The sequence below is a fragment of the Mizuhopecten yessoensis genome, unplaced genomic scaffold, assembly GCF_002113885.1.
Source record: "Mizuhopecten yessoensis strain PY_sf001 unplaced genomic scaffold, ASM211388v2 scaffold8035, whole genome shotgun sequence".
NCBI lineage: Eukaryota > Metazoa > Mollusca > Bivalvia > Pectinida > Pectinidae > Mizuhopecten > Mizuhopecten yessoensis.
This window is the reverse complement of record NW_018407346.1, coordinates 357,506-429,594: the sequence shown is the minus strand read 5'-3', so window position 1 is coordinate 429,594 and position 72,089 is coordinate 357,506. Positions and strand designations below refer to the sequence as shown.

Genomic DNA, 72,089 nt, shown 5'->3' with positions numbered 1-72,089 from the left:
AAGGGGCTCCTTTATTAGCCGCCTCTTACGATAATGCAGTGGGGAACAACAGGTGTAAGCATTTCCCAATGGTACATAAGACCTTACATGCAACCATTAAATTCACATCATTCCAATGGTTTAACGCCCCATAAATTTGAAAACCAAGGTGAAAGTAGTAGTCGATACATATTTAACCAGAGAAATGAGTGAACACAGTATTTTACATACTTTATTTAAATTAAAATTTATTTTTTATCTTTATCACGAACTGTTCTCATTAGAAATAGAAATAAATACTATATTATCGTGTATGGAATTTGAACTCATTAGCTTTAACCTATCTTTTTGACAGGATATCGATATCCACCTTCACTTTAGTGAGACGAATATCGGCCTCGCTTGTATTCCCGATATCAGGGGTAACAATAGTCAGACTGATCAGAAATGTGTTCTGTCGGTCAGGCATTACTTGGCCCTATTATTAATAGCCGTTTTAGACTCGCCGATGTTAATGTCGCAAGTGGATGTTGTTTCATGTGAACCTACAGCTGCTTGGAAGAAGTCAAGTATCAACTTGTTTTTCGAAGATGATGCGGGTTTTTCGTTGGCTTTGCAGCCATGTTTCCGATGTTGACAACTTTAAAAATACTAATAATAAAATCGGCACTAGGTGCCCTAGGTTGGAAAATCTCACCTATCAGACGATGTATAAAGGAAAACCTGATGATCACGCTGACTACCGCAGGGATCGTCCTCGGGTTTGCTTTAGGATTTGGTATCCGGGAGGCAAAACTATCTCCCGAAGTTCTGACATGGATAGGTAGGTGGTTGGCGTTAAGTATGCAAGCACGACAGAACTATACAGTACCAGATCTCAGATGTTAATAGACTAATGGTTGTTATCATATTGCTTAAAATTCCGCATGGTATATATTTTGCTAAAAGTTCATTTCAGTGAATGTAAAATATTAAACTTATCTTTTCTGATAAAACTAGGAGTGATTTATCCGTTCGATTGTTTATGACTTACATAATTATAAAAATAAAACGAAAATAAAAACATTGTATGGAAAATGAAAGCAAATGAATTCAGTGCAAGCACGTTTGGTAATACATTTCAAAGTGCTACAAAAATAGTTATATATAAAAGTGATTTGAAATAACGATTTTACTAACTTACTTAAAGAGAACAGATCTTGCTCGTGGCCCCGTGTCTTTTAATACTGATCGATAGATTACAAGGTTTCTACTTGAACGGCAATCTTTTCTCCTGAAAAATTAGTTTGAAAGGAAATGTCTGAATGGAGAAACCAAATGACTTTGTATTATTATTCTTAACCACTTTTAGGGGTGGTCGGGTGGTACAGTGGATAGCGCACTTGCCTTTCACCAAGGCGGCCGGGGTTCGATTCCCTGGTCGGACGTGAAAAGGTATGGGGTCACCTGCCCGAACACGTTGGTTTTTTATCCGGGTACTCCGGTTTCCTCCCACACAAAGACCCCCCGCGCGCCAACAAGAGTGATTAATATACGTTGAATAACTTGTTTCATATTTGTTGTAAAATAAATAAAATAAAATAAATAAAATTCATATATTATTATTCGTTTTGTCAAAACTGGCTGGGCGGTCGGAACAGACCAGAAAAATAAGATTAGGGAACAATATTCTATGGGAATGTATATATCAATGACGAGAAAATGACAAAAAATTCTGAAAACGTTTTAGTTTAGCGCTCTCTGATTTAAAGCCCATTATCGAATTGTTACAGATATATGCTTTTGATGAATGAGCTCACCCCAAACCTGATATGGAGAACAATATAAAGTAGCCTAAGTAAACTGACGCAATCATAATTAAACGCAATACGTGTAGCGTTTATAAAATTCATTGAAAAGAGCATATCTTTTCGTTGAAATGATGAGTCACACACGGCCACAAGCTTAAATAGGAAAAACGACGAGAGAATGTTTAATAAGTGTGTTGCACCTGCATGGCTTTTTGGAAGATAATACATTTTAACACACGTACTAAGATCCGATAGTATATAGTTATCAACACTCATTAAGTGTCGTCACATCAGGATGGAGAGGATACAGAATAAAAGGTATATAGTGAAGTAACATGAAAATTTAATTACATTGAAGTATTATCAAACCAAAAATTTATATTGAGCATTCCTTTGTTTCCGATATTTGTTCTAAAATTACAGGTTTGCCCGGAGAACTGTTTATAAGGATGTTAAAATTGATGGTCGTACCTCTCATTGCTAGCAGCGTAATTACAGGTAAGTTGATAAATAACAGGTAAGTTGATTAATTACAGGTAATTTTATTCATTACAAAGATTACTTACATATATGATGAATACTTATCAGAAGGAGAAACAAATTATAATAATTTAGCCCACCCATATTTGTTATATGATTCATTTTAGAATTCAAAAACAGCGCTTGCCTAAGGCCATGGATATACGATATCAAGATGATAATAAACCAATTGAACTTAAATTGAAGTTCTTAATCGACAACATATGCAAATTCTAAAAGAATATTTTTCAGCTATATCCCATCAATGAAAAGCATTAATAGTATTATTTTTTTTATTTTTTTTACATATTAACGCTATATAATCAGTGCACATGCCTGGTTGCACAGAAACAAATTTGACTTTTGATACAGTACGCCAAAAAGAATAACACTGCACAAAACAGCTGTTTCGTCCTTCTCAGACTCATCGGTGATGAGAGGGGCAAAAAGGAGGAAATCAAAATCATACTTAACCACTATTGAAACAGAAAGAGAGGTGCATAAACTCTTGGTTATAGGAATTGCGAAAAAAGCACAGTACTAGGTTACTTAGCTATAGTTTTACGTCGAATTACCGTTATATTTTAGCTACAGCCTCTCTGGACGCTAAATCTAATGGCCGGATTAGTCTCGTTTCCATTATCTTCATCGTCTTCACGAATAGCCTTTCTTGTGTTGTCGCCATCGCCCTTGTTCTCATCATGAAACCAGGTAAGTTTTGCTGATATCGTCATTATTATTGTAGCAATTTCCCTTTCTTGATAGTACCATCCCCTTTTCTACCTGGGGTGTTTAATTGTCCTAGTTGATACGGTATTTAAGAACTTGCTCCAGTTACAATGACTACCATGATAGATGTCGATTGCTGACGGATAAACATACACAGATAAAGGTTGATGAAGAATATGGGAAAGTGTTATGGTCGCCATCATGATCTTATATGGAAAAATTATACTTTTTGGATGCGATATCAAGGTTGATGTTTTTGATTATGATCATCAGTTTGCCTCATCTTCGTATTTTCATATGTTCTCTAGTTTGATCGAGTTTGAGTGATAATTATGGTTTTGTTGAAACTTCGGTGTTCTGAAGCTTTTGTTTTGTTTTGTTAAATGTGGTTTTGGAAATAGTTGTCGTATTGATAAGTCATGAAAATAATTAACAAGTTAAAACTGTTCAAGTATGGTAATGTAATTTGTTCTGCTACAAATTGAGCTAATATGACTGTGAACTGCAGAGATGATGACTCTTTTCTCAAAATTAACTATATATATCTATTAAACATTTTACATTTTACACACCAGCAAACGTTTGCTTTACTATCTTGAAAGTATCCACTGATTGATTTGTTTTTTTATCACTGTGCTATATGTTTCTCTGGTAGTTTTAATTTTACTATTTGCAAAAACGTGCTTTATTTTTGTTTTACTTAAAGGAAATGGAGTGAACTCAAAAGTAACAGAGACGATATCTTCAACTGGTATAGAAACATCGGATATATTTGCAGATTTGCTAAGGTAAACACTACGTTATTATTTTTCAATGATTAAAATTTACAAATTAATGTTATTCCGAAAGTGCCTCCGTTTTGATACGGATATATATGAAATTCCGATTATTAAAAAAATATTCATGGATTAAAAATTATCGAAGTGTCGAAAAACCCTTGATTTAAACTGATAATCGATAAAAAAAAACTAGGTCAAAATATGAATAAAAGTTAGATTAATAAGCAGATCCTTGAGAAAAGTGTTGGTAATAATCAGATCACATACAAGAACTATACGTTAATACCAACAACTCGTTAGACACCCTTACTTTAATTCAAAATAATCATTCTTGATCGCTTTTGTGTTGAAAATTGAAATGCAGATTCTTAAAATTGGTGATGGTATACAAGCTAGTTACTTACAAAATGTTCAACAATTCACGTCTTGGAAAATATATGTTGAGAGTTTAATGGAGTTATCACTTCATGATCTGACCAAAATAGAAAGATAAACCTTTAAAAAATCGTATTACTCCTACTCTTACGAGAAATTGAGGATCTTACATGTGTCCATGTCATATTGAATTTGTCAAACAAGTTCAATACTTCTATATGACACGAGCATTAAGGCGAGTGTCATGTAAAGTTATTGAACGAGTTAATTAATTCAATATAACATGGCCACGAATGTAAGATTCTATAACAAAACATTAACATTTTGTGTTATCAACTGACTATTTATGTCAAAACCAACGTACTCAGTCAATGCATCATGTTGTAAAGTAAATAAAAGTAGTTCCGGTAGTAGCATTGGAATATGTTCCCTTGGATCTGATCAATCGCAGCACCTTTAGGTTTTATTACACGCGTCTAATGCCATATTTATGACATGGCCGTATGACATCGTAAAATGGGTCAGTTATCTGATAAAAAGGGTTATGCATTACAAGATGAGATTTTGATAATGGAAACGTACAATTACATAAGACTTTCTCATTCCTTACATAGTTATGATAAATATGCCAAGTGACATTTCTTTACACTGATACACAATTCATAGATATTCTATTTATTCTCGAAAAAAAAGGTTTAGTTACAATAATGCGTTTTATACATTCCTTAGGTATTATTGTGACATGTTTGCTGCTAGGCATAGCCATAAACAAGGTAGAAGAGAAGGGAAAGCCAGTACTCGACATGATAATCATGATGTGGCTTTTATGGTAAAAATGTTTCACAATATTAAACACCCAATATGCCATTTCAATTCAATTTTCTAAAGATATCAATCTAGATGGGGTTTTTTTCATTTCTAATTGGCATTATAATTTTATGATAATAATAAGACGATTCATCCGCATTTTGTTTCTTTGTGGTTGAAGTAGTTTTCAAAAGAAAATAACCACCGTGAAAACAGGATCGCCGCACAAAGCATGTATACTTTTATACAAAAATATTAATTACATGTTATGGGCAAATAAGCAAGGCATGACAATGTGTTTTCGCTGTAGAGGTGGAACATCATACTCGGCGAAAGTTCTTCGGAATACAATACATTATACAGTCAATCCGTCCAACTATCCGAGAGATATAACGAAATATTTAATTTGTTTATACTTAAGTGCGAATATAATTGCTGATTGGTCATAGAACATCTTTGCATTGTGATTTCTCTTTTTCCCTTGTTACAGGTTCACGCCCGTGGGTGTCCTAAGTTTGATCGCATTTACTACAGCTTCTGTAAGAGACCTTGTCCAGAATTTTCAGGCTTTGGGAATATTGGTTGGCCTGATGGTTGTTGGTGTATTACTGCATCAGTTAATTTTAATGCCGACACTGTTTTTTGTGTTGACCCGACGAAACCCTTATAGATTTGCTGTACAGATCGGTAAAGCTTGGATGATTGTCTTTGCAACAACAAGCCCGTAAGTTTTTGTTGGATTGATCATATTATATGATTAATACAAATATGGCGATATTTTCATGGAAATCTGTAAAACTGACATTGTATAGGAAGACATATATATGGCAAAAAATACCTTATTAGGAATTTACCTGACAACTAGAAAAACCAGAAATACCGAGGTGTGAAAAGAAGCTGATGTATGAAAGAGAAAATATTTACTCCAATAAAACTTAATGTAGTTATGATTTATGATTGAAAATGATATATGATAAAAGGTGGTTAAAAAATCTTTTATTAATGACGCTTCATCGCTTGCATTTATTTTAAAAAAGGCAACTCATTTCCGAGGTTTGGTTTCTATAATTCACAAAGTTATGACACGAAAATTCGACCAACTGGATTGAAACAACGAACAAAAAGAGAAAATGAATTATAGTACATTATATTGACAAAAATATTTTCTCTACTTTTTCCTGAATTTCAACATGTACAGTAATCTTAATACAAAGCTGTGTCCACTACTTGTAAAGATCCAATTAACTGTTGTACTAAGGTGAAACAAGGAGTATTTCATTACAGTGCGATGGCTATTCCTGAGATATTGTCCGCGTGCGAAGATCACCAGAAGGGTCAGTCGATTTGTTGCGCCATTGTCCGTGGCACTAAGTTCAAACGGGAGCGTCATGTTAATTGCAGCCGCTTCCATATTTATTGGCAATGTTGTGGGAATGGATCTGAATGCTGGTGACATAATTCTTATAGGGTAGGTTGATTTTACTGAATATTATACATTAATTCTTTAGGTCGATACTTGAAACAGTCATCATCACCATCATAATCATAAAAAAACACTTCTGTGATTAGCTTTATCAATGGAATGGAATATTATAGTTAACATGTATTTAGAAATAGTACAATAGTACAATCATTATTTTACTGAACGTATGTAACGATCCGACCCGATCAGAAGCGGTTCAACCTTTACTTTTGTATCTTCTTGCATCATGTTAGGTCAATATGATTTTTCTTCAAATTCCTACAATTGCGTTTTTCATATCACCTTAACCTAAACAACAAAACAAATAAACATAGTAAGAAGCAAACAAAAACCAGCAAATATGTTTCAGAAAATGATAGCTACACACACTGGTAATATAATCATTTAAACCTCATTCTGATATGATACACCAGTTGTTTTTGCAGCAAATACTTGGTATGTACCATGAGTATTTAACAATTCAGATTATGATATACTAAATTAGCAGTTGTGACTGCTACTGGTTAAGTTCTAGTGGGATTATTGAAGCAGTTGACTAGATGCCGCCATCAGTTTTGAACCGTCAAATAATATGTATGGTTTAGGACAGAGATAAGACTATTTCATAGCTTCTAAACAATGGCAAAAGCGAAGCTAACCCTTTTCGTAATTAACCTGCAGAAGTCAGTTCACTTTTTCCAATTATTACAGTAAAAGTGTTTTCTCTAAAATGTTTTCTTTTTAGCATTTTAGCCGATATTTGCAGCATGGCGTTACCTAGCATACCAAGTGCTAGTATCGTAGCCATAGTGATGATTCTGACATCAATGAACATACCAGCCGGTTCTATTTCTCTGCTGTTTGCGGTTGAGTGGTTTTTGTAAGTATCATAAGTCATAGGACGTTAAACAATACTAAACCAAACCAAACCAGTTGTAAATATCCACTAAAACGTTTTCCCGAGCTCAGCCATTCAAGCGGTAGTTTAACTCATTCTAATTACTGAGATTTAAAAGCTATTCCTTTTGTCATGATAAAGAAACGTAAAACCGTAACTGATATGAGGATTATTGTTTCTTTTGTATATTTGTATATATAAATCAATTCACGTCTGTAAGGTGAAACAAGGAGTATTTCATTACAGTGCGAATTAACTTCCAAAAATAACTCCCTCGTGGAGGGCAAGGTCGGATTTCCGGTGTTCACTGTATTTATCCATGCCCTAAATTTGTTCCGGAGAAAAATCGAAACAATTTCAAATCTAACTTTCAGCTCAGAGTTCTATTGATAAACTTAAATCACCCTATAGACATATCATACGCAATTGTATTGATACTGAATTGTGGAATTGTGGAATATAATTGAAGTGTTTGTTAAAATTTCAAAGTGCTACTTTGTTTGCCAATCAGCACGCGACAATACGCTGTTCAAACTATTGAACGAAAGTGTGTGGACTGTCGATAAGACGGGCATTTTTAATTTTAATTTTAAATTATAGCGCGCATTATGTTGTTTTCTTGCAAAGTTGTGTAATTCAAATAGATCATAAATACCATACAAAAACAGTTCAATGCTTAAATAATATACTGAGAAGTATATACACACATATACATATAAATAATACGCTGATCCGCATTTCACTTTAGGTAAACGCATCTTTGCCGTTTTAACCATCTTCTAAATTTGTTATTTCTATTGCTTCTATTGGCTCGTGTGCCTACCTGATATGAAATTTGTGTTGTTTGACTCATCATAACTTTGTCGAAAATTGTAAAGTTAAGATTGAATAGTTCTTCATTTATTCTGAAGCAATAACGCTAATGATTTCTATCATATTAAGTGTAACCATAAAAAAATAAAAGAAATTGTTATTAATAATTAATACAACAACATTTGAAATGAGGAAGATGTGTTTTGTCTTTTTTTTTTAGGGATCGGATCCGCTCGACCAGTAATCTTGTAAGCCATACACATTGTGTAGTTGTAACGTATCACTTCTGTAAGAAGTCACTGGAACAGTCCGACATGTTACAAGATATAGAAATTGGGGACGACAAGGCCCAACAGTCGGCATTCTAGATATGTTTGCTACGTATTAACATATTAGCTTGATTTATTGTTTGTGTAAAAACAAAATTTAAAATGGATAGAAAAAAGAATGCTAGCACTCGGGACAGTCAGCACTGTATTCATTCCAGAAGGATTCTCATTCAAGGAAACCGAGTCACCTAAGTACAACCGTCATATCCCTACTTGATGACATATTTTTGTTTCAAAACAACTGTGAGGAAATTAAAACGATTAAAAAAACAAAGATCATTATGCACTAAGAGATTCTTTTTCAAACTACAATTAAAACGAATGATGTGTATAATTAAGACAAAATAAAACATGTTGTACATCACAAAATACGTTCTATACGAATAGTTTTTTCTTCATTTTCACTACTTATAATATGCATGTGCTATGGAATTTAGTTTTTTGTATTTTGCCTTTATACCATCAAGATTTAGCTATTGGTCATTATTTCATTACTGGTATTTTAATCAAATAAATGCTCATTTCGACTAGACATGTATTTGTGTTATTATTAGGCGAAAAACAGAGCAGAGTATATCCTGTGTGTAGTTACATTGTTTGTATGCTAACCACGAGAGTATAAACATACATTATGTGCATGTGAATTGCAAATCGACCGATTTTCTATTATCATCGACCTAACACTACCGTACATTTAAGTACTACATTGTGCATACTTATTGCCATGGGATAGTTATACATAGGGGTTCCTCAAAGAGTAATGGTTGGTTATCCCATTTACCTAACTAGAATTGATTTTCGAATTGTATTAAGACCAGCGCATACATATGTTAACCAGCTATCACGAGTTTGTGAACCTTTTTTCTGCGTTTGACGTTTATCTATGTACCACATGCTTCTCTTGAAAATACATCATGCCTGTTTCCGGTGGGGGAAACAATTGCCAACATCATGTGTCACAATGGAAGATGATACCGCAAAGCATTGCTCCGTGACGTCATAATTGAAAGATTCAAATAAAAGCACGTCCAGGGTGTAACTCATAAGTGGGTAAACAAAAATGTTAACCAACTTAAGCAGGTTTACTCAATGAGTCGGTAGTAAGAAACATGTAGAGAAATAGAGCTTCCCCAACAAGTGATGGTTGGTTATCATGTTAACCTAAAAAGACACGAGGTTTAAAAAAAAGAAATGTATGCAGTACATTAAAAGCTGTATATAAAATTCTTTATATTCTCCCTCATTCATGCCTGTTTCCGGTGGGGGAAACAATTTCAAATGATAACAAAAGACATAAATTGGATTATAGCTCGTTACTCATTCGTTTGTTGCAATCCACAACCAAACACATCCTACCCTCACTGGCCAACATACATCTACACAAAATTGCATTTTAATGTGTTTATCAAAAAACATCCTTACACTATAAATAAGAAAATTATCATGTATAGATCTGGTGATGAGCAACGAACTCGAAAGAGCGCACCTAGCGCGTGCTCCCTATATATACCCTACACCACGTGACATCCCCCCGACACTTCCTTACCCGATTACTTACGGAAACAACCGAAGTTAATTTCATTTATATTCTCCCTCATTATATTCGTCCGAATATAATTCAATTAAATTCAAATCATAACACTAGACATAATGAAATTATAGCTCGTTACCCATTCGAAATAGACAAAGGAGTGTGTGAACCGCGCACTGACCATATATCGATACATAAAATCTATCAAATGTTCAAATTTTAAGATACAGCCAATTATGTATCTACCGAATCCGTAATATATCCGTCTTTAGCGACGACACATTTCCAACTTCATGGGCCTTTAAAAGGCGCTCAGATACTTTCTGATTCATAGACGCCTCGGACACTCCTCCGTTCCTTAAACTGTGTAGACCGAACTTTTTCTATCTAAACCTATTGATGATAAGGCATCCAACAATATTTCCTGCGCTCTAGTATAAGACAAAGCTTTGTTTACTCTACATAATGTATACCTCTTGGAAAGCTTACTGTAAGCAACAGAACGACAAATAAATGCCTCGGGTATATCTGATATGCTCTAAATACCGCGACATCCACATTACTGAACAAGTTATCTCCCCTGTCCTAGCAATCACAATACTATTACCACTTCTATAAATGTCAGGTTTACTCCGTTTAATTTCAATCGTCATATAATCTTTTACCGCATGAATATGTTTCACCCTCAATTGTGCAATTCATTAAAACAAAGGAAACCTGCAAACCCTATCAAAAACATATCACACAATATCAAATTAGAAAGATTTGAAGTGTCCGATCCATACTTGTCAATGATTTTTTTTAATCACGTCCGAAGAAATGGGTTCTTTCTTTTGAATTGTCTTACACACTATCCGCCTGTCACCTTCCATCAACATCATTGTAAGCTTGTCCTCACAAGGATTAAATAACAGATTCACATCCTGATGCCTCTTTATGCTGTAATAGTAAGAATTTAGTTCGGATTCAAATACATAAAGATTAATAACATACGAAGCATGACTCGGCGTAACAACCTACAAACATCCACAATAAAAACATCCACTATTCAAACATCCACACTCTTTACCGATAACGGTACTCGCACATGGTACATGATACCGTTATGACTCGCACATGGTACGTCATGTGTTTACACAACCGTTAATATTGTCCGAACCCACCTCGAAAAAATTCATTGGCTTGACAAATTCCAAATGATCTCCATTTTGGGATAATCAGAATTCCTTTTGCCCCACACAGATGGCAATGCGCTAGCACTCTCGGTACAAAAGATGGAGGCGGAACCAACCAATTAATTTCACTCGACCGTTTATAAGCAAAACGTCTACTCCTTTTGTACAGGGTATCCAATATTTTTAATAAAACAAAAATATCACATCAGTCAGGTAGCATTTTACTAAGCACGATATATCGTCCTCCTAATCAGAATGCCCGTACTAAAAATAATTTTTTAACTTATTTGGCTGACACTGCGCATGCTCAAACCATGCGGTACGAAAATCCACTAAATATAATCGTTGTTGGAGATTTTAATGATATATGCTTCTCTTGGAATAATCAGCATGTGACTAGTGAACTTGGACGTCGCCTTTTAATATTGCTTTCCAAAACAATATGTTCCAATTAATCAACGTACCTACTCATTCCACTGAGTTTTTGTGGATAAAACCCATTTGTAAGGTAACAGCTGCACTCTGTAACCTTAATCATTGCACAATTTCTTGTAAACTGAGAGATAATGTATCGAAGCCGTAATCTAATCAAAGAACTATATGGGATTATAAAACAGCAAATATCTTAGGTCTGAATTACGATTTTAACACCGCTCATATTGACATATTCCTTGACGTCTTCGATCATATTGATGATATGATTATACACGTAAACAAATTTATTTTAGACACATGTAAAAGTTTAATATTCAATAAGATAATGATTATTCGCCCTCGTGACAAACCGTGGATAACGAATGAAGTACGTATAGCCTTCAGGAACAGAGAAAAAATAGAAAAAAGACCATCAGCAATTTCAAGGAAGAGAAGAAGATTTGATAATGTCAGAAGATGACGCAACAGAAGTAGCAACGAATGAAGATGCAGCCGATTGATCCATAGATGAGTAAACAGACGAGGATTCAATAGACGAAGAAACAGATAGTTTCACCTGCTGAGAAAATAGATGAAGAAACAACCGATACCGAAACGGATAAAGATTCCCCTAATGAAGAAACTAATGAAGAATCAACTGATGAGGAAACAGAAGACAAGTCAGCTGTTTGTGAAGCAGATGAAGATTCAATCATTATAGAAAATATCGAAGGTAACAATGATGAAGATGTAGATGAAATATCAACAATTGAAGAAACAAAGGAAGGAGACACTGATGCAGAATCAAATGCAGCATTAACAGATGAGGAAACAGATGAAGTTGAAATTGAAGCAGATACAGATGAGAAATTAACAAATGAAGAAACAGATGTAGGAGAAATTGATGAAGAAACAGATGCAGTATCTACAGATGAGAAATCAGACGAAGGAGACATTGATGAAGATACAGATGAAATATCAACAATTGAAGAAACAAAGGAAGGAGACACTGATGCAGAATCAAATGCAGCATCAACAGATGAGAAAACAGATGAAGGTGAAATTGAAGCTGATACGGATGAAATATCAACAGATGAAGAAACAGATGAAGGAGAAATTAAAGCTGATACAGATGAAATATCAACAGATGAAGGAGCAATTTAACCTGATACGGATGAAATATCAACAGATGAAGGAACAAATGAAGGAAATATTGATGAAGATATAGTATCAATAGATGAGAAAACAGATAAAGGACAAATTGAGGCAGATACAGTTGAAATATCAACAGATGAAGGAGATATAGATGAAAAAATATCAAAAGATAAAGAATCAAATGAAGGAGATATTGATGCAGATACAGATGAGGAAAAAGACATAGACTGCACCAGTGACACCACAGATGAAGGAGAAAGAGACTGAACTAATGAAGAAACGGTTTGGCCAGACATTGATGCTGAAATTGCAACAGATGAAGACATGGATGATACATCTACAGATGGAGACTGAACTAATGAAATAACAGACGAAGGAGACATTGATGACGAAGCAAAATTACCATCAGATGAAGACACAGATGAAGACACAGATGAAGATATCGACGATACATCTACAGATGAAGAAACAGATGTTGAATCAACCAGTTAAGAAGATACTGAAGGGGATATTGATGTTGACATAGTGGATACATCGATAGATGAAGGTAAAGATGAAGATTCAGTCAATGAAGAAACAGATGAAGGAGATATTGAAGCAGTCATGCGTGAAGAAACAGGTAGGGCTTCAACTGATGAAGAAGCTGAAGGAAGGGATACTGATCCAGACATATATGAAAATACAGATACGGAATCAACAGATGAAGATGAAGCTAGTGAAGGAGACATTGATGCAGAAATATTAACAAATAAGGACACGGATGAAGAAAAAATTGAAGTGGCCATATATAAAGAAACAGATTGTGATTCAGTCATTGACGAAGATAACGAATGGGACATGGATGCAGACATAGGCGAAATCTCAACAGATGAATACACAGCTGAAGGAGACATTGACGACGCATCAGAAACTAACGAAAGGGAAATTGATGAATGATCAACAGATGCAGAAACAGATGATGATTCAGCCAATGAGGAAACCGCTGCAAAAGAAGAAGACACAGATAGAGGTTCAACAATTGAAGAAGTTATCGAAGGGGGACAAGAAGCAGACACAGATGATGGTTCAACAGACGAAAACGTAGATGAAGGAGATGTTGAAGCAACTATTGATGACACGTCTGCGAATGAAGAAACAGATGAAGGTAATAACGATGCAGATAGAGATGGTATATCAACAGATGACAAAAAAGAAAAAGAATCAGCAAATGAAGAAACTGACGAAGGAGATATCGATGGAGTCATAGATGAAATATCAAAAGATGAAAGAGCAGATGTTGAGGTTGAAGCTTCCATTACAGATGATTAAGATGACGCTACAGCTGCCGGTGTCGAACTGGCAGCTATAACTTCTGCCGATGACGTTGAAGCAACAACTGCAAATGAGAATGTCGATGCTACATCTGCCACTGATGAGGTTGAAAATTCCATTACAGATGATAAAGATGACGCTACAACTTCCGTCATTGATGTTGAAGCTACAACTTCTGCCGATGACGTTGACGCAACAACTGCAAATTATGATGTTGATGCGATATCTGCCACTGATGATGTTGAAGCTTCAATTACAGATGATGAAGATGACGCTACAGCTTCCGGTGTGGAGGTTGAAGCTACAACTGCTGGCGATGATGTTGACGCAACAACTGCAAATGATGATATTGATGCTTCATCTATCACTGATGAGGTTGAAGCCTTAGTTACTGATGATGAGGGTGTCACGACAATTTCCGTCGTCCAAGTCGAAGCTACAACTTCTGCCGATGACGTTGCCGGTAATAACGTTAAAGCTGTTACTGACAGTATCGACACGGAAGAGGAAGAAGCTGGTGAAGACGCTGAAACAATGTCTGAAGAGGAAGCTGACACAGATGTTGAATGTGTCGTAGATGTAACTGATACACGGTTGACCGTAGTAACAAGCGTTTCAATGGCCGTCACTGAGAGAGTTGTTCCACTGAACACAATAACGGTAAGTGCAGTTGGATTGGTAAATATCACACTGCCGGATCCAAACCCAACTTGTCCATTACTACTTATCGACTGAGTAAACTGCTGTTCGACCACGACAGGATCTGGATCGCTAGTGTAGTAGAACTTGTATGTTGTAATAACGCACCCTTTTCTGAAACATACAATTAAAGATATAGATTATTCATTTTGTATGTAACTTTAGTTTGAAGATAATACCGTATACTTAATATTTAGGAATGACATGCAATATCAATAAACATTACATAAAGATATGTTTTACAGGGCGGCATGAAGAACGAATTATAGCATCAAAACAATAAGAAAAACAACAATGATTCTGTAAACATAAAACTGCATCATTGCATCAACAAATGATTAGATAAGAATAGACAATCAGTGCAGATTATTTAATAGAGAGCGTACACAAAAACCATGATACCAAATAAGTAGAAAATAAAAACACGAAAGACTTACGGGGGGGGGGGGCTTTCTGGATGACTTCAATCTGTAAACAAACAATGACATGTGATTGATATTTTTTTTATTTCATAAAGAAAACGTGCATTTAACAGGAATTTTAAATATTCAGTATTTAGTTAAAATGTGAGCTCTTGGGGATATGGTAAGCTACTAAAATTCTATCAGGGGAAATGGAAGCACACACAGCTAGGTAGGACGTCATTCGGCATACCAACTTATCTAGAAATCGAGGATCTACTGAATGAACGATGTAATGCTAAAAAAAACATAATAAAAAGGCCATGGCAGTAAGACACAGAATAACAATTCAAGCACTACATCAGAAAAAACATTTACTCGATGCTTGGTTTGATTTCACTCGGACACCCACATAACAACAGAAAAGAAAGGGGAAAGAAAAGAAAGAAGATAGATAGAAACGGAGACATTTGGAATTTGTTTGACTTTGTAATATATTATATAATACATCATCTAAAATAGTTTTGTTCGAAGCTTCGTTGATTGTATCAGAACCATGTAAAAGTATCTTCACAAGAACATCAGGCATCAACTCTACAATAAGGCCTGGATTGACATGTGGAGCAAATTCATTACATGCCGCTCGAAGCATTTTTTCACAGATATTTTTATATTTTGGACAAATTAAGAAGAAATGGTTTTCATCTTCGGTAGCATTTATTTGGAATTAAGTTATAGGAGGATCTTTGTTTAGTGCGCTGAGACCCATTCTTATTGTACATTGATTAATTTTGCCTTTTCTGTGTCCATATACGTATAAAGGGTTCGCTACCAGAGGTGTCCGATCAATCACAGCTCGCAAGAATGACTAAATTGTTGAATTATTGTGTACTTGCTCAGGTAAGTTGTTCCAATCTCTTATTGCTTTTGGGAAGAATGACTGATGAAGGATGGATTTTTTTGAGAGTATATGAAGAGTTTCTGAAATTATATTTTTGTGTGTGATGGGTCAGAATAAGACAGATAAATTTTAAGCACGGGGTACAAAGGTCATTCTTAATATTGTATATTTCGTTACCTTATAACCACCCATGTATATTAAGGCTGTCCTTCGTTGTACACTTTCAATAAGTTCAGACTCATAATGACTGCAATTGTCCGGCAATATATTACTATATTTGAATATAGATCTGACCATCGATTTGTAGAGAGTCTCAAGACCAAGTCGAAGGATTAAGGAAGATAGTGCCTGTAGTAGGTTAAGTAGCTTGATTGCCTTCGCTACAATCTCTGATATGTGTGTATTCCCGTTTAAGTTTCCAGATTAGATTATACAAAGATGTTTGGTGGTATTTACATGCTTAATAGGAGTATTTTCGAGCATAAGATTAGTTTTTTTCAGAATTCTATTTCTTTTTCTTGAATGATAATTGTATCTGTCATAAAAACTCATAGATACATTGTATACTATTTTTCCAAGACATTTACAGATATTTGAAAGAGGGCAAAAACTTGAGATGTTTTCCATAAGGTAGAAAAACAACCTGACCTGAGAAAAATATTAACAATATGCGACCAAATATGGCATAGTGATCTACAACAGTTTTTAAGTATAAAGTTTCCTTTATCATCTGGTCCTGTTGCTTTGTTCGTATTTTGAGACTTATAAAAGTTACATACTTCATCTGGAGTCGTTTGTACATTTATGTTATCATGTGCATTGATTAGAGGGAGTACCGATTTATCTATGTTGTCGTTGATTGTGCATTGTTCCGAGAAATATTTGTTTATCATATCGGCCTTGTCCCTATCGTCGTGTGTTTGGTTATTATTTTCAATTAAAGGAGGGATTTGTTGTTCACAACTTTTACCCAGAAGTGATTTGGTTATAGACCAAAACTGCTTAGGATTAGTGTTTTTATTGGATAGTTTTCTAATAGTGGACTCTTGATATCGTTTTAACGCTTCACGTTTTACACTATTTGCTTTCCTGGGCGCTGCATGGAACCTGAACTTATCAAAATAATGTTTAGTTCGCTGAAATGTTTTTAAATATCTCTGTTCCTGAAGGCTATACGTACTTCATTCGTTACCCACGGTTTGTCACGAGGGCGAATAGTCATTATCTTATTTAATATTAAACTTTTACATGTGTCTAAAATAAATTTGTTTACGTTTATAATCATATCATCAATTTGATCGAAGACGTCAAGGAATATGTCAATATGAGCGGTGTTAAAAGCGTAATTCAGACATAAGATATGGTTTTAGTACGGGCATTCTGATTGGGAGGACGATATATCGTGCTTAGTAAAATGCTACCTGACTGATGTGATATTTCTAAGATAATACTTTCTATGTTCGGAGATTCTTGGTCTTGGCGCCGTTTGCATATAATTGTTTCACGGATATATATATAGCTACGCCACCGCCATGTCTATTACGATCGTTACTATATAGTTGATAGTTTGGGAGTAGGAGGAGTGAGTATTCTATTTCTGGACATAGCCATGTCTTAGAAACTTTCGTTACGATATAGTTGATAGTTTGGGAGTAGGAGGAGTAAGTATTCTCTTTCTGGACATAGCCATGTCTTAGAAACGTTCGTTACGATNTCGAGGTGGGTTCGGACAATATTAACGGTTGTGTAAACACATGACGTACCATGTGCGAGTCATAACGGTATCATGTACCATGTGCGAGTACCGTTATCGGTAAAGAGTGTGGATGTTTGAATAGTGGATTTTTGTATAGTGGATGTTTGTAGGTTGTTACGCCGAGCCATGCTTCGTATGTTATTAACCTTTATGTACGGGATTACAATGGAAAGGATAAGGCTGAACGAAATTGATTTGTTTTATTACAGAGATTTTTCTCCCGTCTAGGAACAGAGCCAAATCAACATGAACGTGTTATGGGTGACATTAGGAGGATCTCGGATGATCAACTGCTCGGAGAGACAGCAAAAGCTATACAATCTATAATAAGGAGAGGGAGAAGTGACAATACCAACGCCAAATATGACACATATTTTAATAAATTCAAGAGCTGATGCGTATCGAAAGAGTTTTGCCTGCTGCGATTTCGACAGTAGCAGTGTTCATCAGTGCACAGGTACAGATGAATGTGTTTGAATCCGTACCAAATTCTTACTATTACAGCATAAAGAGGCATCAGGATGTGAATCTGTTATTTAATCCGTGTGAGGACAAGCTTATAATGATGTTGATGGAAGGTGCCAGGCGTATAGTGTGTAAGGCCGTTCAAAAGAAAGAACCCATTTCTTCGGACGTGATTAAAAAAATCATTGACAAGTATGCATCGGACACTTCAAATCTTTCAAATTTGATATTGTGTGATATGTTTTTGATAGGGTTTGCAGGTTTCCTTTGTTTTAATGAATTGCACAATTGAGGGTGAAACATATTCATGCGGTAAAGGATTATATGACGATTGACATTAAACGGAGTAAACCTGACATTTATAGAAGGGGTAATAAGATTGTGATTACTAGGACAGGGGAGATAACTTGTCCAGTAGTGTGGATGTCGCGGTATTTAGAGCATATCAGATATACCCGATGCATTTATTTGTCGTTATGTTGCTTACAGTAAGCTTTCCAAGAGGTAAACATTATGTAGAATAAACAAAGCTTTGTCTTATACTAGAGCGCGAGAAATATTGTTGGATGCCTTATCATCAATAGGTTTAGATAGAAAAAAAATCGGTCTACACAGTTTAAGGAACGGAGGAGTGTTCGAGTCGTCTAAGAATCAGAAAGTATCTGAGCGCCTTTTAAATGCCCATGAAGTTGGAAATGTGATGTCGCTAAAGACGGTTATATTACGGATTCGGTAGATACATAGATGGCTGTATCTTTAAATTTGAACATTTGATAGATTTTATGTATCGATATATGGTCAGTGCGCGGTTTACACGCTCCTTTGTCTATTTCGAATGAGTAACGAGCTATAATTTCATTATGTCTTGTGTTATCATTTGTATTTAATTGAATTATATTCGGACGAATATAATGAGGGAGAATATAAATGAAATTAACTTCGGTTGTTTCCGTAAGTAATCGGGTAAGGAAGTGTCGGGTGGATGTCACGTGGTGTAGGGTATATATAGGGAGCACGCGCTAGTTGCGCTCTTTCGGGTTCGTTGCTCATCACCAGATCTATACATGTTAATTTTCTTATATATAGTGTAAGGATGTTTTTTGATAAACACATTAAAATGCAATTTTGTGTAGATGTATGTTGGCCAGTGAGGGTAGGATGTGTTTGGTTGTGGATTGCAACAAACGAATGAGTAACGAGCTATAATCCAATTTATGTCTTGTGTTGTCATTTGAATTTAATTGATTTATATTCGGACGAATATAATGAGGGAGAATATAAAGAATTTGATATACAGCTTTTAATGTTCTGCATACATTTCTTTTTTTTAAACCTCGTGTCTTTTTAGGTTAACATGATATCCAACCATCACCTGTTGGGGAAGCTCTATTTCTCTACATGTTTCTTACTACCGACTCATTGAGTAAACATGCTAAAGTTGGTTAACATTTGTGTTTACCCACTTATGAGTTACACCCTGGACGTGATTTTATTTGAATCTTTCAATTATGACGTCACGGAACAATGCTTTGCGGTATCTTCTTCCATTGTGACATCATGATTATTGGCAATTGTTTCCCCGACCGGAAACAGACATGATGTATTTCCAAGAGAAGCATGTGGAATAGATAAACGTTAAACGCAGAGAAAAGGTTCACAAACTCGTGATAGCTGGTTAACATATGTATGCGCTTGTCTTTATACAATTCGAAAATTAATTCTAGTTAGGTAAATGGGATAACCAACCATTACTCTTTGAGGAACCTCTATGTATAACTACCCCATGGCAATAAGTATGCACAATGTAGTACTTAAATGTACGGTAGTGTTAGGTCGATGATAATAGAAAGTCGGTCGATTTGCAATTCACATGCACATAATGTATTTTTATACTCTCGTGTTTAGCATGCAAACAACCTAACTACACACAGGATATGCTCTGTTCTGTTTTTTGCCCAATAATAACACAAATACATGTCTAGTCGAAATGAGCATTTATTTGATTAAAATGCCAGTAATGAAATTATGACCAATAGATAAATCTTGATGGTTTAAAGGCAAAATACAAAAACTAAATTCCATAGCACATGCATATTATAAGTAGTGAAAATGAAGAAAAAACTATTCGTAAAGAACGTATTTTGTGATGTACAACATGTTTTATTTTGTTTTAATTATACACATCATTCGTTTTAATCGTAGTTTGAAAAAATAAAATTTAGTGCATAATGATCTTTGTTTTTTTCCATCGCTTTAATCATTTTAATTTCCTCACAGTTGTTTTGAAACAAAAATAGTTTATGTCATCTAGTAGGGATATGACGGTTGTACTTAAGTGACTCGGTTTCCTTGAATGAGAATCCTTCTGGAATGAATACATTGCTGACTGTCCCGAGTGCTAGCATCCTTTTTTCTATCTATTGCTGCATCGTTTCCCCTTGTGTTTTATTTCTTTATTAACTCATATATTTCCATTATCCATTATAAATTTTGTTCTTACACAAACAATAAATCAAGCTAATGTTAATACGTAGCAAATATATCTAGAATACCGACTGTTGGGTCTTGTCGTCCCCAGTTTCTATATCTAACATGTCGGACTGTTCCAGTGACTTCTTACAGAAGTGATACGTTACAACTACACAGTGTGTATGGCTTACGAGATTACTGGTCGAGCGGATCCGATCCCTAAAACAAATAGATAAAACACCTCTTCATCATTTTAAATGTTATTGTATTAATTATAAATAACATTTTATTTTTATTTTTTTATGGTTACACTTAATATGATAGAAATCATTAGCGTTATTGCTTCAGCATACATGAAGCACTATTCCATCTAAACTTTACAATGTTCGACAAAGTTATCAATGCGAAAAAAAAAAATTCATAACAGGTAGGCACACGTGCCAATAGAAGCAATAGAAATATCAAATTTAGAAGATGGTTAAAATGGAAAAGATGCGTTTACCTAAAGTGAAATGTGGATCAACGTATTGGCGTCTTCCTATCAAATTATTTATATATATATATGTATATACTGATAAGTATATTATATACATGTATAAAAGGTTGGGTGGGGGGAAGAAAGTTTTTGAAAAATACTGTTCTCAAATAATGTCATCATAGGATTCAGAAAATATATATATATTAATTATGTTCCTATTGATACGGATGGTAACATGGATAATCACAAATATACAAAAGAAACAATAATCCTCATATCAGTTACAGTTTTACTAAGGGTTTGTGAACTTTGATAAGTATAATTCAGAGGAAACTGGTATCAAAATTATCATTTGACAAATGCAATTTAAGTATTATCACCTTTCAACAAAATATAACTGTTTTTTTATCATGAAAGAAGGAATAGTTTCCATGCATCATTACAAATCTCAACAACTATAATGAGTAAAACTACATCTTGAATGGTAAGCTTGGTAAAACGTTTTGGTGTATATCTACAACTGACTTATGATAAGTACTTACAACAACCACTCAATAACAAACAGCAGAGAAATAGAACCGGCTGGTATGTTCATTGATGTCAGAATCATCACTATGGCTACGATACTAGAACTTGGTATGCTAGGTAACGCCATGCTGCAAATAGCGGCTAAAATGCTAAAAAGAAAACATTTTAGAGAAAATGCTTTTACTGTAACAATTGGAAAAAGGGAACTGATTTCTGTAGGTTAATTACGAAAGGTGTTAGCTTCGCTTTTGCCATTGTTAAGAAACTATGAATTAGTCTCTTATCCGACTTAAAAAGTACATACTATTTGACGGTTCTAAACTGATGGCGGCATCTAGTCAACTGCTTCAATAATCCCACTAGAACTTTACCAGTAGCAGTCACAACTGCTAATTAAGTATATCATAAGCTGAATTGTTAAATACTCATGGTACATACCAAGTATTTGCTGCAACAACAACTGGTGTATCATATCAGAATAAGGTTTAAATGATTATACTAATAGTGTGTGTAGCCATCATTTTCTGAAACATATTCGCTGGTTTTTGTTTGTTTGATTCTTTGTTCGTTTGTTTGTTTTATTGTTAAAACTAAGGTGATATGAAGATGGAAAACACAAAAGTAAGACAAAAATAATATTGACCTTAACATGATGCAAGAAGGTACAAAAATAAACGTTGACCAGTTTTGATCGGATTGGATCGTTACATTAGTTCAGTAAAATAATTATTGTAATATTGCTAAATGCATGTTAACTATAATATAGTGACGCAATTGATAAAGCTTAATCTGAGGAGATTTATATTTATGGTGGTGACTGTTGCAAGTATCGACCTAAAGAATACTAATTAATGTATAATATTCAGTAAAATCAACCTACCCTATAAGAATTATGTCACCAGCATTCAGATCCATTCCCACAACATTGCCAATAAATATGGAAGCGGCTGCAATAAACATGGCGCTCCCGTTTGAACTAAGTGCCACGGACAATGGCGCAACAAATCGACTGACCCTTCTGTCGACGTTCTGGTGATCTTCGCACGCGGACAATATCTCAGGAATAGCCATCGCACTGTAATGTAATACTCTTTGTTTCACCTTAGTACAACAGTTAATTGGATCTTTACAATTAGTGGATACAGCTTTGTATTAAGGTTACTGTACATGTTGAAATTCAGGAAAAAAGCAGAGAAAGTATTTATGTCAATATAATGTACTATAATTCATTTTCCCTTTTTTGTTCGTTGTTTCAATGCAGTTGGTCGAATTTTCGTTTCATAACTTTGTGAAATATAGGAGCCAAACTTCGGAAATTAGTTGCCTTTTTTAAAAGAAATGCAAGCGATGAAGCGTCATTGATAAAAGAATTTTTAACCACCTCTGATCATATATAATTTTCATGTGATTTAACCATGACTACATTAATTTCTATTGGAGCAAATATTTTCTCTTTCATACATCAGCTTTTTTTCACAACTCGCTCATGCTTACTTGGAAAAAAACATTATATTGCTTAAGTAACCATATCTATTCAACTGGTATTTCTAGTTGTCATGTAAATTCCTAATAAGTTTTTTTTGCCCTTATATATGTCTGTCTATTCAATGGCAGTCTTACAGATTTCTATGAAAATCATCACCAGATTGGTATTAATCATATATCATGATCAATCCAACAAAACTTACGAGCTTGTTGTTGCAAAGACAATCATCCAAGCTTTACTGATCTGTACAGCAAATCTATAAGGGTTTCGTCGGGTCTACACAAAAAACAGTGTCGGCATTATAATTAACTGATGCAGTAATACCCCAGCAGCCAGCAGACCCACCAAAATTCCCAAAGGTCCTTTACAGAAGCTGTAGTAAATGCGATCAAACTTAGGATACCCACGGGCGTGAACCTGTAACAAGGGAAAAAGAGAAATCACAATGCAAAGCGTCAATATGTAAAGATGTTCTATGACCAATCAGCAATTATATTCGCACTTAAATATAAACAAATTAAATATTTCGTTATATCTCTTGGATAGTTGGACGGATTGACTGTATAATGTATTGTATTCCGAAAAACCTTCGCCAAGTATGATGTTCCACCTCTACAGAGAAAACACATTGTCATGCCTTGCTTATTGGCCCATAACATGTAATTAATATATTTGTATGAAAGTATACATGATTTGTGCGGCGACCTTGTTTTCACGGTGGTTATTTTCTTTTGCAAACTATTTAAACCAGAAAGAAACAAAATGCGGATGAATCTTCTTATTATTATCATAAAATTATAATGCCAATTAGAAATGAAAATAAAAACATCTAGATTGATATCTTTAGAAAATTAAAGTGTACTGGCATATAGTTATTGGGTGTTTAATGTGGTGAAACATTTCTACCATAAAAGCCACTTCAGGATTATCATTATGACACCTGTCAGCGAATTAAAGAAGTCGAGTACTGGCTTTCCCTTCTCTTCTGCCTTGTTTATTGCTATGCCTAGCAGCAAACATGTCATAATAATACCTAAGGAATGGATAAAACGCATTATTGCAACTAAATCTTTTTTTCGTGAATAAATAGAATATCTATGGATTGTGTATCAGTGTAAAGAAATGTCACTTGGCCTATTTATCATAACTATGTAAGGAATGAGAAAATCTTATGTAATTGTACGTTCCATTATCAAAACTTAATCTTGTAATGCACAACCCTTTTTATCACATAACTGACCCATTTTACAATGCCATACGGCCATGTCATAAATATGGCATTAGACGCGTGTAATAAAACCGAAAGGTGCTGCGATTGATCAGAACCAAGGGAACATATTCCAACGCCACTACCGGAACTTCTTTTATTTACTTTACAACATGATACATTTACTGAGTACGTTGGTTTTGACATATACAGAGTCAGTTGATAACACAAAATGTTATTGTTTTGTTATAGAATCTTACATTCGTGGCCATGTTATGTTAAATTAATCAACTAGTTCAATGACTTTACATGACACTCGCCTTAAGGCTCGTGTCATATATATATACAATGATTGAACCGGTTTAATAAATTCAATATGACATGGACATTCATGTAAGATCCTCTATTTCACGTAAGAGTAGGAGCAATAAGTATTTTTAAAGGTTTACCTTTTTATTTTGGTCAGGCTATGAAGTGATAACTCCATTTAACTCTCAACATATATTTTCCAAGACGTGAATTGTTGAACATGTTTGTAAGTAACTAGTTTGCATACCATCACTAATTTTAGGAATCTGCATTTCAATTTTCAACACCAAAGCGATCAAGAATGATTCTTTTCAATTAAAGTAAATGTGTCTAACCAGTTGTTGGTATTAAAGTAAATAAGTATAGATGTTGTGTATGTGATCTGATTAATACCAACACTTTATTCCTATGTATACTGCCTCAATGGGTTACTTTTGAATTGAAATCCTTTTGTTTATTAATATTTTTTCTATTCGTCTGTTCGTTATATATATACTTACAAATGAAGTTGAGTAATGAAGAACGTATATATCACAAGCTATACGTACCGAGTATATTGGTGCCCGATGTTTTCCCTATCGACTTGTTAACTTTTCTGAAAGTCTCCTCGTCAGTTCCGTTAGTTGTATTCCTTAAGTAGGTTTCATTAGTCACGTCGTTTCGTGTCAGTGTTTGTTGGAACGCCATATCCACAATATTGTCAGGCATTATATTTCTGAAATTACAAAACATAAGCTTCCGTTCAGTCCTTTAAAACAAGAAATCGCTGCTACTGTTGTTGTCTTTTCAAATTATCATTAAGTTCTGATAACATAACAAGTGTCGTCGATTAAGCAGAAGACGTTCATTCTTGCAGAACATCTGGTCCTATTCTTCTTTTCATTTTTTCAGGAATCTGCTTATTAATCTAACTTTTATTCATATTTTGACCTAGTTTTTTTTATCGATTATCAGTTTGAACCAAGGTTTCTTTGACACTTCGATCATATTTAATACGTGAAAGTTTTCTAATAATCGGAATTTAAGATACATCCGTCAAAAGGAAGGCACTTTCGGAATAACATTAATTTGTAAATTTAGTTAAATTTGAAATCATTGAAAAATAAAAAAATAAAATGTAGTGTTTGCCTTAGCAAATCTGCAAATATATCCGATGTTTCTATACCAGCTGAAGATATCGTCTCTGTTACTTCTGAGTTCACTCCATCTCCTATAAGTATAACAAAAATAAAGCACGTTTCTGCAATTAATAAAATTACAACTAACAGAGAAACATAAAGCACAGTGATGAAAAAATTCAAGATAATAAAGCAAATGTTTGCTGGTGTGTAAAATGTAAAATGATTGAAGTTGATCTTGAGAAAAGAGAGTCATCTTCTCTGCAGTCAACAGTCGTATTAACTCATGGTGTAGCAAAATACATCACATTACCATACTTGAATAGTTGTAACTTTTTAATCATTTTCATGACTTATCAATAAGACAACTATTTTCAAAACCACATTAAACAAAACAAACAAAAGATAGAGGACATCGACGTTTCAACAAAACCATAGGGATCACTCAAATTCGATAAAACTGGAGAACATATGAAAATACGAAGATAAGGCAAACTGATGATCATAATCAAAAACATCAACCTTGATACCGCATCCAAAAAGTATCATTTTTCCATATAAGATCAAGATGGCGACCATAACACTTTCCCATATTCTTCATCAACCTTTATCTGTGTATGTTTATCCGTCAGCAATCGACATCTATCATGGTAGTCATTGTAACTGGAGCAAGTTCTTAAATACCGTATCAACTAGGACAATTAAACACCCTAGGTAGAAAGGGATGTTACTATCAAGAAAGGAAAATTACAACAATGATAACGACGATATCAGCAATACTTACCTGGTTTCATGATGAGAACAAGGGCGATGGCGACGACACAAGAGAGGCTATTCGTGAAGACGATAAAGATAATGGAAACGAGACTAATCCGGCCATTAGATTTAGCGTCCAGAGAGGCTGTAGCTGAAATATAACGGTAATTCGGCCTGTAGCGGAAATATAACGGTAATTCGACGTATAACAATAGCTCAGTAAACCAGTACTGCTTTCTCTTTTGCAATTCCTATAACCAAGAGTTGTATGCGCATTTCCTTCTGTTTCAATAGTGGTTAAGTATGATTTAGATTTCCTCCTTTTTGCTCCTATCATCACCGATGAGTCTGAGAAGGACGAAACAGCTGTTTTGTGCAGTGTTATTCTATTTGGCGTACTGTATCAATAGTGAAAGTTGTTTCTGTGCAACCACGCGTGTACACTGATTATATAGCGTTAAAATTTAAAAAGAAGAAAAAGAATATGACGTATTAATGTGTTTCATTGATGGGATATAGCTGAAAAATATTCTTTTTAAATTTGCATATGTTGTCAATAAATAAGTTCTATTAAAGTTCAATTGGTTTATTAGCATCTTTATATCGTATATCCGTGGCCTTAGGCAAGTTCTGTTTTTGAATTTTAAAATGATTCATATTACTTGTCCTTGCACATACTGGTGGGCTAAATTATTATAATTGTGATAAATATTCATCATATATATAATTAATCTCTGTAATGAATGAAATTACCTGAAATTATCAACTTACCTGTAATTACGCTGCTGACAATGAGAGGTATGACCATCAATTTTAACATCCTTATAAACAGTTCTCCGGGCAAACCTGTAATTTTAGAACAAACATTTGAAACAAAGGAATGCTCAATAATCAATTCTTGGTTTGGTAATACTTCAATGTAATTATATTTTCACGTTACTTCATTATATACCTTTTATTCTGTATCCTCTCCATCCTGATGCGACGACACTTTATATTTGTTGATAACTATATAGTATTGGATCTCAGTACGTGTGTTGGAAAGTATTAACTTCCAAAAAAACATTCAGGTGCAACGTTCTTCCTAAACATTCCCTCGTCGTTTTTGCTATTTAAACTTGTGGCCGTGTGTGACTGATCATTTCAACGAAAGGAATACGCAAGTTTAATCGCTTTAATGTATTCCTATGATAATATTTAAGAACAGGGGAAAGGGTTAAGAAAGTATGACGTACTTGATGCGCTCCTTTCAATAAATTTTATAAACGCTACACGTATTGCGTTTAATTATGATTACGTCAATTAACTAACGTTACTTTATATTGTTCTCTATATCATGTTTTGGATGCGGTCATTCATCAAAAGCATATATCTGTTACAATTCGATAGTGGGCTTTACTCATGTGTACACGTGTAATTATGATAATTAATAACTATATTTATGTTTTGTTTGTGTGTGTGTCTGTGTCGGTGTGTGTTGTATTGTAAGTAATCAAAAGTGAGTTACCTCCCTTTAAATACTTTATCGATTACATTTATGTATTTTCATTTCAAAATATCTATAAAATATATTTAGCTATAGTTCTATAATATTCTTGTAATAATCTAGCCACCTATGGAAAGAATTTATATAGGCTTGACTGTTATTCGATCCATTTGACCATAACACCATGTCAATAAAATCTGTTGAAATGAAATAATGGGCTTTAAATCAGAGAGCGCTAAATTAAAAAAAATCGGTATTTTTTGTCATTTTCTCGTCATTGATATAAACATTCCCCTAGAATATTGTTCCCTAACCTAATTTTCTGCTCTGTTTCACCCGACCGACCATTCTTGACAAAACGAATAATACCTAACCTAATTTTCTGGTCTGTTCCACCCGACCGACCATTTTTGACAAAACGAATAATAATATAAAGTCATTTGGTTACTCCAATCAGAAATTTCCTTTCAAACTAACTTTTCAGGAGGAAAAATGACCGTTCAAGTGGAGACCTTGTAATCTATCGCTCCGTATAAAAAGACACGGGGCCACGAGCAAGATCTGTGCTCTAAAAGTAAGTTAGTAAAATCGTTATTTCAAATCACTTTTATATATAACTAATATTACAGCACTTTGAAATATATTACCAAACTTGCTTGCAAGGATTAATTTTCTTTCATTTTCCATACAATGTAATTATTTTTGTTTTATTTTTTAAATTACTTATGTAAGAGTCAAACGGACTGATAAGTCACTCCTAGTTGTATCAGAAAAGATAAGTTTAATATTTTCCATTCACTGAAATGCACTTTTAGCAAAATATATACCATGTCGAATTTTATGCAATATGATAGCAACCATTAGTCTATCAACATCTGATATACTGTGTTATTGTGATTGGTGCTTGAAAACTTAAATATAACCACCTACCTATCCAAGTCAGAACTTCGGGAGATGGTTTTGCCTCCCGGATACCAAATCCTAAAGCGAACCCGAGGACGATCCCTGCAGTAGTCAGCGTGATCATCAGGTTTTCCTTTATCCATCGTCTAATAGGTGAGATTTTCCTGTTTGTCTTCATGTTGTAAACTGTAAGTTCTACTTAATCCCAAGAGATCAGCTGTAACACGAAACGTGAAAGTAATGTGTATAGCTCGCTTGAGGACCACTGAGCGTCACTATGCACTGATAATCTTATTCATGTTCCTCCTTGAAAGTCATGTCATATGTTTCTTGACTGAATCAACAGCGTCGCATTTTTATCGGTCGGATGGACACACTCAATTACTTTTACATATAGTAAGAGTGAACGTGACAACGATATCATAATAAAACGACTTACCGGTTTTTACTCGACTATTAACCATTTATTTCTATATCTTATTAAAGCAGTTCGTGACAAATATCAGAGTAAATCAAAATAAAACGACTTACCGATTTTTACTCGACTATTAAGGCAATTATTTGTTCAGACTCTCTATCTGTCCTACAGAGTTTACAGTTATGAGATCCTAAAAACACACTCGTACAAAACCTTGCTCTTCGAATATCTCGTATCTTAAAAAAGTCTAAAATAACTTTACTATGGATTCCGAGCCATGTCGGAATTAAAGGCAAATAATTTGCTGACAGGGAAGCAAAAAATGCATTGAATATCGAACAAACAAATATTAAACTACCATACACAGCTTTTAAACCTACTATTCGTACAGCCATTCAAAATGAATGGCAGCAACGCTGGGGTCTCGAGACCACCAACAATTTTTTTAAGATACAACCGAAACTTAAAACATCTATTCCCAGTCGGAAAGATTGTAGAGAGGCTCCCTACTGGGCACACATATCCTATTCATTCGTACCTTTTAAAATGAGAAGATCTACCTTCATGCCACGCATGTGACACTCCATTTACAGTGGAACAAATTTTTAAATAGAATGTTCCGATTTTAAACACATTAGTGATAATTACTTTCGAGTCCCGGATTTGAAAACTCTTTTCAGTTCCGTGGACTCGAAGGCATTATTTAACTATTTGAAAGACATCGGTCTATTTTATAGACTCTGATGTCTTTTAACCCACCTTACCCTTTTTGACGTTATATATATATCACATATTCCTTATCATCTATTCGTTATCTCTTTTATCATTTTAACCCCCTTTTTATTTTGTATTATCTAATCATGCAATGCGAATGCTTTTAAAATGAACCATTTTATCTGATTTTATCTTCGCTACTCACATGTTTGTTGAAATAATAAGATAAATAAATAAATCACCATGGCTCTAAATGACCACAGCCGTCGATGGGCCGTTAAACATAAACAAACAAACAAACAAACTATTTAGTATTTATATCTATATCTTATTAAAGCAGTTCGTGACAAATATAAGAGTAAATCAAAATTTAAATAAAGTATGTAAAACACTGTGTTCACTCATTTTCCATAGTTAAATATTTATCGACTATTATTTTCACCTTGGTTATTTTAATTTATAGGGCGTTAAACCTTTAAAATGTGTTATCGCTGTTATGAATTATGAATATACATAAGACCATGTTTAATACCTTCAAATATACAATTTAAAACAGTATACTGTCATAAATTCATTTTAAGCTACAGTTTCATTGGAATGATGTGAATTTAATGGTTGCATGTAAGGTCATATGTACCATTGGGAAACGCTTACACCTGTTGTTACCCACTGCATGATCGTAAGAGGCGGCTAATAAAGGAGCCCCTTTGAGAATTGGATATTTGCGTTAGTGCCATCTACTTGGGGACACAAAATTGACCAAAATAAACCTCCTGCACCCAATTCAATATTTTGGATCTTTATATTTCTCTATTTCCAACTGCCTTTTTGTTATTTCTAAGTGCCTTTCTTGACCATATATCCCTTTCTGCTTTGATGTTGAACATTGGAGCCTAGGTGAGGAAGGCAGCGGGTCCCTTTATACGGACATGTCAAAGTCCTTAAAAATGGTACTTGCTACTCCCTGCTTAACATTCAGCAACTAGGGAAGTGACAACATCTGGTTTTCCCGTTGTCAGTTTAATGTGACCGGGCGGGAGGATATCAAAGGGAGACAATCATACCAACATATCCTTATGTCCAGAAGAAAAAAACACATTTACCTGCAGGATCATGATGACGCCCATAAACTTTCGCCATAGTCTTCATTAACCTGAATCTTAGGAAACCCTGTATTTAAAGTTTGTCCGTCAGCAGTCAACATCTAGCATATGAGTCATGATATTTGAAAAGCTCGTGAGTACCGGAACAACTGGAAGATGTAAACACCGTAGGTATTTTCTGTGACGATTCCGTTGTGGTGGACAGAGAGAGCAACATGTTTAAGCTGAAATAGGCGATGCCATAAGGATGCAATGCGGTTCTTAAGCAAAAGAAGGGGGCCCATAGCCTCTCGGACGTTTTGAAAAAGGTAAAAAAAACTATGATAAACACATAACCATTTCACTTACTGCGTTGTACGAAAATTTACAATGTTTTTATTCATCGCCAGTGTTGTTGATGACTTACCGGTACGTTAGATATTAACGCCTGCTTTATTCACTCATTGTAAAAAGGTCCCCGTCAAAATTACTTTATCCACGCCTTTTGTCTGATTTCAGAGAGATAGCCGCTATCAATCGCGTATTTTAGTCCTATAACTGAACAGATTTCATCGGCAGTTTCTATAAACTACTCCAAAGTATATGATATATTTTGAATGGGGAACATATATAATGGAAATTAGTCGTAAGTTATGATATTTGAAGTTTTGGATAAAATTACGCATGCTATGAAGAAATGTCTATTGAGGACAGAGACGGGGTTTGTTCAGTATGTGTCTTAAAAGTTGATTCTCAAATGTCGTTTTTATTCCAATTTACACAATTCATTTATAAAACCTTTTTGTTGTTGTCCACAGAAAAGAAAAGAAAGAAATAGCTAAGTAGGCTACAAATGTATGACTATAAATGAGGTCAGTTATATCTAGTGCTTGTCAGTAATATATCCATATGTCCCTATCATCTAATGTTATTTTATTATTCAGGACATTGTTACTTAGCAGTGCACTATTTCTCCCTTCACTTCTAGGAGAATGTGCGGAAGTGGTGTGTATGTGTTGTTGTTGTTGTTGTTTAATTGTTTACTTTATGCTGCACTGTATATATGCACAACTGATGAACTGTAAAAATTCAGGTAACAAATGAACTTCAACTTATAGTTTCTTCAAAAATGACCAAGCAAGTCATATGAGAAACAGGCAGAGCTTTCACTGTCATCACTCCTCGCCTTGGTGTTCGATCTTGTAGATATCGCGCTGGACAATTTTGGGAAATTAAAGTTTGGATGTGGTGTAGAAATGATTGCGTGTTTTAAACCCAATGCGTTGACTATACACCTCTACGTTAGATGTTATTGGTGACTGATCTGTACATTAGGTGTTATTGATGACTGATATGTACGTTAGGTGTTATTGATGACTGATCTGTACATTAGGTGTTATTAATGACTGATATGCACATTAGGTGTTATTGATGACTGATCTGTACATTAGGTGTTATTGATAACTGATATGAACGTAAGGTGTTATTGATGACCGATCTGTAAGTTAGGTGTTATTGATAACTGATCTGCACATTAGGTGTTATTGATGACTGATCTGTACATTAGGTGTTATTGATGACTGATATGTACGTTAGGTGTTATTGATAACTGATCTGCACATTAGGTGTTATTGATTACTGGTCTCTACGTTAGGTGTTATTGATGACTGATCTGTACATTAGGTGTTATTGATGACTGATATGTACGTTAGGTGTTATTGATGACTGATCTGTACATTAGGTGTTATTGATGACTGATATGTACGTTAGGTGTTATTGATGACTGATCTGTACATTAGGTGTTATTGATGACTGATATGTACGTTAGGTGTTATTGATGACTGATCTGTACATTAGGTGTTATTGATGACTGATATGTACGTTAGGTGTTATTGATGACTGATCTGTACATTAGGTGTTAATGATGACTGATCTGTACGTTAGGTGTTATTGATAACTGATATGTACGTTAGGTGTTATTGATAACTGATCTGCACATTAGGTGTTATTGATTACTGATCTGTACATTAGGTGTTATTGATGACTGATATGTACGTTAGGTGTTATTGATAACTGATATGTACGTTAGGTGTTATTGATAACTGATCTGTACGTTAGGAGTTATTGATGACTGATATGTACGTTAGGTTTTATTGATGACTGATCTGTACATTAGGTGTTAATGATGACTGATCTGTACGTTAGGGGTTATTGATAACTGATATGTACGTTAGGTGTTATTGATGACTGATATGTACGTTAGGTGTTATTGGTGACTGATCTGTAAATTAGGTGTTAATGATGACTGTTATGTACACTGTGTGATATTGGTGACTGATCTGTACGTTAGGTGTTATTGATGACTGTTATGTACACTGTGTGATATTGGTGACTGATCTGTACGTTAGGTGTTATTGGTGACTGATCTGTTCATTATGTGTTATTGATGACTGATCTGTACATTAGGTGTTATTGATGACTGATATGTACGTTAGGTGTTATTGATGACTGATCTGTACGTTAGGTGTTATTGGTGACTGATCTGTTCATTATGTGTCATTGATGACTGATCTGTACATTAGGTGTTATTGATGACTGATATGTACGTTAGGTGTTATTGATGACTGATCTGTACATTAGGTGTTATTGATGACTGATCTGTACGTTAGGTGTTATTGGTGACTGATCTGTTCATTATGTGTTATTGATGACTGATCTGTACATTAGGTGTTATTGATGACTGATATGTACGTTAGGTGTTATTGATGACTGATATGTACGTTAGGTGTTATTGATGACTGATCTGTACGTTAGGTGTTATTGGTGACTGATCTGTTCATTATGTGTCATTGATGACTGATCTGTACATTAGGTGTTATTGATGACTGATATGTACGTTAGGTGTTATTGATGACTGATCTGTACATTAGGTGTTATTGATGACTGATCTGTACGTTAGGTGTTATTGGTGACTGATCTGTTCATTATGTGTTATTGATGACTGATCTGTACATTAGGTATTATTGATGACTGATATGTACGTTAGGTGTTATTGATAACTGATCTGCACATTAGGTGTTATTGATTACTGGGCTGTACGTTAGGTGTTATTGATGACTGATCTGTACGTTGGGTGTTATTGATGACTGATCTGTACGTTAGGTGTAATTTATGACACATATGTCTTCCCGAATTTTAAACCACACAATTGATCATTTTTTTGAGTTTTTCGGAGTTTAAAAGTAAACAGAAAGAGTATAATATGAGTATGAGTCGTGAGTTTTTCGGAGTCATACTGTAGAAACTGTGGTTATATAAGAATAAAAAATAGTAATTATTATTTTGTATAAGATCATAAAATGTGGGTTTTTTTAGAATAAGAGTATGGCAAATGAGTTATTGAACATTCACCGTTTTTACTCAATAGTTTTCGAGAGTAATAGATTTAAATGTGCTTATACAGGAGTCATGAAGTATTGTAAGAAAGCATCCCTTAGAATGTGAGTATATAAGTTGACTGGATCATCTAATTATGGAAAGTAATTTTCGAGAGTATTCTAGATCTAATATATGTTAATTTTGATATTAAACCACATTTTGTGTTAGTGTCTTTAGCAAGTACAGTTGAACACGTGATCTGCAAAATCCACTGTTGTTTTGCCTAAATCTGTAAGAAAAATATATGAATGGGTGTTTTTTTTTAAATAGTCATTTTGTATTATCGATGTTCTGAGGGAATATAGCTTTTAATAGACTTAAGCTGGGATTATCCAAAACCCATATATGTACCATCAGTATTTTGGAGTTATTAAATCTGAAAATGAGCTTACGGGTGATATTAATTTCCATAGTTTCGTAGCAAAGTCGTTCATATTCAATATGATAATAAATCGGACCCATTTATTGTGATAGTTAATTTATATGTTTAACATCAATACATTGTATCGTTTACATCGTAATTTGATGACTTTGTGTAAATTATCAGTCAGAGCATTTTGTCTATCTTTCTTAAATGTAAAACAATAAACACAAAAATAAAATCATATGTTAATTTAAAAATACATTTTATTCAATCTCTGATACTTCTTTATGAATGAATGAAGTATTCAACAAAACCCATAAATTTATGACAACTGTATCCACTTAATACATTTTTTATTTAAGCTATTCACTTTTTGATAATGTTTGTAAATAAGCAAAATAATAATTAATTTAAGCCTCAAGGAATGGCTTTGAATTACATATTCTAACTACGCGTGTAAGACTTGAATAATTGTTTTGTTTGATCAAGCAGGAACCCGTCTAGGTTTACCGAAGTGCTCGAAATGAGTTTTTTTCTTATCAAATATTCAATCAATCGGTAAAAAATATACGCATTATTTCAATCTCTTCACATCAGCATAATTTCAATTCCTTTGTGTTTCGCATCGCATAAAAGAAATTCAATTAAAAAACAAAATCAACTATATTTAATATTAATAATAAAATAACTAAATATCGGACAAAATATCGTCCGTCACATTTCATATTCTGTTTTGTTTTAACCCGGTTATATTTAGAGTAACAGAGCACCAGATGAATTGATTGAAAAATATTTACGTAATCGAACAGACTTCAATTGGAGACAACTCTCATCGTATTTGGCGATGGATCACAGGAAGACATGGCTACAGAGTGATATTTACTTCATAGAACGAATTCAGCATTAAATTCATAAAACAGTCAGGTAAAATGTTTATCACCGGGGACTCAATTGATCCCCTACACATGTCATACACAAAATTGCTCATATTTCTTGGTATTTGTTTTCAAATCTATCGCATTTGGAAAGTTGTATATAGTAGATATGTGTCTATATGATGGCATTCAGGTTAGGTATAACGATATGTAACGACGATCGCATAGCATTCCTTTACAAATCTATAAATCTGTGTAATAACATAATTTATTTAACATTTTATTTATACATTAAAACATATGATGAAATTTACAGTTATGCATTTATTGCTAACTAGGAACTACAAAACAGCATGTCATCACACACATGCACATCCTAAAACACACATATATAACTTTCACATCTGCACTGAAAAACATACACATTCTTGCTTCGAAATTACATACCAAAATGCACACACACACTAATCATGAACGCTATCTTACTGTATAGTAATAAACCAATATGTACACATTGCATACCCGTTGCCCGTAGTTTCCACTAAGAAACAATAACAAATATTATAATAACATTATACAAAGACATGATATCTGCTGTTTGATCACTTTGTTTTTGAACAATAAAAACAATGTTATTTGATTTAATGTGTTACTTTTAACTGACCTTTATGAGTGTCAACAAAATGACATTTTCATTTATACTGTACGAGTTTAAGTTATGCTTCGTTTTTATACATTTATAAAATAAATAAAAAGAAATGCTTGCATTGATCAATCTTTTGAACGAAATTAATTTTATGTTAAAAACAAATCAAATTCAAATTCAAGTTGTTTTATTACTTACAAGTCTAGGGTTTGATTCCAACTCATTTCGACATGTAAGTCAGTTTTACTGATTCAGTAATACCTGCGTCGAAATATGGAAAATAAACAGCCAGTGTAGATGTTGTGCAGGCAAATCAGTTACTTCATTTATAGTACCGTAAATATGTTAGTAAAACTGGCTTGTCGACCTTTAAACACAGAAACAATATTGCTATTGTGTAATTGTCCCCTTTTCAGTTAACGTTGCCGGTATATTGAGTGTCCATGTCACTACCAAAAACGTCAAGGCATTCGACGAGAAAATACCGTTACTCCACTTCAGCCACACAGTTATTTGGATTTCACATCGAAAGAAGTTTATGTCTGCCCCGAATGCACTTGGAGTTCAAACAATGATGAACCATGTGAACCCTCTATGAACCATCCGCCACTAGCGTGACCGGCACTGTTGGCAACACTCGTGGATTTTATCACAACGGACGCTTCATATATCTGACTGAATCAGAGATGTGTCACTTACAGTCGAATACAACACAGAATAGGGATCAGTCAGCATTGGCGCGACTTATAATAAGGAAGGATCCATGTAAGATGTAACTATCAGGACATCAGTAAACGCCGTGTTCGTCATGCAAGCCATAGAAAAAAGACCGTCATCAATTTCAAGGAAGAGAAGAAGATGTGATAATGTCAGAAGATGACGCAACAGAAGTAGCAACGAATGAAGATGCAGCCGATTGATCCATAGATGAGTAAACATACGAGGGATCAATAGACGACGAAACAGATATAGTTTCACCTGCTGAGAAAATAGATGAAGAAACAACCGACACCGAAACTGATAAAGATTCCCCTAATGAAGAAACTAATGAAGAATCAACTGATGAGGAAACAGAAGACAAGTCAGCTGTTTGTGAAGCAGATGAAGATTCAATCATTATAGAAAATATCGAAGGCAACAATGATGAAGATGCAGATGAAATATCAACAGAAGAAGAAACAAAGGAAGGAGACATTGATGCAGAATCAAATGCAGTATCAACAGATGAGGAAACAGATGAAGGTGAAATTGAAGCAGATACAGATGAAAAATCAACAAATGAAAAAACAGATGTAGGAGAAATTGATGAAGAAACAGATGCAGTATCTACAGATAAGAAAACAGAAGAAGGAGATATTGATGAAGATACGAATGAAACATCAATAGATGAGAAAACAGATGAAGGTGAAATTGAAGCAGATACAGATGAAACATCAACAAATGAAGAAACAGATGTAGGAGATATTGATGAAGAAACAGATGCAGTATCTACAAATGAGGAAACAGACGAAGGAGATATTGATGAAGATACAGATAAAACATCAATAGATGAGGAAACAGATGAAGGTGAAATTGAAGAAGATACAGATGAAACTTCAACAAATGAAGAAACAGATGTAGGAGATATTGATGAAGAAACAGATGCAGTATCTACAGATGAGGAAACAGAAGAGGGAGATATTGATGAGGATACGGATAAAACATCAATAGATGATGAAACAGATGAAGGTGAAATTGAAGAAGATACAGATGAAACTTCAACAAATGAAGAAACAGATGTAGGAGATATTGATGAAGACACAGATGCAGTATCTACAAATGAGGAAACAGACGAAGGAGATATTGATGAAGATACAGATAAAACATCAATAGATGAGGAAACAGATGAAGGTGAAATTGATGAAGAAACAGATGCAGTATCTACAAATGAGGAAACAGACGAAGGAGATATTGATGAAGATACAGATGAAACATCAATAGATGAGGAAACAGATGAAGGTGAAATTGAAGAAGATACGGATGGAACATCAATAGATGAGGAAACAGATGAAGGTGAAATTGAAGCTGACACGGATGAAATATCAACAGATATAGAAACAGATGAAGGAGAAATTGAAGCTGATACAGATGAAGGAGCAATTAAACCTGATACGGATGAAATATCAACAGATGAAGCAACAAATGAAGAAAATATTGATGAAGATATAGTATCAATAGACGAGGAAACAGATAAAGGAGAAATTGAAGCAGTTACAGATAAAATATCAACAGATGAAGGAGATACAGATGAAAAAATATCAACAGATGAAGGAGATACAGATGAAAAAATATCAACAGATGAAGAATCAAATGAAGGAGATATTGATGCAGATACTGATGAAGAAAAAGACATAGACTGAACCAGTGACAAAACAGATGAAGGAGATAATGATGCTGACACAGACGATACATCAACAGGCGAAGAAAGAGTCTGAACTAATGAAGAAACCGATGAAGCAGACATTGATGCTGAAATTCCAACAGATGAAGACATGGACGATACATCTTCAGATGGAGACTGAACTAATGAAATAACAGACGAAGGAGACATTGATGGTGACAAAGCAAAATTACTATCAGATGAAGACACAGATAAAGACAACGACGATACATCTACAGATGAAGAAACAGATGTTGAATCAACCAGTAAAGAAGATACTGAAGGGGATATTGATGTTGACATAGTGGATACATCAATAGATGAAGGTAAAGATGAAGATTCAGTCAATGAAGAAACAGATGAAGGAGATATTGAAGCAGTCATGTGTGAAGAAACAGATAGGGTTTCAACTGATGAAGAAGCTGAAGGAAGGGATACTGATCCAGACATATATGAAGATACAGATACGGAATCAACAGATGAAGATGCAGCTAGTGAAGGAGACATTGGTTCAGAAATATCAACAAATGAAGACACGGATGAAGAAAAAATTGAAGTGGCCATAAATGCAGAAACAGATTGTGATTCAGTCATTGACGAAAATAACGAATGGGACATGGATGCAGACATAGGCGAAATCTCAACAGATGAATACACAGCTGAAGGAGACATTGACGACGCATCAGAAACTAACGAAAGGGAAATTGATGAATGATCAACAGATGCAGAAACAGATGAGGATTCAGCCAATGAGGAAACCGATGCAAAAGATGAAGACACCGATAGAGGTCCAACCGGTGAAGAAGTTATCGAAGGGGGAAAAGAAGCAGACACAGATGATGGTTCAACAGACGAAAACGTAGATGAAGGAGATGTTGAAGCAACTATTGATGACACGTCAGCGGATGAAGAAACAGATGAAGGAAATATTGATGCAGATACAGATGATGTGTCAACAGATGACAAAAAAGAAGAGGAATCAACAAATGAAGAAACTGACGAAGGAGATATCGATGGAGTCATAGATGAAATATCAAAGGATGAAAGAGCAGATGGAGACGCCATTAATGAGGAATCAGACGAAGAGGAAAATGAGGATGATTCGATTAATGCCGAGGCAGACAGCGATTCAACGAACGATGAATCTAATGAAGGTGAAATTGACATAGAAAGAGATTCCATAGATGAAGAAACTGATGTAGGTATAATTGATGAAACCAAAGATAGGGAATTGTCTGATAATAACTCAAATGTAGAGGAAACTGACGAAGGATAAATTGATACAGCCACAGATGACGCTGTAATCGACAATGTTGAAGCTACATCTACCGATGACGACGTGGAAGCTTCAAGAACCGGTAAGGACGTTAATGATGCATCTACAGATGATGATGTTGAAGCTACATCTGCCAGGGAAGAGGTGGAAACTTCAGCTACAGATGAGGTTGACGCTATAGCATCTGTTATCGATGTTGTAAATACAACTTCTGCCGATGACGTTGAAGCAACAACTGCAAATGATGATGTTAATGCAACATCTGCCACTGTTGAGGTTGAAGCTTCCATTACAGATGATGAATATGACGCTGAAACTTCCGGTGTCGAAGTGGCAGCTACATCTTCTGCCGATGACGTTGAAGCAACAACTGCAAATGAGGATGTCGATGCTCCTTCTGCCACTGATGAGGTTGAAAATTCCATTACAGATGAAAAAGATGACGCTACAACTTCCGGTATTGATGTTGAAGCTACAACTTCTGCTGATGACGTTGACGCAACAACTGCAAATGATGATGTTGATGCGATATCTGCCACTGATGAGGTTGAAGCTTCAATTACAGATGATGCAGATGACGCTACAGCTTCCGGTGGTGAACTTGAAGCTACAACTCCCGGCGATGATGTTGACGCAACAACTGCAAATGATGATATTGATGCTTCATCTATCACTGATGAGGTTGAAGCTTCAATTACTGATGATGAGGGTGTCACCACAATTTCCGGCGTCCAAGTCGAAGCTACAACTTCTGCCGATGACGTTGCCGGTAATAACGTTGAAGCTGTTACTGACGGTATCGACACGGAAGAGGAAGAAGCTGGTGAAGACACTGAAACAATGTCTGAAGAGGAAGCTGACACAGATGTTGAATGTGTCGTAGATGTAACTGATACACTGCTGACCGTAGTAACATGCGTTTCAATGGCCGTCACTGAGAGAGTTGTTCCACTGAACACAATAACGGTAAGTCCAGTTGGATTGGTAAATATCACACCGCCGGATCCAAAACCAACTTGTCCATTACTACTTATCGACTGAGTAAACTGCTGTTCGACCACGACAGGATCTGGATCGCTAGTGTAGTAGAGCTTGTATGTTGTAACCACGCTCCCTTTTCTGAAACATACAATTAAAGATATAGATTATTCATTTTGTATGTTACTTTAGTTTGCAGATAATACCGTATACCTTATATTTAGGAATGTCATGCAATATCAATAGACATTACATACAGATATGTATTACAGGGTGGCATGAAGAACATCAAAACAATAAGAAAAACAACCGTTCAATAGTACTTGTTGTTTGAATGATTGTTTACGTAAAGTAGGTTGGAAATGCACTTTTGAACAGTTAACAATGATTCTGTAAACATAAAACTAATCATTGCATCAACACTTGATAAGATAAGAAAAGACAATCAGTGTAGATTATTTAATAGAAAGAGTACACAAAACACATGATACCAAATAAGTAGAAAATAGAAACACAAAAGACTTACGTAAAACCGAGAACAACACATTTGTAATACGTGTCACGGAAAGGCGAGGTGGGGGCTTTTTGGATGACATCAATCTGTGAACAAACAATGGCATGTGATTGATATTTTTTTAATTTGCATAAAGAAACGTGTATTTAACAGGAATTTTAAATATTCAGTAGTCAGTTGAAATGTGAGCTTTTGGGGATATGGTTAGTTACTAAAATTCTATCAGTAGAAATGGAAGCACACACAGCTAGGTAGGACGTCATTCGGCATACCAACTTATCTAGAAATCGAGGATCTACTAAAGGAACGATGTAATGCTAAAAAACATAATAAAAAGGCCATGGCAGTAAGACACAGAATAACAATTCGAGCAGTACATCAGAAAAATAATTTACTCAATGCTTGATTTGATTCTTTATTTCTTTAACGAGGATTTCATACAACCCGGAGGCTACTAGATGCTTTCCTCGACATATAACAAAACATTACATATGTACAATGACAAAATATGACACAGATATGAAACAGATAGAACACCAAGTCACATATTTTCACTCGGACACCCACATAATAGCAGAAAAGAAAGGGAAAAGAAAAGAAAGAAGATAGATAGAAACGGAGACATTTAGAATCTGTTTGACTTTGTAATAAATTATAATACATCATCTAAAATAGTTTTGTTTGAAGCTTCGTTGATTGTATCAGAACCATGTAAAAGTATCTTAACAAGAACATCAGGCATCAACTCTACAATAAGGTCTGGATTGACATTTGGAGCAAATTCATAACATGCCGCTCGAAGCATTTTTTATCACAAATATTTTTACATTTTGGACAAATTAAGAAGAAATGTTTTTCATCTTCGGTAGAATTCACACAGAGATCACAGAATTTATTGGAGTTACGTTATAGGAGGATCTTTTTTCAGTGCGCTGAGACCCATTCTTATTGTACATTGATTAATTTTGCCTTTTCTGTGTCCACATCAATCAGAGCTCACGAGAATGACTTAATTGTTGAACTATTGTGGACTTGCTCAGGTAAGTTGTTCCAATCTCTTATTGCTATTGGGAAGAATAACTGATAAAAGAAGGATTTTCTTGAGAGTATATGAAGAATGTTGTTCGAGTTTCTGAAATTATGTTTTTGAGTGTGATGAGTCGGAATAAGACAGATAGATTTTAAGCACGGGGTACGAAGGTCATTCTTAATTTTGTATAACATTTTAAGTCTATTGTTTTTCCTTCTGTCACTAAGTGATCCCCAGCATAATTCACTTAGAAGTTTAGTATATTTCGTTACCTTATAACCACCCATGCATATTAAGGCTGCCCTTCGTTGTACACTTTCAATAAGTTCAGATTCATAATGACTGCAATTGTCCAGCAATATATTACCATATTCCAATATAGATATGACCATCGATTTGTAGAGAGTCTCAAGACCAAGTCGAGGGATTAAGGAAGATAGTGCCTGTAGTAGGTTAAGTAGCTTGTTTGACTTCTCTACAATCTCTGATATGTGTGTATTACACGATTTGCTTTCCTAGGCGCTTCATGGAACCTGAACTTATCACAATCATTTTTAGTTCGCTGAAATGTTTTTAAATATCTCTTTTCCTGAAAGCTATACGTACTTCATTATCAACTGTTTGTCACGAGGACAATTAGTCACTATCTAATTTAATATTAAACTTTTACATGTGTCTAAAATAAATTTGTTTACGTTTATAATCATATCATCAATTTGATCGAAGACGTCAAGGAATATGTCAATATGAGCGGTGTTAAAAGCGTAATTCAGACATAAGATATGGTTTTAGTACGGGCATTCTGATTGGGAGGACGATATATCGTGCTTAGTAAAATGCTACCTGACTGATGTGATATTTCTAAGATAATACTTTCTATGTTCGGAGATTCTTGGTCTTGGCGCCGTTTGCATATAATTGTTTCACGGATATATATATAGCTACGCCACCGCCATGTCTATTACGATCGTTACTATATAGTTGATAGTTTGGGAGTAGGAGGAGTGAGTATTCTATTTCTGGACATAGCCATGTCTTAGAAACGTTCGTTACGATATAGTTAATAGTTTGGGAGTAGGAGGAGTAAGTATTCTATTTCTGGACATAGCCATGTCTTAGAAACTTTCGTTACGATATGGTTGATAGTTTGGGAGTAGGGGGAGTGAGTATTCTATTTCTGGACATAGCCATGTCTTAGAAACTTTTGTTACGAGATGGTTGATAGTTTAGAAGTAGGGGGAGTGAGTATTCTATTTCTGGACATAGCCATGTCTCAGAAACTGCTATGATACCGTGCATCAAGTGATTACAAAGGACGCTTTCGATTTCATCTAACTTACAATAACGACTGTTATTTTCATTCGTGGTGGCCAGAATGTTTCGTGCATTAATATGACATAAAGATAAATAGTCAAACTTTCTTGAGTCAGGCTGAACGTCACCACAATTGAGAAGTAGAAGGAAAAGTAGGTGGCATGTAAAGAGTAAGATTGAGTGAAAACTCGTATGTATAGGTTTTGGACAGGAATTACATTTATCGTGTATTTTACCACCTGAGCTATGGTCTATGATGTAAGAGCTCCCAATGCCAATCGACCGCCTATATTGTTAGAGACTTAGTATACACTAAAAGTGAATCGGATTGAGATAAAGGAAAATATAAAAAAGGAGAACAGGGTTAAGTAGGGGGATTTTGCAGATGAAATATAAATGGGATTGAGACTGCGGAAAGGGAGAGGGGAAAGAGGAACACGTTCACCAGAATTAGTACAAAAATTAAAGTTCAAAATTGCTACGATAATAAGTGTCACATGTGGGAGAAAAAGGGGGGAATTGCTGGAGTGTTTCCAACATCAACAGACTAAACAATCACATGAAGAGGATTACAATTAACAGACTTACTATGAGGGTGGAAGTTGGGAGATGAAACATATTTCATCATATAGGCTGCATTTTAATGCAACAATTTCTTATCAGAAATATATGGTATTTTTAGGAATTTGTAGTATTTACAATATCTTCAAAGGATGAGTACATAAATCTGTCAATATATCTATTATACTTACAGATAAAAGGACTAAACATTGTCTTATATTTCGTTAAATCAATTATAAAAGATAATAGCATTTTGATTACTACCGTGTACGAAAATAGACAAAGATTCTGAGAGTGAAACTCTTAGGCAAGTTGAGAGTTTGTGTCACCACAGGACTGTACATTGTTCTCTATTTCGATAGATCAGTTGTAAAAATAGTAACATTTAGTTAAATACCGTGTTCAAAAATTGACAACAGTACAGTAAAACTCACAGGTAATTTGAGACTTCATGTCACCAAAGGCCTGTACATTGCTCTCTATTTGTTTGATAAAATTTAAAAGTCATAACATTTTGGTAATTACCTTGTACGAATATAGAAAAAAAAACTGACAGTAAAACTGACAGGTAAGTTGAAAGATAATGTCACAAAAATACTGACTTTTTTTAGTAAAACTCACAGGTAAGTCGAAAGTTCGTGTCACCTAAGGACTTTACATTTTTCTCGAGTCGTTAGATCAGATGTAAAAAATCAATGCTTGCTCTCGTCAGGAAAACTTTTGAACACAGATAAAAATACGTTTATTCCAATATAACAGGGGCTAGTGATGACGCCATTGTCGCCATTACTCAATTTTCTTTTGAGTGGGGGAATCAAGTATTTCAAGGGGAAGGGTTTCCTAAAACGACAATTTTAAACTTATATGATCTCAGGGCCCGTATTCATGACACTGTTTTTGTGCACAACCTTAATTTCTTGATCCAGTTGTAAATGCATTTAAAACATACTTTTTTCATGAATTTTACAAAGAAATGAAGGGACTTTAATCCAATTAATGTTTTCAATGTTTACATTTTCCTGTTTGATTATATTTGAAATGGCGTAAGTGCGTGACAAAAAGAGTTGGTTACAGCACAAAATCAATGCTTGAGCATGAGATCGGTTTCATGAATACAAGCCCTGATCCTTATCATAAGTAACATTTGGAAATATATTTATAAGAAATGATCACCCGGGAAGTAGCTAAATTGCAATACAAGGGACTTTATTATGTAGAAAAGTGTGAAACTCTTTGCAACGGTATGCAATGTCAGCAGGATCGTTAAATAGGCAAATATGTTTCTTCCAATTCCACTAGGTTATGTCATGATTAAATCATACTTACTGCTGCACAGAAGTCTTCGGCTGCCTTCTTGTACGCCGGTGAAGTAGGGTCGTTCAGGTCAGCCGTAAAATTTCTGTTCGCCATAGTGAGGCTCCCTTGCAATACAGCTATAAATAGAACAGAAAGCATCAGCTGTATGGTTGAATAATCAAATTAAAATATTGCGGTAAAACCCTGTATAAATTATAGCATATTTTCAAATTCTATCAAACCAATCATTGTTTATGTGTTTATGGTTGCTATTTACTTATAAGCCCTGATTGTTTTATCAGTTATACCCATTTTATTTATTTTTTCTTTATCTATTTTTATTTTATTTTTTATATAATAATGAAAATGCAAATTAGCAAATTCCCTTGGCGAGGTATAGGCATTTTACATTTTGATACTATTCAGTGCAATTTTGGGAGAGCAACAGTAGTTATCTTTTTGTTGTTATTTCTTCCGATATTCTACAATTGAAATTCTGTGCAAAGCATCGCAAGGTGATGGTTCTCACAATACTCATAATAAACAAAACCGTATTATAATCATATTAATATTTTGATAAAAGTATAGGCTGTGGTGCTCTAACAACTTACCTAGAGGAGAAGGGGAAACAGAACTGGACTGGGTCTGCGACACTGCAAATAGAAGCCATATGAATATGATACAGTCATTTCTAATAACGTATTTGCTGTAAGGAGATAATTTCTGCTTAGAAATGCACTTCCCTGCAAATTCGGGAAGAGAATGGAATGTTGTATTCTAACGTATGCTATTGTTTGTCACTGCGTCTGACACATTTTATTCTGCTTATAGGACATTGAAGAAAACAAGTCTAATCTTCTAGCCGAGTCGTAAAAGTTGGGACCTTTGTCTAATTGTATCTCTTCTAACTACCTATTCGTATAGGCGATGTGACCTTTGACATCAGTCCCCAAACGACCTTCAATGTTACTAAGACGTTAAACCCGAAACAAAGCAAATACAAAAGTCTGCTGATTTATAGATGTTGAATATTTGAATCAAGACTATTAGTATAGTAATAAATGTTTCATTAAATGGTTAAAATTTTCATTTAAAGACTGGCTACGAAACTTGTTATCTTGAAAATAGATTACAAGATTAAACCACGAGCGTATCATCTTGGCTCATTCTAATTATAGTAAATAAGTCGATATTATTCATAGCTTCTATATTACTTTTAATACCTCATTCATTTTAAATGGACAGTTTCAAGCCTCACTTTACTTCAGTTAAATTTCTGTTTGCTTTTATTCTGGTTAATTTGTTAGACTGTAGATATTTTTTCTGAAATCAGAACCATCCGGACAAATGATGTATCATCTGACCAGTGTCCGGTCAGCTTGTCTATACTTACATATAACAGCTAAGACGATTGACGCTACAACAACGCCGATAAAGCTCATCACAAGTAAAACACATAAAACCACCCGGCATGTTGATGTGTCCGGCTTTTTTGATCCCGCGTAGTCACTTCCGGAGTCGTGATCAGGCTTGTGCGTGTGTCGGTGCCATATGCGTGGGTCTGTCCCGATCGCAAGTTCCTCTCGTGGCGCCATGTGAAAGTTATAGGCTCCATAGGAGTCGATGGGGTCGAACGCATTGTCGTAAGCCAATACGGGATCCACATATTTTCCATCTCCATTTACGTTTCCGTTTCCGTTCCGCGAATGCTCATCTAAACGATAGCTACTTCCGGAATACATCGACGTCAAACGAGGCCACTGAAACATGACAATGGATAATAGTGTCGTGATTGTGATGGGACAGCGTACTTCAAAAGTATGCCGATAAAATGCAATCCGCACTAAAAAAATACATGACGAAATATAATTCTAATCAGGTGAGGATTTTTTTTCTGGATGAATACTTGTAGTTTACACGCGGTACCTTTCTGTAATGTATAGCAATCAGTATACCTTAAGGCAAAGTGACTTCTGAAAGTACTTCTGTGGTATGTTTAAATCTTAAATAATTGATTTTTTTAATTTGCTGATACATATAAGCGTGTGCACTACATTGTATATACATATATGTACATACCAACCCGTAGTACATCCGTGCCGTTTTGTTATTTAAACATGAATGTGGTTCTATTGACCTCTGAGGGTTTATAAAATGAGATGTGTAAATATGAATAAATTAAATATATTATATTTCATACGATTTATATCAACTTATGATATACAGAAATGTGCTATCAAATATTTAAGTCATTCTTGCAACATTTGGTTTTCATTATAAAATATAAACATCATTATATGGTAAGTGTTAGTATGGGTGAAAAATACTTTGTATTTTATTTTTAAAAAGAAGAAATGACTCAGTATAATAACACTTAACCTGATAACGGTAGAACCTAAAACTATTGTCGTTTCACATTTTTCACTAGAGTTGGATTGTGTGGTTTTAGAATTAAGAAATAATGACATGGATATTCACTCGGTGAGCATTTGTATGGCGATTCTACTTGTAAGAATGCACCACTGCTCGTGATATTGGTCTTCCACTGGGCGCCTGGAGGGTAAAAATGCATTTTACACAAAGACTTGTGCAAATGTTCAAGCAGTAAATAGATTGCATGCTCGTTGTAGATGACTTTAGACACCTAGGCTACATGTGTTGTAAACCTTTCCTTCACTTTTACTTACATAGATTTAACAATAGTATCTATATATTTTAACATATACTTTGAGAACCTAAATGAGACCCAAAGATGTCGGTTATCAAGCAGACTACTATTGCTAGACACAAATAAATGTCAGTTAATGTCCAGTCTTAATACTTACTACTTGTAAATATAATTTTATTCAAAATTAACCTACACTCCGCTATTTATTTAGATAGTTAAATTGAGGGAGTATACGTACCTGTCCCTCTGTTTCATTATTAAGTAGTTAAAGATAATTTGCATTTCCAAAATGATTGGCCCCTAGCATCACTGATGAGTCCTAGAAGAACGAAGCATCTGTGTGGTGCGGTGTAAGAGATTTTTGGCAAACGGTATCTATTACTCAGGTTTTCTTAATTTACAATCACCTGTGTGTGTTCTACGTTTTACTATAACTATATCATACTGGTGCTCCTTTTTACATTCAACGTGTCTTTAACTGTAAATATGTTCACGTCAAAACTATGAACAGTCCAGTTCGACTGAAACACGTGTCGATGAACGTCAAGGTAAATTGGCTGGACTTCTGAACACAGCACTGTCATACCTATGTAGAACGCTCTAGACATTGTAACATTTGTCGTTGACCTCTTCACTCTGTCGTAATTATGTTGAATTATTTTGTTTGACAAGTAACACTGTCGATATTACGTTGTGTCTTTAAACAACGTCCCGTCTAAATCACGTTGGAAGATTCTAAATACTGTCAAACCCGTGTTGGACCTTCCGAAATACATCCAATTTATGTTGGACCCCTGTCATAATTGTTTTATAATAAATAATATACAACATTTGATATAGCGCCCTGTCTAGCTAGAATACATAGATATACAATTGTTATCCAATCCATACAATTAGCTTATGCATAAACAATACAACGTTGGGGAATTAGCAGGAGCTGCCTTATTGGGCGCTAACTACTAGTCCTATGCCACCTGGCTAATATCTCCCTATGTGTGTATTCCTGCGTGTGTGCTATGGATGTATTGTGTTTTGGACCCTTAAACACTCTGACAATAGTTTTGAATCACTAAAAACTGGTATAACAATGTTTGACATTGTCATTATTGTGTATGAGCTCTTAACACTACTCATGCTTAGGTTGGACCGCTGTCGTTATTCTATAGGACTGCAACACTCGGTCAAAAACAAATTGAGCTTCTCTCGTAACTTTTTTGGACTCTGTCTAAAAATGCTGATACTATCAATGTACAATAAATGTATTTCATATTTGGGAGAAAGGGATAATACTGCTTGTCTTCTTAATAGTGCAGTACATAACTAGTACTCTTCGTGGAATATACAGAGAGCACTTGGAGATATGTGTTTGGAGTCATCATATATATATTAATATTTACATATTTATGAAAACAAGCAACTGAGATAACATATCTTTGAAAAGGTACAAATATCCTTTCGAATAATTCGTTTGTTTAATTTCTCGTATCATGAAAGATATTTATCTTTAAATAATTTTAGTTGGGATCTCGATTGAGTAATGTTACTTGGTAAAATCGTTTGTTTCGTTCGTTATGTTCTAATCCCTACCTATAATTCATCTTACATTATCTTCTGTTTATGTATTATAACATCTGCCTGATAAATTTTATTCTTTGACAGAAAATTGGTTAATAAACAAAATCTATTCAGTCTGACATCAGGAATTACGCTACTAAATTCCATCGTTTATTTCTCCATTTTTCCATTCCTTTGATATTAAACCCAGCAATATAAAACAGTTTGTGTAGACGGAGACACGATTCTGTAAGATAGACAGCATGATATGTCGAAAGTAATACATACATGATAAGTATAATATGCTAATGAGTTCAGATAAAATCACTATCAACGTTACCTGTAGTCGCCAATCTACCTGTAAACGGGTGTGTCCAACCGTAGCATGTACCATTTATGATAACATTTATGACACACGAATGTCAGGCGTAATGAGCCGGGAACTTTTTACAGTCCCAGCATGAAAGTAAAAAAAAAAAAAACTGTATAAATATATATATATATATTGGTTTAATATCCTTTTTAATCCAATCATTTCATGTTTTTATGTTTATATAAATTGCAATAGGTAAACGTACTAAATTGTAAATTACATTTAGTTTGTGTAGCTGCTAGAATCACAATTGCTTTGGTTTTAATTTCAAACGATAAAAGACAGAACGCGCTGTCAGTATCGAACATGCTGTATTCCGTTACATAATAGTAAATTACAACTTTCACAAGATTATTAAATACATGATTTTCAAGTAAATTCCAAGATATTAATATCTTTTTTCTCTTGCTGTTGAACATTGATGTTTGGAAGAAATTCGTGTATATGTTGTCTATTCAACGATCGCATTTATAAAGGTAAGTAAAATTGAAAAACACCTGTTATGCATTCTGGACATCGCTATTTTTGCCCGAAAATCGAAAATGTATGAATAAATATTATTTCTTCTTGGTGTTGAACATTGAGGATTGAAAGGAATTCTTTTTATTTATAAATGTTCTCTATTCAAAGATCGCAGTTATAAAGGTAAGCAAAATCGAATACACCTGTAACTCATTCTAGACATCGTTTATTTTGCCCGTATTGCAAAATTGGACAATTTCTGTAGAAATTCACCACAAATGACAGGTCGGTTAAGAATTTACAATGCTGACTTGTCAATATCTTCAGGCTATAGTGGTTGAAGATATAAAGATGTTCAATCACCGTACACCTGTAATTACCTGTAATTAGGTACACCTGTAGAAGATATACCTGTAGGGTATTTACATACATATGGACTGATACCACCGATAAAGACTCACCTCCATGACAAAACGGGGCCGGTACCTTCTGTCATACCAGTAGTAAGCCATCCTTCCTCACGAATGTCAAATCACGGAATACAATATTTTTTTTAAATGTTATCACATCATATATACACACACATGTAAGTCGAAATCAGGTGCTGTACTATTTCCTGTGTCTAGCGTCGCAAAAATGAATCACTTTACAAATTGCCAAGTGCATTGTGCATCGTCCTAAACATCCCTGGTATGTATGTACAATGTATGGTCCGCTCTAGAAGGCGGCACCCCCGAAATGACCTCTGCCCAGTGGCACCAGTATCGACCTACTGGTCATTTAGGCCGTTAATGACACCTATTAAACGAAGCATGTCGGAAATGGTCAGTATGTTTGGTGACTAAACAGCACGACCTGTTCGGTTTGTAAGGTTACGCCCGACTGACGAAAAGTGATGATATTGAAATGGATATCTTGTAGATCTTGAACAGTTTTATACCGTCCTTCTCGTACACTGCGATCTATCAAGACAGAAAGGCGAGCTCAGTCCCAGGCGGCACATCAGAATACTAATGATACGCTCGTCGTCATTCATCACTTCACAGCTTACAAACGCCCTTAAATTCGTTCATTTGAAATAACACGAATAACAGATTTCTCAAAAAAAAAAACTAACGTTAATCATTTGCAATTTAATTTGTGAATAATGTCTTTTTTGTTTCAAATGCCGAAAATAAATTATCGTAAAATAGTGGTTAATCGTTTTTATGTAATGCTTTTGTTTTATTTCAATAAAGATATGACATCATTTAGCAGCGCCTTGCATTTCAACGTTGACAGGAAAAATTTCATCATCCCTCGAAATACATGGTTTATGGTAGNACATCATTTAGCAGCGCCTTGCATTTCAACGTTGACAGGAAAAATTACATCATCCCACGAAATACATGGTTTATGGTGTTACGAAAACTTGAGTGGCAGATCTTGACAAGATATGTTTTAGCATTAAAACATAGTTCAATAGGGTTGGTACATCCATATACATACACTTGTCACATTTCTAGCCCTGTCATGCTATATATATTTAATAAATGTAAAATGTTTTAATTTGCTTGATCAATATCTTTTTAATTTAAACGATATTTCATCGTTTAATTACTTATCGAGAGAACGCCAAGTATCTGTATTGATTTGTATGAAAAAGCACACAATTCTTGTTAATTGTTCTGACCGCCCGTCACCGTTTCTAGAAAACAAACTTGACGATCTCTATTTCAAATAAAAACCATGTTGTTATAAAGACCGCCCTATTGCGACAAGTACACATTTGTTTCTTTACTGACAGCTACACTTACGTAGAGTCGAAGTCGTTATGACATGTGTTTATAGATAAAGAAGTAATGTTATTCTTCCACACGTAACATGTGTTCGCTTGGGAAAGAATAAACCTGTCTTTACCTACGTATAATTTGTTATAGGAAGAGACAGCTCACACGCGCTATTAATCTGAACGCATTATCATCGCGTCATCACACTGTGTAAAGAAGTTGTTCAAAAGGTGCTAAGCTTAATTAGTGATCAGCAAAACTTTTAATTTTGGTGCACCTTTAAAACAGAGCTTTTGAATTAGTTACAACTTTCCAGGTGTCAAATATTTGGTAGATTAAATTTATATCAAAATATGTGAGATTTTACCTGGTATGTTGACTAGATTATTAAAGGTTGCAAAATGTTGTTAAACAGTGATTAAGCAGACTATCTTTTGAACAATTGGGCCCTGAACTCTCTGGATAAGATTTTTCAAGTTTAGCCCTCGTCAAAGCCTCACTATAAACTTAAAAACGTGTATCCTCTGTTTGAGAAAGTTTCTGCCTGCATCAAACAGGATTGATACATACATGTACATGTAGGTGTCATTTCCTTTACTGTAATAGCTGTTCGTTTTCTGAGAGAGTTTTTTAATGATTCTAAAAGGCCTAGACATGTTTTTAATGAGTCTGTCAGGAGATAGTTCGTGTGACTTAAGCGCTGAGCATCGCACAAGAAGATTGACTTGCATAGCTTTTTTCACATGTCTGTGTTATCTTCGTCATATATGATATTCATATTTGCTTTTGTAAACTTATATTCTCATTTTACGTCTTTATACACTTAAATCGACTACGGAATTCAGTGTGGGCCACATTAGAAATTTCGCTACCTGACGATATAACGAGAACACTAAATTTAACCTGAAATTTCATGTTTTTTAAGTGGTTTTTATTACGATATTGTCAATGTTTTCGCGAAGTGGTTATGTAATAACTTTTCAGATATTTTTGACATCATTAGACACAATGATAAGAAAATCAATTAAAACATGCATATCCGATATTTAAGCACGTTGGAGCATGGCATTCATAGCCTTTTTGAATGCCAACTGGATTTGGTAGGGTTATATAGTGGCAATGCCATACGATGGCAAATATTTTAAACTGAACGCAAGACATACGCAGGTGACCGCATCTATACAATTTGGTAATCGGAACAATATGCCAAATATGAAATACACTGCATCATACAGCTGTTTCGTCATTTTACGACTCATAGGAAACCACCCAAAGAAGGTCTAAACTGCAGTTGAAGGGGAGACCCCTTAATCGTATAAATTTCAAAAGATTAAAGCAGAACTTGTTGATTTAAATGAAGTGAGTATATTATTAATGTAAGAACCGTGCGCCTACTCTCTTGAAGTTAGCCCTGTGGCTATCAAGGTTACAGCTAAAACGACCAAGAAATCCACCAGCAGTCTACCACGTCATATCTTTGCGTGATGAATGGTAGACACACACATGTGATTTCAACAGATAAAGTATGCCAGAAATTGAATTGCACTGCACCATACAGAAGAATGGCGTATGTGGTTATAGAAAAATAAATAGTAGGCGAGTCAATGGTCGATAAAGAAGCTGTTTCAAGCATCGTTTAGTACATTATTATGGTCTATTATATCAACCTCCCATCTGTGTTTCAACACAATGTCACAGTTGGTGTTTGGCGGAACGTAACGCACTTTCTGTTCCTGCCTTTAACAAGTCAAGTGCAACGACAGTGGAGACAGCTTGCATGGAACTTTCCATCAGTGTCAGAAGTAAAAGGTTGTTCACATAGCTATTTCCCTTGCTATGCTTTGATGTAATATACGTTTGATATTTTATGAAAAATGTACCTTTATCTGTTGATAATTCTTAGTTTTAAGCGTAACAAAATGTTACATCGATTCTTATAACGAAATAGTATTGCATAGGTCAACGCACTGCTGAACTGTTAAGGCAGAAATATGATTGAAAATGTAACGGCAACTGCTGAACCGAATCTAAAGGTTGAAAAGAAAATCATGAAAAAAATAGCCATTAAGTTTTATTCTCAAATCTTATTATTTTCCCCCTTCCTTCTCACCAATCTTTATATCTACTTTAAAACTTCAAACTTGCTTCTTACTGCTACAATTTACACTTAATTTATATTGTGTGTAATTCTATGATCATTGTCTTTTTCTATTTCTATTTTTGTGTTGATGTTGCATATCAGATTACGCAACAAGCCCGCTAAAAGTATAAATTATTCGCTAAAAATATTTCCTTTTAAGTTTTCTCTTATTTTATTCTATGTTAATTTGCTTCTTTTAAATATTTTTTTTAGACTTCGTTTTCTCAGCCCAATTTGATAAAATAGCTAGATAATTATCAAGGGTTCATTTTGCATTTTTTATAAAGTCGCCAGAACAATTTCTATGACAAAATTTATCATTGTGTCTTTAGGGAAAGAAAACAACGATAACTTGTATGTGCGGGAAAAAAATGTAACATTTTAATAACAATCCCACTGATATTGAAATATCTCTTCAAAAAAAGATATTTTTTTTATCAAATTCGGTTGAAAAACTTATCCACAGTAATAAATAAATAAAAGTAAACTAACATAAATTACAATGGGAACATAGCGTATCAGGAAACACCTTTCTGTCCCTATGACCAAGGTCGATAACAATGTGTATTGAACAACCTTACGGTACATACCTGTCAATCGTTTCGCTGACAAAGATGACTTGGGTATGATACATCGATCAGTCGTTATCACGGATCTGTACAATCTTGACATCGTACATGTGAATTGGTGTCTAGATACATACCTTTACCACTGCCCAGGGGGACACCGGAGCGACACAAGTACTAATAGTACTGGTATAACACACTTTTATCGATATTGTTTACAGTTTCCTGCATTTTTGACCTTGATGTTTATTAACCAAAGAACCGGTTGCGGTAAATGACGCACCTGTTGTCTTTTGTTACGTTCAAAACACAATCATGTTAATAAAATCAATATGTATTTTTAGCTTGACAGTGACACGCTGAAACTATAACGTTTAAAATAATAACCCTATTAAAACTCCCACATGTGAAATAGACTTCTATCAGGCCATGCAACACACCATGTTTACTGAACGTGATATGTTGAACAGCGTGTTTACAAAATGAAATATATCAATTCCTACTCAAGTTTGACCCAATCCAACTACCAAAAACATTGCATGTGCGTATGATTTTGCGAAGAGAGATAACTATTGACAGAAAGATATCACTTGAGATTTTTACATTTTTGTTGAAGGTACACAAGAAATTGTTCAAACAACCAAAAACGATCAATTAGCAAAAATAGTATCAGGTCACGGTTGCTAGCGGTAGTGACAAGACATGTGCTGTCCTAAAAATTCTCCCCCAGCTACCCATTCTGCCTCTTGTGTCAGTATCAAACCTCAGTACAAATCGAAAACTTATATGAAATACAGTCGAACAGCCAACTGCCATATCAAATTGTTTCGGCCTTTCAAGCCACGTCTGGTTTCCTGTCTAATTCGACATTCAATTACTGCAGCTTCACATTCCAGAACATGTAGAACCTTGAAATTTAGCGGCTCTCCACTTCGAACTAGTAAAAAGATGCTTGGCTGCCGGAGACTCGCAGTTGAGCCTGCGCACCGCGTCTAGACATCATTCTTCCGCGATGACGCGTCAGAAAATTTTATATCTTATGAATTCATCAAAAACAATTAAATATGACATTTAAAATATGGTTTTGTGTTTTGTTTCTACTTATTTGGCTGTATTGGACCATCAACATGCACAATCATGTTGTGTTGTGGTCCTTCAATGACGGACTATATTTGCACAAAATCCAGAACATTGGACAAACTATCAGAATGGACTTCACAAGTTTTAATTATTGAGAGAAAAAAANTTAACATTATTATCACAAACGCGTTTAAACTGTTGACCTTGTCACAAAGCACGCCGTGCCGTTATCTCTATTCAGATCCTGCTTGCGTTTTTGAAATGAAAGCCGGACAATAATACAGGATTTTTTCTACACGATGGAGTCCGATTTCATGGGTAACTTGAAGAGTGCATTCCCCCCAGTGGCCTCGTAAATCATGTATCTCTTTGTTCGCTTATGCAACAAACATCAGTATTTTCATGTATATGTGCACCGTTACCTGTAGAAGGTTGTTTAGAGGTTTTCCGCACAGAAGAATTCCCGTGAACATTTTGGAACACGTCCAGGGGATTTGATTTAACCAACAAATTGTATTAAGAAATAGGATCAAAGACATTTTCTGTAAAAATATTTGTCCGCGTACGTACATTGTAAGAATCTCCTACCATAAACATCACAAAGAAAATAAATAGGAAGTAAGGCATACATTTGGTATACATTCTATTTGAGTAAAATTTGAATATTAATAATACTTCGAGTTTCTTATATACCGCTTTATTACAACCTTGTTCGAAGGTCGTTTGAAAGCGGTTCACAAATTATTATCCGTGGTTATAGGGCCTTTGCAACCAGCCAATATATATATCTCAACTCCCTGTGGAGCATACAGCCGGTGCTGCCATATTGGCGCTAACAGCTAGCATTCAACAATTCTAGCACTGCCCAATCACGTACTCATTTACAGCTGAGTAGACTGGAACAAGCATAGTAAAGTATCTTGCTAAAAGATACAAACAGTGCCGTGCCGTGACTTAAACCCGCAACCCTTCGGTCACGAGCCCGGCGTCCTACCACTAGACTACCGTGCCTCCTATAGCCTCCCGTCCTACCACTAGACTACCGTGTCTCCAATGTATGAACACTTTTTTGTTTGTTTGTTGTTTGTTTAGAGTTTACGTGCTATTAGCAGCTAAGGTCATTTAGGACGTGCCAGGTTTTGATTGCTGAGGAAAGTCGGAGTACCCGGAGAAAATCCACCAACCTGCAGCCAGTACCTGGCGACTGTCCCAAGTAGGCCTCGAATCCGCGACCCAGTGGTGGAGGGATAGTGGTAGCAGAATGTCCAACACCTTAACCACTTGGCCACCGCGGCCCTTGTATTAACACTCATTGGTGATAGTTAACAAAGTCATTTAGTTTCAGTAACCTATAAGACTGCAGTAAACTCTCACAAGTGAAGACTGTGCCCTTTAATATTCGTAGTATAATTGGATGAGGCGAAGAATAGTCTCTATTGCATTGAATACCAATGTTGTCTGGTCATGGAAAAACGGATAATTTGTTTTCACTTACAAAGATATTCTGCTGATGCGGGTAAATAACTGACCTGATATATTTCACTACATGATCGTATGAGGCGACTACTACGGAGCCGTCTACATAATCTGTTTCTTTCTGTACCGGCGAAAAAGTAATGCAACTGCAATCCCAATTGTAACGCCTGGGACATCCTTTTTTTCACCTTTATTTACTGTTAGGTTATGGTGATGTTTTCCAATGAACCACTTGTTAGCCCGTTGGCAGAATAGTTTGTCTTGGTCGGCGGTCGTTACCGTGCAACTCATATTGACCGATCCTGACAATGGTAAACATTGGTAAGATTCCTTTGTAGATTTATATTGTGGATGGGAATAGGGGTTGGATTGGTGGTGTATATGTTAAATGGATGGAATTGGTGGTCTCTTTGTTACATGGAGTTTTACATACTGCAAAAACTACGAGTACACAGACGGCTGTCTCCTCTCTTGAGGAGGGATGCGGGCTACAGAAACTGGTCTGTTGGTTTCATTGTTGCACTCGGGATTTCCTCCCATATTTAAAGACGGGTACCTAGGGAGATATTACTAGAAGGAAAGAGTACGGAAGTGAAAAAAAAGGAAAGATATCCATTACAAGTGTTGCAATGGGCAGCAGATCTGTTTTGGTTTTTCGATGTCTTCTTAGCAGAAGACACTAAAAACCACTGATTATACAGGGGGCCCAAATTAGTCGGCTCTGAAGATATGCAATGGAATACACTTACAAGTCTATTATTTTCCTGAAACCTGCATGGTGGCTGTGCATATGATGTCCCGAGACAAGTTACACTGTCATCAATGACGAATGATTAACATTTTGAAAAAAAGAAATCAAGTTTCTTATTGACTGACTACAACCCATCTAAACATTAGCTTACCCACCATTAACTGACTGGACAAATGTTCCACAGCGAAAAGAATTCGGACAGGACGTCGATTTCCTAATTAGAACACAATTGATTTATTTATGGCTGTTTATCATAATTCTCGTTTGAGCTCCACGAACATTTAACAGACATGTCATGAATATTCATAAGGTCATCACGCCCTCTAATCAAGACCTTCATCATGAGAGTCAAACGAGTGTATCATATTGACATAGCTGTCATGTGTCACTGTCAAGTTAACTGTAAAATACAAACAAATTATTGCACATTAACTGTAACGCAACTACTTTACTAATGTCGAGTTTCAAGGTGTGCTAGCAGAGAAATGGGGCGAGGCCCGAAGTCATTGATCAATTCTACAGGATTCCTCGGCCATGGCGTAGAAAATACCCAGAAACGCCATGATCATTCTCTTTTATGTAAAAGTCAAAGCTATTATGATTAATTAGAGTCGATCTGTCAACAACATTACTTGTGTAATGAGTGATTAAAGGGATTGTGTACTGCCGCTGTCTTTTTATCACAGAGCATAAACATTAGTGAGCCATGAATCCCTCACAGGGGCCTGCGAATTTGTTTCAATATGTATATTTGGACCTACCATGATGTGTAGAGAGGAATATAAGACGTGTCGAATGTTTATGTAATCACTGGGCCACCGCGGCCCCATGGCATAGTTGGGAAAACAATTTTTTTTTCAAGAACATTCAATGTTTGCATAAGATAGTTTCTCCTTATAAATGCATAGTATCCGTTTCCTCCACAAACGCACGTCAATTCATTGTTTCGAAGTTTATTCATGAGGTTGACGTCAGACTTACTGTGTCATTCTTGCAAAGATTGAAGACTTGCATTTTTATAACACGCATCTGATGCTTGTAAATGTATTGCATATTCACATGTAGATAATTATTTGAACATATTTACACCAACGTGTAAGGATGCAATTTTGTAAACCAATTTCTGATTTGTATGTAAATATTGTTATGATTCCGTTTTTGGGAAGAGTCTTGTACTTGGGCAAAAACATAACAATAGTACGAATCGCATTGTGTTGTAAACGGTACAGTACATCAATAGATAAAACCACACTATTAACTGTCGGCGCTATTTGCCATTATTAAGGGGGGGGGGGCGTAAGAACTTTAGAGCATGTAACAGTATCATGTACTTATGGGCAGATTTACAATAGCATATTTATATATGGACATGGAAATAGAGACGAGTCATTGTCAACATATGTCAACATAAATCATCTTAATACATGTGATGCTAAGGCCAATAATAACACCGTTCGGTCATCTTCCTTACTGCCGAGCTTGTCCCGTGCTATATTTAGACGGCCCTTAACGACAAGTCCGCCTGTATGACTTCGGTAATTGGATAGAAAAAAGAACAGAAAAGAGCATATACCACAGATCAACATACAAAACAAAGTCGGAATAGAACCAAAATTGTATATAACACAACATAATACTAGGAAATCAAAGTCCAAAAAGTTGCTGACAATAATTCGAGTTTCTCCAAATTGGCGATATTATTTTTTAATTCTTTATTAAAAAGCCAAATGTGTTTAAATTCATTAAATTGCACAGTGTGTGAAAAACATGGGAAAATACTCAGCAAAGTAGATCAAAACTGCCCAAGCGAGATTGGCGGAATTATTATAAAATCATTAAGTTTTACTCTCCAAACCTGTCAATTGTATGTATTTTCAACTGTGACGTGCTATAGTGTTGTTTTGTTCGAAATATATAAAAGTGTACTTTCGTAAGATTGTAATCAATAAAGTGGAATAGGTAATACATGTGATAAAACCCTAAATTGGATCTGTTATACTCATTGTCAGCTTGTTTATATAAAAGCTAAACATGTTAATGATTCCGTTGATTTTTTTCTTGTTTAAAAACCGAATTTAAGTGGAAGATGTGTCAAACAGACATGCTCATATATCACGCCGACAGCTACATAAAAATAGGACATATACTTACAGCAATCTATAAAAATGTAATGGCAGTAAAATCAACGCATGGTTGTCGAGATGTCTTGTCAATTAATTCGCTAGCTCTTTTAAAACATTACGTTCTATTTGAAACGATGATTCATACACAAAATGTATCTGCATATTTAAAAATTAGAAAGCAAATGATTGTCAAACATAGAATAAAACTTAGCATGGAGATGTTCACGTGAATGTACGTTGTCCAACCTGTCGTTATGATTTTTAAAAAGTCGAAAATAAAACCTCAGTCGTGCGTGTTTTATGGTTTATATCTATTTATAGCATCTTGATATATCTTTTAAATTTTAAAGATCTGGTTCAAAATGAAAATCCAAAATATTTATCAAATCTTTATTTTTAACTTATTGATTTTAATGTATTAAAAGAAAATGACTTAACGTACAAATTATGTATATTCATAATGTATTTCTGAATGTATTTCTGCTTCGTAGAACATGGACTTACATATGCCAATAAGATTGTCGATATGCATTTATGTTAATAAAGGGGGGGATGGGGGGGGGGGGGTAATATTTTATCAAAGTTTTAATCAGAATGAAGTTTTCTTTACTTAGTTAATATAGTTAATATAAAAAAGACGTGCATCTCATTTCGTTGTNGGGGGGGGGGTGTAATATTTTATCACAGTTTTAATCAGAATGAAGTTTTCTTTACTTAGTTAATAAAGTTAATATAACAAAGACGTATATCTCATTTTGTTGTTTTATCTAGGTCTATCCTTTAACAGGCGTGTGTCCTTTACTCCCCTAAAAAATCGAAAATTAAACTTACTTTTTAAGTTTGAAATGTTGAGTTTAAAAGATTTTACTGATGTTTCCTCATGTTTTTAGTATTAGTATTTTAGTTTTTAGTGTTATTTAAATATAAGTTACTTTTAATTAAAATTAAACCCATATACGTGTCAGATAATAAAGTTTGTGTAGCATGGGCTGGGCTCAGTTTCAATCTAACCATGCGTGGCGCTATAGAGATCAAATTTCTATTAGCGCTGTACGAGTTATTTCCCTTTATTACAAAATGTCCGGTCCTGTGACGTTAACCTAGAATTGAAACAAACATTGCCTTGGGTCATAGGTCACTGATGTGTTAAAATGATAGATTATCGATCACATCAATACGTTACTATACACCCTGTTGACAGTGTGTATCTCTAGTGTGTTAGCTTGAGCATTTCAATCAATTTAAAAGTATATACAACATAGATTATATTTAGTCAACGAGTCCACAAATTTCTGTAGTAAAATCTGCAGTAGATACATGTAAACAAACGTTATTTTCTTCCTCAAATTTGTATAACGATTATTTTATTTTTGTTTATTTCTTTATTTATTAAAGGGGGTAGGGGCGGTGTTTTTTTTAAACAAGTTAAGCCTTGGCCGAAAAGTTTTAGAGCTAAAACATTAGATCTTTTCGTTATGCATACATTGCATTAACTTAGAGAGGAAATCTATAACCATTTGAGCAATCTTAAATCAAATAATTTACACATTAACAGTCATCGATGTCTGATTTTCCTGTAAGTTATGAATATATTACACGACAGGTGGCAGGTTTAACATGAATTATTATTGCGTCACTTAACAGGAAACATTACGTCATCTGCAAGAACAGGCGCGTGAAATATCCAGACGTCAGTTGTCAATAAAATACCCTTCTAGCACTACTTGAATCAATTAAACCTATACAATCGCGCAGTGATATTGATGTATTGCCTGACAGGAAGGTCTTTTTATTAAATCAGAGGATGTACGTAAAATATTGAAGGATTTGTTCTGTCAAAATAATAGACATATCTTTTTCATTTGTCATCAAATTATGATTTATGAATGAAAGGGATTTGAAATTCGATTCATGATTTTTTTCTCAACTTGAACTGATTTTGATTCCCGTACATAAACGTATGTTGAAAATGCTTCGCCGCTATATCTCGCAGTTCGTTCATCGTTAAGTAACAATGTAGTGAGAGTACAGGACACTTTCCCACGGCGATTGTCCGTAGATGTGGACGGGGACATATTTAACCTTTAGTTCAACACCCACTCGACCTTACGACATTGTCACCGCGCAAGGATACAGATAAAACCTATATCGTTTCGTTTCGTTTCTTTATTTGCTGAAGTTATCTAAAAGACGTAACCTTTGGCTACTACACCATAAAGAAATACTTTAACTTCTGTTGCCTTGGTGATGACGAAACATGAAAAAGGAATGTAAAACATTCCTAAACTAATGTGATTTTGTATCCGTTTCTTCAAAATGACCTTCAGCTAATACGATTTTAAGAGACCGACTTTTGAATGTTACAGAAGATCAAATATACTTGGTATATGGCCTTGTAGTATTTGTTGGACGAGTCCATTGATGTTTATGCAAAATAAGCAATATTCAGAGTTGTTTGGGGTCGCATTAGTATAAGGCTAGCTTAGCTTATTCCTAAATCTGTTTCCATAGGTCCTGCTTCTGGTAGGGATTAGTCGAAACTGGGAAGCTCTTGTCGAGACTGTTTCATTCATTAAATGCTATTATATATACTGAATTCAGGGGAACTTTCGTCTAGTAAAATATTCGTCATTCGCCGATAAAATAGGTATTACCCAAGTGTGTATTTCGCCCTTCACATATAGTTACTTAATTGTGTATGATGTAGAGTAATATTCGTTTTCATGATAGATTTACTCTCGTTGCATGCATGGGGTTCTGAGAAAAGTTTTACTGTGGTGAATGTGCACGATATAAGAGTAAACAGCGCCGAAAAGTTCAATTATATTGTGCCTAATCTTCTGTTATGATTTGAGGCAATACATATATGTTTGGAAAAATATTAGGTTCCCGGATGTACGCTTATCGCATACCTATTTAAATATCGAATAGATAAAAAGAATTAAAACAATACGAGAACCCACTTGTACTAATTTAATGACCGTTTACCGTCTACAATAAAACGCCATGTACCTGTTTAGTACACGTTAGTGTGTTAATAAGCTATACGAGACTGACAGTGACAGCCTCATTAGTCCCAAACATCAAAGTCACCGACCTCGGGATAATTAATATTCATGACAAATAATGCCGCCCGCGGGAACGGAGATGCGTGTACGCGTTCGGCCCAACAACCTTTCACAAAAGATCTCTGTTTGGGAGTGTCCGAAAATTCAGGAAACGCACATCGGTTTTTTCCTTCAAAACTACGTAATAGTGTTTTATTTCATTTGTGCAAAACCCAATACACAAACTCTCTATACGATATTTTCTCTTTATAATAGTCACCTTCATAGAGTTTATGTATCCTAGTCGCAATCTTTCTAAATATTATTGGCATGGCAAATCAAAATTCTTACATTCATGCTTGATTTTTCTCATTTCAAATCTATATATAACATATATATAAACCTTGTTTCTTTTACAACAATAATGAAACAAGTTAGATAAATTATATTAATCACTCGTGTTGGCCCGGATGTTAGCGCGAGGGGGTCTTAATATGGGAGGAAACCGGAGTACCCGGAGAAAGCCCATGTGGTCGGGCAGGTGACATCATACCACGAAAAGTATTCTAATTCCGTGATCCTACATATATTACATAAATCCTTGCCTAAATGTAGTCAATAAATTGAAGTTTGGTATGCGGAAAACATTTTTGCATTTTGAAAAATCATTTAAATGAGCTAAATTGTGACAAAAATGTCAAGGTCTATTATATGTTGTTGAATAAAAGAGCAGTAGGTGTTTATCACAGGGACCTGAGAATTTGTTTACAGTAATATTTGGACCTACACTAAGGTGTTAAGAGTGATTTTACACGCTGTAGGAGATAAGGTCAACTTTCGGTAAAATGTCACCACCAGTGACCATAGCTAAGATTCCGGGGTACTTTGATTATTGGGGATGACAATTTACCGAAAGTTGATCTAAACCCCTATAACATGTAAAATTACTCTGAACACTTTAGTTTAGGTCTAAATATAGCTGTAACAAGGAGGGTTTTTTTTAAAGTAAAGAAGCATAATGAAATATTTTGCATTGTTGTTTATTATCGGTTGGCTCTCAGTATAACGTTATGTCGTTCTACCCCAAAAAATGACTATTTTTAGATTGCATCTATCTCGTTCGTTAGTTTTTCACCTTGAAAGGACAAAAAACGATAAAAAAAAAATCACACGTGGAAAGACGCAAAAATGTAAGCTTATTAGTGACCCCAAATTCTCGTTTTGTAAGGTTAAAAAATTCCCCTTTTCATTGTTTCGACTTTTTGCCCGCACTTTAGGAGACTTAAGAAAAGTTTATTCTCGTTGTTTTGTCTCGTCCCCGAAAAGATGATATTTCTAATCCATAATTCTCGTTTTGTCGTCCTTTCGCCCCGGAAAATGAGATTTAACAAACTTTTGTTTAACATAAATCCGAAGAAAATAAAGAGAAAGGAAAGTGATTAAATCTCGAATTTTGGGGGCGAAAATGTACACAACAAATTGCACAATCAACCTCCGTACTGTAATGAATCTGATTCTGCTTTCAAGACAAGGAGATCAACGTTTTGAGCGTACGTATACAAATTTAACGCTGATAGGACATAAACGCAAACTCAAATACTGAGAGGGAGAAAAATCTTGATAATATAAGTTGTCACAAAGTTTCCGGTCGAACGCGCCGACAGTCCTTCGGGGACAGACAGACATGTATTCAAGATAGTCCAGACATAGCCTGGTTATCTTACCAAATGGACGAGCTCTCATATAATTCATCTCTTCCTTAATTGTGTGGTCAATAACTTGTCACGTGTGGGCAGTGGTGTTACATTTAGTGGACACAACTGTCCAAAATGACCAGCCGGTGTGTCAAATGACCAGGCGGTGTGGCCTAATAGGGTCGTTGGTAATTCTTTTGACCATTAAGTCGACGTAAGTCATTTGCTGGGTTATGCTTTAGGTATCAATGGTCAAGCCGTCCTACCGGTACGCTCAAGATGTTACAGTGCCCACTCCAGAATGAACTATTTATGTAACAGGAGTGTCCGAATCGTAAATCCAATATAAACCTCCGAGCCCTAGACAGCGTTGACATACTGACCTTCATCAAACGACCGCTATGACAAACTACCTGCCTGAAACTTGAAACTAAATTTACTATGTACATGTAATCCGTGGAATCATCTTATCAGTTCTGCTTTAATGTAACAGGAACACATTTGGGGAAATTTCGATCCACAATTTTGACCTTTGAAAAGCAAATCTAACATTTCAAATTACCAAGAAACGACTGCTCACATAAAATACGATAACGTTACGCTGGACCACCACAACACAGAAACATAGCAAACTGTCCGAACAACGCCCCGGAGGATGAATAGTTAGTCAAATAACACTGAAGACTCTTCTACCATTAAAGCGTCCCATGTTAAATGACGGGAGCATGTCGTCAGCAGTCAAAACACGTACTGGTGTGCCTCATTTACTTATAATTATATATTACCCCATACATATTTGGGCCACGTGCAACACATTCATAATTTGAAAATGATCTAATAAGGAACAGGTGCAACCCGTGTTAATTACGTGATTTACTTCTCATAACTATTAGCCGCCCCTGCAGTGTTGGTGAAAGAACTGGCTTGATGTATCCCACTACATTCTATCGTAAGAGGCGACTAATGAGGGAGTCATGGCAGAATCGATGGTTTTATTTTGTGTCCTCTGTTTAGGGGTATTGGAGAGAGAGAAAATGATTTTCTGCGAGTTGCAAGAAAGTTGGTTTTAGCACAGAAGCTATGCTGGAGCATGAGATCTGGTTTCCTGAATACGGGCCCAGGACAATTTGTCCAGTGACGCTTGAGATCTGGTTTCATGAATACGGGCCCAGGACAATTTGTCCAGTGACGCCTGAGATCTGGTTTTCATGAATACGGGCGCAGGACAATTTGTCCAGTGACGCCTGAGATCTGGTTTCATGACTACGGGCCCAGGACAATTTGTCCAGTGACGCCTAAGTGTTTATCTTGTGTTGTAATTTCCAGTTACTGTATACCTTTCGTGTATTAAGACTAGAAAATCCTACATTGTTTTATGGTATCCGGTGACATGATTATGCAAAAACAATATGATGTACTAGAAATAAAGTGCTTCCGGCCTATGTAAATTATTCTATTAAATAACTTCCGGCGTACCACACATCGTGTCATCAAGATCAGATTCTTCACATGCTAATTTTGCTGACACAGAGTTACTGTGCACTGGTTGAACAACCCCCGGACATACTGTACAGCGAATGACGTAATTGATATAGGTGTATTTTAACACATGTTACATGCACACCTGTGACTGGTTCTTGGCTATAGCAGGTGACACATCCCATTGTACGCAGAAATACACAATCCTTATTGTACCTTGTATATCCACGTGTACGTATTATTAAGAATATTTGAAGGGGCGTATTTTTCTATCCCAAATGAATCTATTAAATATCATTATTCATTTTTCTTCGTTCCGTCCGGGAAGGAGTGTTCATATGTGTTATTCTATACAGAGTTACATCTTAAACATGCATAAGAATTTAACTGTAATTATTATAATAGAAATAAAAATGTTAACAAATTATCTTTGTGCATACTTGCGGTATATTTGTACTCTCTTAGATAAACATTTTGCGTGAATTTCAATTTAAAAAAGGATCAACAACAGATGTATATGACTGTTGTTTACTTTGAATTTTTAATTTAATGTGTGTAAGACTCTCCTAAAAATTTCAACTAAAAATCTATATATCTCGTGATTTATTATAGATGCCTACTTCCAGCAATACGACTTGTTTTATGACAATTAAAGCTATTATACAGTAAACTGGTAAAACCGGCTTGTATTGAATAATTTTGAAGTATTTAATAATAAAAAAAAAAAACAAGACCGGTTTATAACTGATTTGGGATATTTTCCATATAACAACATATCTTTTCAGGTAAAAGAAATAGGCACAGGTGTACAGGAACTAATTGAAGACCAGTTAAACAAAAAAATAAAGATATAAATAATGGTAAATCAACATGCATTTGAGTAAGGATGTGTTAAATAAAAAATTACATGAACCTCTACAAAAAGTTAGTGTCATCATGACAATCTATTTCTTAGGAAATTGACATCAACGCCCTCCATTAGCGTAAACATTGTAGGGTTCCACCCAAACGTTTTGTTCCCCAAGCTACCCGGACACTTATCGACACTTCTAACAACTATTAATGATATGCTACATTTCACACATGTCACGGCCACACCCAGATCACTTATCTTAAATCGTCTAAAATTGCTAATACATAATTCGAGGCTCCTCCCTATTACTTCGCAAGGTAGAGCTCTCCCGATGTGGAATAAATATAAAGAATGATTTTGTCTTTTCACAACCACGCCTTAGCTAGGTGACACTTTAGTAAACAAGTTAAATACCAAGGGGAAATGTGCAACAAAATGGAAAATTGTAAAATAGTTATAAATTTTTATGATGTTATTTTTCACAATAAAGATAAAATCCACCGTACATTTTGTATGGAATATCAATTACAATACATTACACTACGCCCTTTTCAATGAATGACACTCAACTCTGACTAACAATCCTATTTTCGCTCATATCGACGTACATGTATGAGCCTTAAACCTTGAACTTCAAAATACATATGTACCTGAAGCGAATGCCTTAAGTGAACTGTAGGATACCCGAAGCATGTTGTCTTGTAGCAACATGTGTCCAAATGATGCGTGTCGACATTTCATCTGTGCTGTGTTATAGACACTCGATTTAGTTCACTGGGTTAACTTTTTATATTAGTTCACTGGGTTAACTTTTTATATTAGTTCACTGGGTTAACTTTTTATATTCGTTCACTGGGTTAACTTTTTTTATATTTTTTCATAATGAAGTTGATGCTTCTCTACTGTGACAAATTAGTCAGTTATTGAGACACTAAACCGGCCAATCATAAAGTTGAATTTAGCGTGAAAAATCACAAACAAATTTTAATTTAGCAGTGGTGACGTTGCCGACGTCCTGACGTTTTCTAATTATGAGGATTTGCTGTTCACTGGAACCAATTCCTTTAAAATGGAAATCGTAATAAACAATCTGTTCTTGGCTTCTTAATGAATAACAGTGAGATTAAACTCTTAGGTTCATTTCTTTTCAATTTTGCATTCGTGTTAATCAAAATATTCACCTCTCTTTTAAAAAACCATTCCGTTATTCATAAATATATATATATTCTTTGCATATTTCATTTTACATTTAACACAAATGAATCAGTATTGACAAAGTGAAATGTTCAGAAATGAAAAGAAAATATGTGCATTTTATATATGGACGAAGATACAAGACAATGTTCTCCTTCTTCAGGACGTGTATTGGAATACAACACTGTAGTTGTTTATATATGTATAACGCCGAACCATCATCACGAAGGCTAATGATAACAAATGCATATATTAACCACAGACGTATATAATCGTGTTCCAGTGACATGTCACCTAACTCATTAGCAGCAAAAAAAGGTTTCGTCTCGTCAATCGACCTGGAACACAAGTCATCAATCACAGCTAAGTAGCATCCGTTACCTAGATCCTGTAGCTGTAAGATATGCCATATTAATAAGGATTTTAGAGTGTAAGAACAATGGGGAATTTGACGATTCCCTTTTAGGTAGGTCTTTCCAGGACTTGGTTATATAAAATTTGAAGATGAATCATCTTTTATCGCCTAGGAATGTTTTCCGTGTTACCAGATACTGTCATGACAAATGTCTAACAAATCGTTTAAAAGCTTTTTTGTTTGTTTTTTAACCACGTTAATTCTTAAGAGTTCGTGTAACAAACAGAATTGCGAAACGTTTAAGTAAATGTATTGTTATAATACCGAGACTTGAACAACTCGTTATCCTGTCCTTATCGCTGTCCCTAAAATATACAATTTAGAAGCGTCCAGTTCAAATATCTTCACTTTGAGTTATTTATATTTAATGAAATTTTACAACGTTAAGTTAAGATGTTTCTTACTTAATACGTATCTGTGGAGTCATTACGGACTGAACCATCCCTAAGAATCACCTGTCTCTCCCACGTGATCTAACGGTAACATAAAGCCATATTTGAGTGTATCTCTCAATCAGTATATAATTTGTTTGTGTGATATGTGTTAAAAACTTACAGCTAATCAGACCTCGTTAAACATATTGGTAAGGTTATTTAACACAATAACATGCTTTTTATCAGTTTCCCTTTGACTTAACCGGAGATCACTCTATTGCTAAACCTCTGTTAAATGTCAAGGGCCACGTAGTTCTCTGGGCATTTTACTGGAGTGCTTGGTACTGCTGAATCCAGTTTTCGGGTTCCAATTTGGTCTTGGCAGGTCTCGTAAACAAGAGACTGTATGTCGTTTCTGTTATATAATTGGTACTCTAATCCATGGGTGCTAGCATGTCCTTCAATATATTGATATGAGCCTTAAAACTTGCATTTTAGTTAATTACAAGAGTACCAATTAACAAAACGTAACTTTTAAAGAAAATTAAACAACAATTGTATCAAACCTTCAATCAGGCATCACAATAAACTACCACAAATACAAACTAAACAAAATGTTAGATCCATGGCTATAAATAGCCCAGAGAACTAATAACATAATAATATATGCCACAGAAACCATTGTTTAAAAATTGTGTATTGTAAAGTGTAAACTATCATTTAACCCAGTGTTACATTTGGCCTGTACAAACATTTACACGCGATACAAAATGTAAATCGAAACCATATGTATCATTAATTGGATTGTAATGTATAGAGTCCATCTCAAGGACAATACCGATGTCGGGAGACAACACTAGTACTGTACTCTCTTGACATTGTACCCGAACGCGGTATTCTTAAGTTGTAAAAATTAACTATTGTCTATTGTTACCTGTTGAAAGATGAGTAAGTGTTTTAGCGTTTTCATTGTCTCTCGTGTGTAAGGGGATGTGTGACTCTACCTACACCTTACCGCACGTGATGGTTTAGTCTAGAGGTGATATCGGTGGGTTTTGATGACGACAGACCATGCTTACTATGCTGACCTCCACTACGAACAATTATTTCCATAAGAAGATGAAAATATACATAGGCGATCCTTACAATAAATGCAAATGCCCTCGATTAAAAATTGCAATTTACATTGTTTTCCCATTTTATTTGGTATATTTGCAGAACATTAACATTTAATTAATTATTATAAGTCATGCTACATATTCTTCCTATTTTCCAATTCTGCTAGACTAAGTCATTCACCCCTGAAACCTCACACTCGTGTAATTAACTAGTCCAACCTTTGTATTGGAAGCGTTCAAATGTGTATTCAGGGGTGAATGAGTTAAGGAAGCAAATGTTTTTTCAAAGAACCTTGCTAGATAATTTGTATTTACTTCTGACCATTTGATTGTTTACAGAGGCTTTAAAAATGAATCCGTACTGATTTCAAAGTTGTTGTTGGCAATCCTAGTATTTCGGAGAGGATCTGGAGATGAAAAGGATGATGGACAGCCATTTCTAAAAAACACTTCTCTCCCAGCACAAAATATTGCGAGTTGCAACGTTATCTTATATTTATATCAACTGCCCAAGACTTCGATTATCATATATGACTTCGTTTTGCCATTTAAACAGTTCAATTTACAGTGAATTCCAAATGTTCTCCCAGGCACTAAGTCAAATAAGGTTAAGTAACTTTCTTAACTTAGGAAACATTTCTTAACCTCAATTTTTACGTTGTAATTAATCGCTGATTTTAAGAAACAATCTCTTAACGTTAACCATTCTTCATGTCAAGATAAATCTTAGTTAATTAGTATTTCTAAAGGAAGGAACGTTCGTAATCTCGGACCAATAATCTTACAACATTTTTGTTTCTACTAAAGGGGATCTCTGTTTTGAGTGGTAATTGTTATACATTTTGCAGTTATCAATTTATGTCATGATTATCTCTGAACTGATAACAACTTAATTTATTCTTAGTTGAAGAGCTTTAAATACAAAAAATGTAAATAATATGTGTTTGTAACTGAAATAGAAATCGTAGGTGTTGTGTGTGGTAGCGTCTCTATTGACTCA

At 34.9% G+C, this 72,089-nt stretch overlaps 5 protein-coding genes and 1 long non-coding RNA gene across 6 annotated transcripts; 5 read left to right on the top strand and 1 right to left on the bottom strand.

The window, feature by feature from the left end:
- The first annotated feature begins 2,251 nt into the window (after window positions 1-2,251).
- LOC110454709 lies at window positions 2,252-3,805 on the top strand. The gene is made up of 3 exons (XR_002463397.1): window positions 2,252-2,267; window positions 2,877-2,999; window positions 3,724-3,805. It is a non-coding gene; the product is annotated as an uncharacterized LOC110454709 (long non-coding RNA).
- Window positions 3,806-5,454: 1,649 nt separating this feature from the next.
- On the top strand, window positions 5,455-8,717 carry LOC110454694 (excitatory amino acid transporter 2-like; the record flags this gene model as incomplete). Its single annotated transcript, XM_021504345.1, has 5 exons — window positions 5,455-5,702; window positions 6,263-6,316; window positions 6,351-6,446; window positions 7,186-7,320; window positions 8,372-8,717. Coding segments are annotated over 5 exons (681 nt in total), but the record flags the coding sequence as incomplete, so codon positions are not given.
- A 3,229-nt stretch (window positions 8,718-11,946) lies between these two features.
- LOC110454693 (clumping factor B-like) lies at window positions 11,947-12,764 on the top strand. Its single transcript, XM_021504344.1, has 2 exons — window positions 11,947-11,988; window positions 12,156-12,764. The coding sequence occupies exons 1-2, from the start codon at window positions 11,947-11,949 to the stop codon at window positions 12,762-12,764; spliced, it is 651 nt and encodes a 216-aa protein (XP_021360019.1).
- A 7,511-nt stretch (window positions 12,765-20,275) lies between these two features.
- On the bottom strand, window positions 20,276-29,433 carry LOC110454707 (excitatory amino acid transporter-like). Its single transcript, XM_021504360.1, has 10 exons — window positions 29,056-29,433; window positions 27,411-27,485; window positions 26,668-26,790; window positions 25,894-25,975; window positions 25,314-25,480; window positions 24,156-24,282; window positions 23,452-23,666; window positions 22,644-22,838; window positions 21,778-21,912; window positions 20,276-20,976 (listed from the first exon to the last, which is right to left on the bottom strand). Exons 1-7 carry the CDS (start codon window positions 29,204-29,206, stop codon window positions 23,555-23,557), a joined length of 837 nt encoding a protein of 278 aa, XP_021360035.1. The 5' UTR covers window positions 29,207-29,433; the 3' UTR covers window positions 20,276-20,976; window positions 21,778-21,912; window positions 22,644-22,838; window positions 23,452-23,554.
- Window positions 29,434-37,503: 8,070 nt separating this feature from the next.
- Window positions 37,504-39,780, top strand: LOC110454692 (serine-aspartate repeat-containing protein F-like; the record flags this gene model as incomplete). The annotated part of the gene is made up of 2 exons (XM_021504343.1): window positions 37,504-38,625; window positions 39,223-39,780. Coding segments are annotated over 2 exons (1,599 nt in total), but the record flags the coding sequence as incomplete, so codon positions are not given.
- Window positions 39,700-41,379, top strand: LOC110454690 (serine-aspartate repeat-containing protein I-like; the record flags this gene model as incomplete). The annotated part of the gene is given in 1 exon segment (XM_021504342.1): window positions 39,700-41,379. A coding segment is annotated over 1 exon segment (1,602 nt), but the record flags the coding sequence as incomplete, so codon positions are not given.
- Window positions 41,380-72,089: the final 30,710 nt, after the last annotated feature.

What these genes read in the sequence shown, in the direction of transcription:
- LOC110454693 (XM_021504344.1), top strand. Translation starts at nt 11,947, where the DNA reads ATGATTATTCGCCCTCGTGACAAACCGTGGATAACGAATGAA. An exon ending in AACCGTGGATAACGAATGAA is followed by an intron (nt 11,989 to 12,155) that starts GTACGTATAGCC and finishes AGGATTCAATAG; the next exon opens with ACGAAGAAACAGATAGTTTC.
- LOC110454707 (XM_021504360.1), bottom strand. Translation starts at nt 29,206, where the DNA reads ATGAAGACAAACAGGAAAATCTCACCTATTAGACGATGGATAAAGGAA. An exon ending in CGAAGTTCTGACTTGGATAG is followed by an intron (nt 27,486 to 29,055) that starts GTAGGTGGTTAT and finishes CTAAAATTACAG; the next exon opens with GTTTGCCCGGAGAACTGTTT. An exon ending in ATCGGGCACCAATATACTCG is followed by an intron (nt 24,283 to 25,313) that starts GTACGTATAGCT and finishes TCCATTCCTTAG; the next exon opens with GTATTATTATGACATGTTTG.